At 37.7% G+C, this 60,948-nt stretch overlaps 2 protein-coding genes across 4 annotated transcripts in view; one reads left to right on the forward strand and one right to left on the reverse strand.

Annotated features, from left to right (window-relative positions):
- The window catches only part of LOC117403825 (zinc finger protein 366-like), a 15,254-nt gene extending 13,681 nt beyond the window's left edge, over positions 1-1,573 (reverse strand). Inside the window, exon 1 of the mRNA XM_034928457.2 lies at positions 1,467-1,573. The gene's annotated coding sequence lies outside the window, so the exon portion shown is untranslated. The remainder of the gene's footprint in view (positions 1-1,466) is intronic.
- A 12,244-nt stretch (positions 1,574-13,817) lies between these two features.
- Positions 13,818-55,997, forward strand: LOC117403984 (transportin-1). Of its 3 annotated transcripts, none has more exons than XM_034006547.3 (25): positions 13,821-13,900; positions 19,718-19,831; positions 23,002-23,077; positions 24,882-25,031; positions 25,719-25,825; positions 31,627-31,760; positions 33,569-33,650; positions 34,102-34,224; positions 35,531-35,649; positions 35,902-35,962; positions 36,457-36,625; positions 40,323-40,475; positions 41,913-42,138; positions 43,385-43,556; positions 43,664-43,750; positions 44,417-44,524; positions 45,703-45,861; positions 46,620-46,707; positions 46,816-46,914; positions 47,267-47,362; positions 49,520-49,595; positions 50,694-50,793; positions 50,970-51,044; positions 51,715-51,851; positions 52,355-55,997. In XM_034006547.3, the coding sequence occupies exons 1-24, from the start codon at positions 13,892-13,894 to the stop codon at positions 51,820-51,822; spliced, it is 2,691 nt and encodes an 896-aa protein (XP_033862438.2). In that variant the 5' UTR covers positions 13,821-13,891; the 3' UTR covers positions 51,823-51,851; positions 52,355-55,997. The 3 variants fall into 3 exon arrangements, 2 of the variants coding, with proteins under 2 accessions (XP_033862438.2, XP_033862439.2); XM_034006548.3 differs by lacking the exon at positions 13,821-13,900 and adding an exon at positions 19,424-19,574; XR_009307413.1 differs by lacking the exons at positions 49,520-49,595; positions 52,355-55,997 and having other exon boundaries at positions 13,818-13,900; positions 51,715-51,776.
- The last annotated feature ends 4,951 nt before the right edge of the window (positions 55,998-60,948 follow it).

Here is a 60,948-nt window from a genome sequence, read left to right on the forward strand (position 1 = left end):
TATTCTGCATGGTAGGAATAATACAGGGCATGTGCTGTTTCTAAGCTAAAAATAATACATTGTTTCTTCTATAAAAATGAAATGACTATACAAAATCATAAAATGACATTTTGTTATTATTATTTGATTGACTTGTTTTGTTAACGGGGAACCATTTCAGATCAAATCATGTTTCAGCCACAGTGTTCATTTAAACACCTGCACCAGAGCCAAACCATCAGAAATTACAGAAAATACACACATGGTAAATACACACAGTAATCTACACAGCATTAGTGCAGCTAGGTACCCTTTTCCATCCTTATACTGTACATTTGTTTCAAAGTAAAGAAACTTCTTATTCTAGACTTTGTTTTCCTCTGCTGTCAACAACACTTACAACAACATCTCACCCGAAAGACGGAGCACAAAGAGGCTCACTAACTTGCTCAAGGTCACACAATGAATTAGTGGCTAGCTGGGATTTGAACCGAGGACCACCTGGTTACAAGCCCTTTTCTTTAACCACTGGACCACACAGCCTCCTATATGCATTTGTGTTGAGCAGTGGTTTGTGACATGTTTTACATGCTTGTACTAGGTATACCACAGTAAGCTTTTAATCGGAGCAAGAAGGAACTGAACTGATCACTTCTAAATTGATAGTTGATTGAGCTCATTCCAACTTTTAAGAAGCAGGTCATTCATGTTATTCATTGATAATGGAAGCAGTCTGTACTGAATGTATTTATTTCGTTATTTAACGTCTATTGTGATGTCACCAACCATTTCCAAGAATGTTCTTGGTAGGCAGCAGTGATGCAGAGTGCAGCTCCCAGTTTCACATGATTGAGACATAAAAAAAAAAACCCAAAAAACTAATGAACATAATTGAGGTCTTTTCATGTAATCAAAGAAACTACAAAATGATATTGCAAAAGTCTACCAGAAGCCATAGCAGTACAGTATTTCATGTAGATTTTGAAATGTCACATTTTTCAATTGTTGTCAGTTTTTTGTTAAGTATATGGAAAACTACAAAGCGGTATGTAATTTAATATGTTATTCATCAGGTTTCATTTGACTTTATGAAGCAAAATGTGTTAATTCTATGAGGGTGATGCAAAACTTTTGGCCATAGCTGTCCTGCAGTTTTCCATAGTTTGTCATTTTTAATGTGCATGTCAATGTCTTTACCACATAATGTTCCCAGTAAATCTTTGTGGGAACACATTTATGATCCACCAAACCAACACAGCAGTCACTACTCTGCTCTTATCTCATGTTCTAGGCAAGTCCACATATTGTACTAACAAGGGAGAAACTTTTATACATACATTGCTGTCTGACAGATTTTAAACCAGCGATGTGGTTAAATAACACAAATTAAAAAGGATACCAATAAGTCACAGATATCTGTGACAGATAAGAGTTTGTATTGAAGGCTAGTGTAAGTACACAGTGAAGCCCACGCCAGCATGACTCACCCCTGCTCAGTGTCTGCGCTCCCCTTCTCTGTCAGCCTGCTGCTCGCTCAGATCTCAGTGCAGTAAAGCAACAGGCATGGACACTGTTTGAAGTGACTTAAGAAAGAGAACAGGAACAAGCACTTTGTTCTCGTTTTTCAGATGAGTACCTTCGGAAAGAAGGAAGGAAGGGAGGGGAGAGGAAGTCAACAAGCCTTTGCCTTCCTGTGAAAAAATAAGGAAACTCCAGCTAGACATCTCGATTTCTCTTTGAAACATTTATTTGGCTTTGGAGGAGTGGGAATGGGACTGGGAAGTGTATTTTTGCCTGCAGTTTACACGTAGTCTTGCAGTTCTGGCTAAGACTGTAGTTGTGCAGCTCTTGATAAAAGGGTCACTATACATTGTGTGTACAGGTATAAGTATAATACTGATACTGGGGTGCAAGGAGGCATATATTGAGTCAATGTTGTAATTTATGAAGTGCCACTGTTAAAAAACTACCAAGTATTTTTTTTAAAACATTATACAAAAGCATGTCGATTTTGGTGTTGCATAGTTTAATGGATCTCCTCATAGTAGCTGATGAGTTAACAATACTTACCTCTCGACAAGAGTGCTTCCTTGTTTGCTTTAAACCGTGAGGTTAGTGGCTCACATCCAGCCCTTGACTCTCCATTCAATTCAATGGGCTGAGATGCCAAGTTAATAAAATAGATAAGCCTGTGCTAGATTTCTATTTTAGGGCCCTGCAATATGGTCATATTAATACCTGGGGGAAGTTGATTCATGAAATCACATTTTCTATCCCTGAGCCAGAGGTGACAGGACAGTCACATTCAACAGGCCATGCTGGATCTTACAATGCTGGAGAGGGAATGTAGTACAGGAAGCAATAAACAGTTAAAGATATACCTTCTGCCCTTTCTTAGCTCAAAGAGAAGCTTTAAAATACATTGTCATCATCTTTTTACTGCCCTCTTTATTTTTAAAGACATTTGTAATCAGAGCAGAAGTAGCACTTAACTTACCTTTTGAATAAAAAGCAGGACCTTCAAAAACACAAATACCAAAGCACTTACTGTCTAGCTCGAGGCCACATCTAGTGTACTTGGAGACAACAGTCTCCCTCACTTGTATAAAAACCTTGATTCTTTTATTCACTCAAAAGGATATTATCTCCTCTAGTGTTTTAATCTCCCTGGAGTTTTCACTTCTACAGTACAATATTAATATGCATGTTATGTCATTATTCATTTTATTGATGGATTTTTCATAAAGGAAAAGCCTCTGTCCTGCCTCACTGACTGGGGCTCAGGACCAGGACAGTGAAGGGGGAGAGGAGCGAGGTCTCAAGCCCTGCAAGAGAGCACGGAGCCCTAGAATTAAACAGAGACAGCATAGACAATAAGGAAATAAACATACGAGAAAGGCTCATCTCTAGCACACAATACCACACTAGTGTTGAGGTTTGACTTAATCTCTCACTCTCTCTGGGGAGCCTGAACAATGGTATGGTAACTGAGCATGGTCAACCAGCCAAGGCACGGAGGACAGAACTCCTTACCTCCACAAAGGAGCAATGCGGGACAAGGAAGACAAGAGAATGTGGAGGGGATTTTGTTGCTCCCCCTGTTTAATATTCTATTGATTTGATTGCAGAGATGGAGCAGTAAAAGTAGAATCATAAAGTGTATTGAGTTTGATGAATATAAGATCGGATCAGAAAATCTTGACCATCTGCCCCATGGATATTAAGAGTACAATAGTGGAGCTGATAATGGCTCTAGCTGTAGCTGCTGTCACCAATCCTTATTATTCGTGCTTCATTATGTAAATAACACCGGTAATGATGTGTCAATCACAAACATGCTGGAAGTGAACAGCAGCAGCTATAATCAGGTTGTTATCGTGAATGTACTTAAATGCTGTTGTATGTTTTTAAACATGTTGAGATTTTGTGATTTGTTTCAGCTTCATGACAAATCACTTGCAAGCTCTTAATGAATATGTGTTTTCACAAAAATAGCCTGTGCATTCCATTCCATTCTGTTACATCCCAGTTAAACACCATCATTCGCTGCTGTCACTAATTTCTGCATTAACACTACAACTTTGCTGTTGTCTATTTGTGCAGAAATAGCTGTGGCGATTTAAAAAAAAGAAAAGAGAGACCGATAGAGAACGATGATTGAGTATAAATAATAATTACACATAAATATTTAGTGTCTGATGTAAGGATAGGCGCAGTGCAATCAATCGCGGCTGCAAAATCCACATTGCCTAGCGGCCAGGCTATTATTTTGCACTGTGGTCAATGTAAGCTTACGAGCAATGCAAATTACTCCACACACACAAATAATGAGCTGCAATCATGACAATGGGGGTCGCAATGAGCGCCGCCTGTGCATCGGGCTGTAACGGCCGCACTTACAGTCCAGAGGTTAAGTGAGTTAGGAGTACAGAGAGCAGTAAGCCCTGTATGAAACGTGTGGAGCACGAAAACCAACCCAAACAAAAAAATATGTCAGAGGAAGGGCAGCAAAGTCCACATGGGTTTTTTGCAGCTGAAAATCCCTTTGCATGTACCCTTACATCGGCCCCTTGATGCCTTAATTGTACAGTAGTTTGGAATGAAAGTGCAACATTAAAGGGTTTTAGACAGGCCCAAATAATTGTAATTATTTATTGGACAGATCACTGTTTTTTTTTTTTTTTAATAAGCTTTTTAAAAAAAAAAAAAAAAAAATTCTATAAGATAAAAAAGGCTAATAATAAAATCTTGTTTTTATTTTGTGTCATGTTTTATCGGTGCATTGTATTTCCAGTGTAACGGGCAGTGTTGTGTGATACACTGCCGTTATGAATTCCGTCCCGTCGGTGAGATGTGATGAGGTTAAAAGCTCTAAAACCCCAAATGCAAACGAGCCCGGCTCTTTTCGTTTAGACGCTTGCTAGCGGTGCACGAGGTTCACACATAGCCTAATAATTTTTTTTTTTTTTTTTTACTTTTCGAAAGTGGTCTGTTCTAAGGTGCTTTGAGTTCAGAAGCTGCTCTTTTGTGGTAGTTGTCTATCACATACATATGATCATTATATTTAAAGGAGAAAGAGGCAGTGCTATCGAGTGGACACCTACTCTGCATTGCCAGCAGTTCAAACAAAAACTCATTCCTATTCAATTAAATTATTTTTGCATTTAAACAGTTCATTGTTGAAATGTGTGAGTTTCCATGGCAAAGAGAGCAGAATTGGGAGGGAATGTTCCTAGTGTGATGTTGTTTCTATTTATTAGGTTCAGAGGTGACCTCTAGTGTTCAACTGGAGTAGTTAAGGGAACACTTATAATAATAATTTGTTGTCTTATTTATCACACCATAATTATCATTTATTACTGTTTTGGGACTATGTGATCCTGATCTATCATTTGAGACTCATATTAGGGAAGTACTAAATTATCTTTTTACCATTTGAGAAATATAGCCAAACTTAGACCAATTATTTCATACCTGATGCTGAGAGACTAATGCATGCCTTTGTTTCATCTAGAATTGATTATTGTAATGCACTTTTCTCTGGTGTCTCCAAACATGTGGTATCTCACTTGCAGCTTGTTCAGAATACTGCCGCTGGAATTCTGACTAAAACCAGGAAAAGTGAACATATTACCCCTGTTTTGGCCTCTTCATTGGCTCCCAATGTAGGAGTTTGCAGGAGTCACTGACCCCGTATCTTCCAAACTGCACTATGAGATCACAGGATGTGGGGCTGCTGGTTATTCCTAGGGTCAACAAAAGCAACACGGCAGGTAGGTCCTAAATTATGGAATGCTCTGTCTTTGTTGGTCAGGGAAGCTGGGACTGTTACAGTTTTCAAGTCAAGACTAAAAACACACTTTTATAAAATGGGTTTCTTATTTTAGTGGGTTTTAATGTAACTTTAAAACTGCTGCTTTTGAATTATGTGTATACTGTTATTTAAATCTGTTATTTAAATGGTCTGATTGTGGCAGTTTTATGTGTAACATGCTATACAAATGTATTGTGGTTTGTTATTTTTTATGCTATGTATTGTACAATGCTTTACGATACTTTTGTTTAAAATCCACTATATAAATGCAATAAATAATGGCATGTTTAATAAAGTCACCATGGACACTGTCTCTGAGCAAACTTGAGCACCGTTCTGAACAATCCCTTGTCATTATGAATCACATACATGAACATACCATTACAGTGGTGGGGCAGCACAAGTGACTACTGCTCTGCAGTGTAACTTGGCACAATATAACCAGGGTAACTTTGCAGGCACAGTGACTGAACTGCTCCCCTTAACTTGGTGGTGTCCCTCTAACCTTATAAAAGTTTACCATAGTCAAAGCATGGTAAAATATGTAATGTGTATTAAAAACATGGCAAAACATTGAATAGTGGAACTGTAGGAAAATCATGGGGACACTGCACAATGAGCATGTACAAATCCTATGGTGAACTTTAACAGGGCTGTGCAGGCTTGAGGCACGATTGTAATGTGGGGGAGGGTCCCACGGGCACTGCTTGCTGTGCTGCTCTGGTTCATTATAGTGGACCTCAGACAGTGCCTTGTATGAACATCATTGCACGAAATAGGGTTTAAATAACAGAACACATTAAAAGACAGAGCACTATTATGTCTGTACCACCAGGGGGTGCAAATGGTATTAAAAGAAAATAGCATTTACAACATCTTCAATGGCTTATCCATGACAATAGATGTCTAATTTGCATAGGAATCTGCTTTGATCTGTTTTCTCTATTAAACCCTATACCAGTTTTGCCAAAGGCTGCTCCAACATTCTACTGTAACATTTCATTTTTTCTTTTTCTAATTACAGAATCTTCCACGCTTGATGTTCTGCTGTACAGTAACTACGACACTGTAGCTCCATTCACACCTCTGCAAGGTTAATGTTTAATACGAGCAAAATAGACGCACATTCCTCTTCATGGGATCCTACACACTTTATCACCCGGAGGGAGTCCACACATCACCCAGTGATACAGGAATATGGATCAAAACTCGTTTCAGCATTGAAGAGACTTCTAGTAGAAACATTTGCCATTGAAATAAATCTGTTTCTTTTAGTATTTCTAAATATGTCACGGTTGGTCGTAACTGGTAAAGTGCAGCTCTGGAAGGAGTTAAGAATGTTATAATGAATCAAATGTTACAGTGAAACATAGATTTAAAGCACAGACAATAAGTGTGAGATCTAAAAATAGCTTTTATCAATATAGGGTAAAGAAGGCTGCAACATTATAAGCCCATTCTGAAAATAATAAGATCTAACATATAATAGGTCTTTATTGCAATGGGCTCCCTATAACAAGCTACAAACAGTTACATGATAAAGTAATGTTGTGGCAAGCTGCTCAAACTACAGATCTCTGAATTATAGACTGGTGCTGGAGACAGACACCAAGGGAGGGACACTGCAGCTTTAACACTTTCACCCTGTTCCATTAATCTACTGCATCATAAGCCCTTTGTGACATCACTGCACAGTGCACCGTGCACCATAATGACGATCATCTGTCACACAGTGTGATCCAAAGAAATACTGACTACTCAGCAGCAAACTAACAACTTGAATGACTATACATGCCTTCCCCCCCAGAGCCTACACATGCCTTTCCAACAAGCTGACATCAGCACATCTGCAATACTAGCTCTTTATGATACAATTAAACCTGTTATTGTTCCAGTAGAGTATACTTGTGAGGGGGCGAGTCACATACAGCAACAGCAACAACATCAACAGCAGCAACAATTCCCATTTCTATAGAGCCTTTCATCACGAAGATCCCAAAGTGCTTCACACACACACATGCACGCACACACACACACACACACACACACACAATGTACAATGAAATCATTGCATGTGTCTGTAGAAACAGAACCATTGAAAGAGTTTTAATCAAAACAAATAATACAATTGGAATTTAAAAAATGACAAAAGGAAAGTGCAGTTTTGATTGTAAAAATACATTTTCAATTTTGACTTAAAACAGTAAGAGTCCCACCTTCCTTGACAGAAGGCGGCAGAGCATTCCATAATTTAGGAGCTTTCTCCCGTGTTATTTGTATTCACCCTGGAATAAGCAGCAGCCCCGCATCCTGTGATCTAAGAGCGCGGTGAGGAGTATATTACAGTAATTCCTGTAAGTAACTGGGTGCTAATCCATGTAGGGCCTTATAAATTAAAAGCAAAATCACTTCTAAAGGCCTGTGTTTGAATCTGGCTTAGAGCAGGAGCAAGTGATGTGTGCATCTATATATACTATTTCTCAACTACTAATTAATCATTCACTTGGATCCCAGCACGTGAACTAATTTGCGCAATCCTCGTGCCCACACACAAATACACACTTTACTCTGCATGTGAAGTGATTGTGCAATCCCCGTGCCGAAATACACGCCACATACAACATAAAACACAAAAATACGCACTGGGGCGGAGCATCCCACCACAGGAGGTTAGGTTGTTTTCTACTTTTTACAAAGCAGACCAGGAAAGGGTCCATGTCGGGCTGCTGGCACATGGCTCAGATGTACAGCTGGTTTTGTTAACCTGTCTATCCATTCTGTTTTACAGCCATGCCCATCTGGGAAATGCGTGTCGCAAACATTGTGCTGTATGGTTGTGAATTAACAGTTTAATCTAATGTTTCACTATTGCATCATTAACCTGAAGTTTAGTCGGTGGCAAGGTAATGCCTGTTTTCAAGAGTGTAAAGTTACTCTTTCTGTGTCTTTCTGACAATCACACATGCAGTGTGTAACAGAATACCAAATTACAAAGTCATTGTAACATTACCTGGGGTCTATATGTTTTAGATTTGACATTACGAAACAGTACTGACCCGACAACATAAGCAATGCCCTTTATCTGTAGCAGAGTCTTTAAACAGGTGCAGGTGCACATGTCATGCTGCTTACCAGGGCAGGCATCAATAACAAGCCCCAGAGCAGATTAGCAGGGATTACCTGACCTCTGGTGTGTGATGTGAGTCTATCTAATTAGGGGTGTCCCAGTGAAAGAGAGCTATCACAGCAAGTGCTGACATCAGTGTTCCGGGAGATTTAAATCAGGCGGCCGCTTTGCAATGCTGCTGTGGAAAAAAAAAAAAATCCCTACTTCAGTTTCGTTTTATATGCCAGGAAGAAGGCGCAATGGTGTGGTGTTTTCCAAACACTGATCCCTTCATGTTTTCTGTGTCTGTTCTCTGGGATAGGTTTGCTGAGAGTTTTAAACACAGTTTTAAAATGTGAGCCCATCTCAATGAAAGTTACCAGTCCAATTATCCTCTGATAATCCACAAACAGGAGAGATGAAGAGCTACTTGGTGGTACTAGAGGGACCTGCCTGTTCATAACTTCCCTGCTAGCAAAACAATGACCCCCAACAACAGGGTCTGGAACCAAAAGATAACTTGCTAGGTGTTGTTTAAACACCTGTGCCAACTTGGAGGAGGAGACTGCTCAGTTTACTATCTGAGATGTTTCAAAGTTTAAGGGATATAAGAGTGTTCTTTAGTGCTGTAGTTTCTGTTTAGAACATTATCAGATACATTGTGCTTACTTAAACAAATCCAGCAAAAAACAGCACTTCCAAAAGATGAAGTGGGGAAGCATAAAAGTGTTGCACTGTGCCCTGAAGCCAAATATGCGTGCACCACTTATATACTTCCCCACATCATTTCAGAAAATGAGTTGTTAGGACATTTTTTTATGCAGATAATATAAAGGATCCCTTTAATTGAAACTCCTTCTGAGAATAGGAAGTGAAGGGTATTGGGGTTCGTAGAGCAATGGATTTTTAATCCACGGGGGAAAGAAAATCCTGCTTTCTTTGTTAATGCTTTAGTACCTTCCCAAGAAATCATGAAACCTTTCTATTTGTGTGCACACACTTTATAACATTAATCAAAAGCTGGTGTTAATTTGCTGTAGCCACAGCAAGGCATGTCTGCAATATTTATGTCACGATACATATTTCTCTTCTGTTATGGAGTTCATCCAATGGACGCCTGAAGATAGAACTTTTGGAATGTATCCCAGGGGACAGTTCCTTTAATAGTGCTGGATCAGCAAATTGCACTGACACTCAGCAAGGCACCATCTGTTGCATTCCTGCATAGTTTGATTAACTGCAGTATACTGTATATACAGTGTGCTGCCTTGATTATTATTTCAGAGAGAACAATAACTTAATTTGATGTACTGAGCCCAGAAAGATACATCCCAGAATAATACATCCCAGAAAGTTGAGATTTATTGCAGAAAATGTGTTTAATCAACTGTAGATACTGTATACTGGTCATATTTCCAATATTTGGTTATTAAACCTGAATCTTTAGTTATAAAACTAAAACTTCTTTATGTCAAGTTCATATATGAAAATGTCAGAGGATGTATAATTTCTGTAAGATATTGTATGGTTTAGTATTGTTTGCCAGGTTCATTAATAGTTTTCTTGTATGCTAATTCTGAGTTCAGTAAGCAGCCATGCAGGACATGGAAATACAAACAGTACCAGTACTGGTGAAGCTGCTTATTCAATATTCAACACATAGCAATTCATGTACTCACTACCAGGAAAAGCAGTAATAATAATCATTTAAAAACCTTGCATTTACATTGCAAAGCAGGACTGATAAACGTGATTAAAGGGATTCTAATATAAAATACAATACCATCTAAAGACGAACGCCTATGATCTTTTTTTTTATTAAAATACAATGATATACCGGTACTGGAAACTGCAGCTATTTTCAGACCAACACACACGTTTTCTTATTTTATTATTCTTTTATTACAACAGTTTTGGGGTTATATAAAATCATTAGTCTTTTCCTGCAAATCTTTTTATAAGAAAATTAATTATTACACAGTCAGTTAGTTTAAAGCAAGGGAATTCATCATTTAAAGTTGAGAAATGTAAAGCGTGAGTAGTGTGTGTTTTAATATCTGCTAATAGCTGGAAATGAATGTTTGTGAGAAGCCCCATCAATAACGTTCCTCCAATGAAACTGAATACGGGTTTCCGTTGCCATTGCAAACAACACATTTTGGCCATTGACCAAGTACAATTTAATCATTGTGTAATTTCTCTACACTGGGATCATACATCAAGCGTAATGCTTTTTTTATTATTATTTTTTGTTAATAATTCAATTCGGACTATTTTTTAACCATTTTTTTCAAAGAAATGAAAATATAGGCTTAATTTTGCTTTTTCTTAATAGTTGCTGCCTTTCCTCATTCAAGGTAAACTTTAATACAGGAATGGTCAATTGTTTAGATTAGCTTTTGTCTTATGTTTTGTTTGATATCTTCAAAAATATGATGTATTTAATTATAAAATGACTGGCAAGGTAAAAAGGTGGGGTAAAATCTGGCCTCCTGTCAGGTGTTGACTCTAGAGCTATCTGCACCAAGATGGAGCATACATTAAGTATAGAGTCGGCATGTGGTAGCCATCTTGGGAAGGGGAATCACACAGGTGTTCCGAGTTGAGCCTCTGTCGAAGCCAGTGTTTTTCCATCGCGATAATCGACTAGCGATTGGTCATGGAGGATTGACAAAAACTGTCAAGAAAACAGAAAGGTACCTTCTGCAAAAAATAAACAAGAACTATCATAGTGGCAGTGATGAATGTATTCAATTAAGATGCACACGCATGCATGTATTGATTTGTGCCTCGCTTATTAAGAGAATGTGTGTAAATGAACTGGTTCACATCAAGCACTAATTTCTTCTGCCTTCACCCTACAGCAACATCTGATTGATAACTGCAAAGATGAATTAGGATTATGTGGCAGGTGTCTTCTTTTCCAGTCTGTTGGATGGTAATGTAGTGGACTATGAGAGCCAGCTGGGCACTATGCTGCCTGTGTTATTATACAAAGTGGCCATGCTGCTAAAGGTTATTTCTAGTTACACAACATAATTATGCTGCTGTTGTAAGCACTGGAAGACACCCATTTTCCATTCCTGTGATTTGGTGGCAAACAAACAAACAAAACAAAAAACACATTTTCAGTGCTAATGTTTCAGGTTAACAGGCATAGAATATTTAGACCGTGTATAACACATATATTACTGTATATATTGTTGGGCTATATAAAATGCATATTTTAGACTACACTATATATGTTAGTATAATAATCTATGTTAAGGAAAGCAATGCATGTCACAGTTAGGGTGATCCTGTTTCTTGAATGGTATTTTTAAAACCAGGGTTTAACCTGATCAGAGAATGCCACCGAAAGGAAACAGTTTGTTCACCTGACTGATCCATTCAGCAAAGTCGTGTAGCTGTTCTTAACCAATGATCAATAAGTGTATTAGGTAAAAGAATAGTTACAATTTAATTCTAGAATAACTGGCACAAAAGCCTTCATTTTTCTTGTACGTATCCACAATCAAACTTGACAGAGAAAATCACAGAATACATGTACAGTGTGTACCAAGTATGACCAACATCTTGATAAATAAAGTGTGACGTCTATCAGTCTATAAACTAAAGGACTGAACTGAAGACAGTTTTAGAATAGTTAAACAATACATTGACCGCTGATACAATCTATTGGTCCATGGCTTCTAAAGCTGGTTTGGTAATCAGAGAGGTTTTAAGCATTAAAATTACAACACGTGCAGGCTATAGCAGATTACACAAGTTAAGAGTTGAGGCACGTACTGCAATAACAGCAACATCTAGTTTGGTCTGCATTCCGAAACCTTGCTGTTCCATCACCGGGAACACCAGCTGTTAAGCAGGTTTCTTAAACCTGCCATTTAATCCGTGCTATTGAAGTGTCCAGAGTAGAGCCAATCAAGGAGGCCAACAAGCTGGCAAGTGAACCACAGAGTGGCTGGCTTCTTGATGGATTAAGCAAAAGATATTTTGTACAGATCAGGCCTGTGAGACACAGCGCCAGATTCACAGCACTGTACAGATCCAGGCTGTCAGCAAAACAGTCAAAATGAACAGGTTAGAAAGGGATCTTGAGAAGCTATTTCTAAGGAGCCAGAGAAAGTATTTAAACTACATACTCAAAAAAGATATGTAGTTAAATACAGCTCCAGTGCTGCACTGCGATGGTAGTTGATCTCAGTTTGAGTTGGCTTGCACTATTCAAATCGTGTGGTGCATATCTTGTGGAATGCATATCAGGCACTCCAGAAGAAAGGGCCATTTCAATCTCATTAAAAAATGAATGCTGCCATATTCCACATATAATGGGAACAGAAGGACGTGTAGGGTGGATTTGATTGGATTTCTAAACTAGGTGTAATAACTTTTGCATGCCATAGAAATATGAAGCAACTCCCTTTGCCTGTCACAGATAATTCGGTGCAGCGCATCTACAAGAATACTAAATGAGAGCAGATGTAACAAATGCATCCTAGGCTTATGCAGTGCAAAATAGTTTCATACTTGTGTGGTCAGTATTTTCAACTGCTTGATGAATTGTCTACAAATCCCACAGTGGTACTTGGCAAGACATGACTTATTCTAGTTTAAAATTAAAAATAGATTCTGGATAAAACATAAATACAAAATGTTAAACAAGATCACCCGGAGCTGTACAATAATTGCCTTGACTTCATTGTGGTATTCATTTAATCTAACGACAGGGTCATACAATGTACACTATACAATTTACAACTAATTACAAGCCCTTGAAATAAATGTATTGTTGTATTTTTATTCCCGCGCGTGAATAATGGCTGCCCGCCCTCTTCACTTTTTTTTAGCCTACTTAATCAGCACTCAGTTACATTTGGAATGCCCATTCAGTTTAACATATCAACTGATTGTTTTTCTAAAAAGATAATTTCTTAAATGAATACTTTACTTGAAATGAAACATATTGCTGTGGATTGTTCTTGACATAAACTATGCAGAGAATGTTATTTTTTTTTTTCACTCTGCTATCGTTGATAGAACCGTACGGGCAATCATCTCTGGTGGTTGAAGGAATTGTTAAGACTTTTGTTAAATAAAATGCTTAGACTTTACAGAAAACACATAATTCATCCGAAGACTAAAGTAGTAGTAGTAGTAGTAATAATAATAATAATAATAATAATAATAATAATAATAATAATAATAATAATAATAATAATGTTAAAAATTGGCCAAAGCACGAAGCTGCAGTGACGTTGGGAACCCGCTGTAAGATCTCAGGATGTGGTTGCCCTGGTAACGCTGTCTCCTCACAATTTGTAGAGATTCTGTCCAACCAGATCCAGCGCTAGATAAGAGAGCTCCACAAATTTTCATTTCAGCCATTTCGACCAAGGGGAAAAGACAAAGCATATCAGAAAGAATACCAGGAAGGTAGAAACCAAATTAACTTCTTGTGGACGTTTTCACTTGGGGTCACATTCTTTGTGATGGTTTGGGTAAGTGTAACTATTTACATTTCCAGTTGTTGCGTATATTTACAGTTAAGTAATTCATTCTGCTTTGTAGCTGATCGTTAAGCATCCTGTTTCTGTTTTCTTTTTTTTTTCTTTAGGAAGTAGGGTCTATAGTATGTCACGTTTTCATTCCGCAGATAGCAAAAAAAAATAGTGTATCTTGTTGCTTGGTAAAACAAACGAAGCATTTTCCTACCTTTTCATAATCTGAATTTAAATAAAACCTTTGAAAATTGAATTTAATGGTACCTCATACACATTTTGTTAACTCAAAAAAATTAAAGTGGCAGCGTCTTCCAGGACAGTCACATTGAAGTAATATTATCGCGTTGACACCAGTGGCTCTTGTACGCATACAATAGGCTTGCAAATGAACCACGTGAGAATGAGGGCAGGTTAGTGCAATTTCTATGACTATAAGGCAGCGAGGAATTGCGTAAAACATTGCAGGGTGTTAGACCTGTGTGGAACAGAGGTGTTATTCCTAGTATAGTTATTAGGTGGTTATTGGCTGAATCAGCACAAGTAGAATTGACGTTGAGGTTGAGGGTGTCAAGTTGGCTAAGAAACAATGATTCCTCCAAACCTAATTGAGTTTGTCATAACCCCTTAAGGTACACACAGAATTGAGCAGTGGTTCAAACGGTTTATTCTTAAAATACATTTGAGACTTACTTAAGTATCTCGAGGAATCTGACCATTTGAATGACCAGATCCAGCCTGTCAGTACATTTCAAACCCTGTGTGGTGCGCCTCATTGCAAAAATAAGAAAGTTAGTATGATTTGTATTGGTGGGATGCATACCGTATGTCCCTTGTACCTTAAAGGGTTACAAGAATCAATGACAAAAGTATTGATTCCTTGTGCATGTAAACGAGTAGTGATCAAACAAGATGGCCAGCTCCAAACAAGAACAACACCAGATAGAGGCAGCAATAGAGAAAAGATGATAGCTTTAGAATTGGATAAACTGTATTTTTTAAATTGACTGATAGAGACACTAGATTAAGTACATGGATATTTTATTTTCCTGTACAAATTTCCATTATGGAAAATGTGGACGGACCTGTGTGTTTGTAATTGGGCATTTCTTTTATGACATGATCTGCTAATAGATCTTTCCATTTATTCTGTTCAAAAACATTTTAAAAAGTAATGACTGGTACAAGACTCACTTAGGAGGTATTGCTTAATACTACCATCAGTCGAACAATACAGACCAAATTAGAAGACTAAAAGCCAATTCATGTTAATTGTGTTGTCATAAATAGATGGCTTGAAAGTGCTTTCAGTCTGGCAGAGGCTTGTTGAAAGGAAGAGTATCCTCAGTGGGCAGAGAAAGCTTGACTGCTAAGGCCTAATTTGTGGGATAATTTTGGCTTCTAGCCTAGATTTTGACCTACTGTAATTCAGTTACAGGCAACCCTGCATTGCGTTATCATTTATTTAGATAAGTCAGGGTTTTATTTTGAAGAGGTTTGGCTGATGGGATTGTGCAGACTGTTTTATGTACAGTAAGTGAATATCAGATATCCACCTAATCAGAGAGTAGTCTCTTGGTGCAAAAAAATAAAATAAATGACAATAATTGAGCTTATCATGTGAACCGGGAGGACAGGAATCCATTATCAGAGAGTAAGCCCTGACCTTCAGAAAGAAAATCATTATGTAGTTAGCAGATCAAAATGGCACCTAATGCTGCTAATAGCAAGTTAAAGAAATTAGCATTGGATTACTTTTATTGAAAAGAAGGGGGGAAACATACTATAGAGCATTCAAATGCAAACAACTGGGACGTGCTGTAAACATTTTGTCATAAATGAAATGTAGTTTGATCACCAAATCAGTTTACCAATACTCATGAATGTTATTATATTAGCATAAACATAAGCATTGCTTTTATTCTTGTGGGGGTACCACTGTACTTGTGAGGCTTCCTGCGTATTAAAACATATATTTGAAGATACTGATCTTTGAATAATGATGGGTTAAATGAAAAACAAATCCCCCCAAAAAAACATTCGTACCTGGCCAGATAACTTCTAATTGAACATATGTGTTATTCTCCGGTTAAAACTAAAAGCTGAACAGATGCAGATTGTTATAAAGCACCTCAACAATAGACCCTGCAAGATTTAACCCTGGATAGAAATACTGCTTTAGTTTAACTGGAGTACAGTGAGGTCTCTTGTCTTTGTAAAGAAAACTAGACCTTTGTTTCCCTGTGCATTTGGATTCCACGCTGCATGTTATGTTAATACAGCAGGCTAACCAGTTAGGACTGCTCCCCGCCTCCTTTCCACAGTATAGTCCTGTTCCCAAGTGATAACCATCTCCTTCTAAATTGAGTGCCATGAATGTGAAGAAGCAGCATTTATTCTAAATGCCATTGGTGCAAAAAGTAGTATGCACCTGGGAACCCCGTATCCAAATGGAACACGTGTTTCAAGTCGTAGGGAAATTGTTCAAATAATTTAATTAAAACTCAATAAAATATGATGTAGTAGCATCAAATCAAGTCATTTTTGATGTGCTGCTTTCAGAAGAGGGGCATGCTTAAAATTCCATACTTAATTGGCCTGTTTACCTACCATTATCAGATATCTGTTCTGTATAATGCATTTAAGTATATTTAGGAACATTATAATGTTTGCTCCCTTTCATAATGTGACAATTTAACTGATGCGATTAGGAGCATCAAAATGAAATTAAAACCCGGCAATAAAAATCCTGATACTGAATAAAGAATTAAGAATCCGTTTCCATGCTTCAATTCTCACCCTTGAGATTGGTAATGGAATTTTAATTCAGAATAATTTAAGTTTCTTTTTCATTAAACCCTTTCATCAAAGGCACCACAGTTTCATGTTTTGAGTTCAAGTCTTGTTCAGTCACTGGTGTTCTGTTTTTTGAATAGATGTTAATTATACACAGGGCTTGAATTCCAGCGCGGGATTGCGGGAATCGCGCATTTTCCAAGTTGCTCCCGCATATCTGCAACTTTCAGTGCTGGAAAAGCCCAATTTAGAATGCCTGAAACACTACAACAATCTATAAGGAAGTGGGTGTCAGTGACGAAAGCACTATGAGCCGCATTCTGAGTAGTTCTGGGTAAAATAAATAAATAAATAAATAAATAAATAAAAGTATTGCTGCATATTTTAAGTACCGCAAGACTTTATTCTCTCGTACATGATTCTCGGCCACTACCTTTAAGGATTATAGAAACTCAGTACATTGCAGTAAGTAAACAGTTTTGAAAAAAAAAACACGATATTAAGTCTATCTAGGTGTTGTTTTGCAAGCGGTGACTTTCGCTTTAACTCTTTAAACTCAGCCCCATTCATTTTGGGGCGCCAGCGCACCGAAGGTTACGCACATATTGCTCAGGCACCGTAAAAGCCACCTACCTGGTTCATGGCTTGTTAAAAGTACAGACTCGGGGCTTTCCAAAGACGTATTCAGTGTGTGTATGCGGTAGCTATCCTTACAAAGGTGCCACCAAATGTTCCTGTCAGGATACTGCACTCTGATTGGTTATCATATTATTGTTAATAAAACAATGAATAATCCTCTCCCAACACCGAAACCCTAAACCTAAGGTCAGTATCCTATACTGCAGCCATTACACATCTAAAGTAGTTAATGTTTGGCAGTGAACAAGCGTTTTGTTAGTTTAAAAAAAAGTTGCTGACTTCCTCAGTTGTCCTGACAGGAACATTTCGTGGTACCTTTGTAGGCACTATGTATGCGGTACTGCTAGCCGGAACTACGATCGCCTGAAGTTAAGCCTCTCATCATGTGACAGAGTTCACAGCTTAGGTTTCGTTTTGAGCTTTTGCTCCGTAGCAGCTAGACAGAAAGGGACGGTATCGTTGGAAAGCTTGGAAGCTCAGCTTTCTCTCACCCCCCCCATGTTAATTTCATATTGAGGTTCAATGGTGCAGTGTTTTTTTTTTGGAGCCTATGATTACAGTATATATATAGGCCTTAGCAGTGACCACAAACATGATTTTTTTTTTTTTTAACATATATACTCATCTCTACAACATATAGTATGCCTGATCCTGTTGCATAATGTGCAAGGAAATGTTGTGGCATTTCATTTGATATGTTACATGCATGCAGTACAAACTGTCCAGTAGTTAAACATACATACATGAAAACAGTGAAAAACAGGCAGAAATAGGGCTGAGTGTAAAGAGTTAAAAAAAAAAAAAAAACGGAGCTCTGGTTAAAAGGAAAAGCACCTTTTTCTTCTGCTGCATGCAAAAACTTCACGTCAGGCAATGGAGAGTGCTCTGTCTCACAGTGATAAACAGCTGTAGGTCTCCTGAAAGCAGCTTATTTTAAGCAACACCAGTGTGAATGATGATGCAGTATCATTCTTTTCTTTCGCCATTCCCCACAAAAATTTTGGCATCCCCCCCATTGGCTGCAGCATAGGGGGGAAATCCCCCCAGCACACAAAACTGAAATTCAAGCCCTGTATACAGTACATATACAGCGTGTGAATGGGGTTGGGTCACAGGAATTGATCAGTGCTTGAACAGCAGATAGTTACTTGAACACTTTACATTGTAAATAAACACACAGTGCCTGGACAACCAAGGGCTTTACACCAAAATGCAATGTGCTTAACTGTTTTGTGTGTGAAAAGAGAACCAAGCTGGTAATGTAATTTAGTAACAAGCAACTCTTTTAAGCATTTAAAGGTACGAGTAGCAGCAAAACTCTGATACAAAACAAATTGCAAATTGCATTGTGCTGTAAAGACCTTGTGCACATCACTTTCACCCATGTTCTCATGGTTACAGTGTGTATCCATTTACAAAAACAGCGACTGTCCTGGCAGGTTACTTATTCTCTTTTAGATGTAGACAAACAGATATTTTTTCAAGTTTGGAATCATCTTGGTAAAATGTCCCTTTGCTATTCTGTGAAATTGAATTATGCATAACTAGAGCAGCGTAGAACAGCATTTTAATGAGGAATGAGGTGATGTTCGTATTACACTAGTCAGTGTGTTGTTATTTGACTTTGTGTTTGTTATTATTGATGTAGTACACTGTCTTCAGTTCAGCATGTTGCACATTGTGGACCACGGGGTACTAAGTGGGGTCTGCATGCATATTTCTTCCCAGCTGGGCCATTGCTTTCTGCCAGTGACACAGCAGATCTTGCGAGTGGTAGGTCTGTTCTTTTTGCTTGTTCTGCTGCAGTCGTTTTCATCATTGACCGATTTTGAATTAAGTACATGTCTGCATCCATTCTACAGCTGATCTGTAAAAATGTTTATTAATTTTTTTAACAGTCTGTATTTGTTTTTTAAAAACTACTGTAGTATCCAACTACATGGGGTATTTACAACAATTAAGGAACGTGTTCAACGTTTTGAAATCAAGGTTTTCTCCTCAGTGTTTACAAATTCGCCCGAGGGTCTGTACGTAGCAGTATTATATTTAGCAATAACCTGCCCATGTTTCGAAATTCGATGAGCGCTAGGACCCGGCGGAAATCGCGTGCATGTTCTAGGGCAGGATTGTAAATGCGCCATGACTCCGCCTGATCGGGTCTTATTGCAAAGCTGAATGTTGGTGCGATTTCAGGCCTGTACAACTTAGCTTATAACATTCACTAAAGAACAAAACACAGGTGTGTGTATAGCGATTACGTGTGTGGCTGTCTGTCTGGCAGGGTACATTAGAGCTAGGAGCACCGATTTCCGTGTTAATTGAAGGTCATCTGTTATTTTTTTTTTCATCCCAAATTGTATTGTGTGTCTGATCTCATTGCAGCAAACCAAGATGGAGTACGAGTGGAAACCAGATGAGCAAGGACTTCAGCAAATTCTACAGCTTCTGAAAGAGTCACAGTCTCCGGATACCTCCACACAACGAACCGTCCAGCAAGCATCCTTTTTAATAATGCTGCTATTAATAATATTAAGAGCAGAGCAGGGACGATCGGAAGAGATGTGTGGGGTGTATTCTCGTGTTGTACAGAGTATATCATTTGAGGTTTTGTAATAACCGGGATGCAGAATAACCACACTGCTCGGCTCGGCGGGTTGCTCGACACCAATAGTAATTGAACAGCGGGTTGTTGTTTTCTTTTAACTATAGTTAAAGTTATTTTTTATTGTATTTTTAAATATTGTCTGCTTATGATTTGAATGGTTTGAGGGGTTAGCCTCCTCTTAACAAATCTGTGATGCAAGTGCGATGGATTGTGCTTTTTTTTTTGTAAATGTAGTTTACCGGTACCGATTCGAGCATGCATGGACCAGGTAAATATATTGTTTATTCGAGTGGAACAAAATAATTTTAACACATCAATATTGCAGATTATATATATATATATATATATATATATATATATATATATATATAATATGTTTTATTTTTATGAATTATTTTTTTTCTGTGGATTTGCTTATCGTACCCGTACGACTATGTGTTAGGCGTCTACTATCCCCGGCGTTGCGTAGAATTTCCCGAATAAACGAAGCTGAGTGATGGCAGAATAGCTGCCTTTCTACAGTTGGTATGCTGTGAGTCACTCCAGTACGGTTTTATACTCGATGTCAGTACAACAGTAATATGTTAGACGCTGTAGATATGAATACTGTCTATACACACTATCAAGGCTATTTGGATTGACTGTATTTATTTTTCTTGAAGCCTGTTGTTGGCATACACTATGTTAATGATAACCAGTTACATTCGCCTCTAGTATAATGTCGCGATGTATGGAGGGACTTGTTCACCTGGGCCTACAGCTATGGCCAAAAGTGTTCTATCACCCTATAGAATTAACACATTTTGATGCATAAAATCGCATGAAACCTGCTGAATAATGTTACGTTAACATATTACACACCGCTTTGTAGTTTTCCATATACTTAACGAAAACTGACAGAAATGGAGAAATGTGACATTTTGAAATCGAACATGAAATACTGTACTATTATGGATTCTGGTCAGTGGCACTGGGACCATTTTTAAAGTGGGGTGCTGAAAGCCATTGCACAAAACTGTAACCCCATGATGGAAGCCATGCAAAGTCTGCTGCACCCCTAGTTCCAGCGCCCCTGCTCTGGTAGACTTTTGCGATATCATTTTGTAGTTCTTTTGATTACATGATGTTAAATAAAATATCTAAATTTATATTTCTTTTTATAAAATCATGTTTCAATCCAAAAATTCTAGGCGATTAAAAACTTTTGGCCATAGCTGTACTATTAGACAGTAACTTGTATTCAGTTTGTCATTGCTACTTTTAGTCATTTCTACATTTGATACAGATTGCATAGCACTGCATGATCCAGACCCATGGTTAGGGCTTTGTCATTAGTGATCATCATTAATAACTGCGTACATTGTGAGCGCATTGTCTTATCCCTAACACAAGAATTTTACTCTGTATGATTGGCTTGTTTGTTATTATTGGAACTTGCTAACTTTCAAAAGCGAGTGTATGATTGCATTTGGTATTCTTGTAGCGAAGACCTGTTGATAAGTAGTTCACTGCACAACATAAAACATCTAACTTGCCATCTTATGTGTAAGGTCCTGTGAAAATCACGGAAATTTTCTTTAAAATTCACGACAGTGTCACGGGTAAAGTATCGTATTTCACAGAATGTGCACAGAACTATTTTATTAATTATGTGTACAGATTATTATTATTTTTTTAAACATCAAATATAGACATAAATGCACAGACATCATCAAAATCAACGTCACAGTTATTCAAGCAATTTACAGTTTGCTTGTGAAAGGGTGTTGTAATTAACAGCCTGTATGTAAAGTGTATCTGCAAGGACAGCTTTCAGTTCTAGTACGTTAGATGCATGTTCACCATTTAGGTCTTGCAAAACAAATACAATGTGTAAAACATACTGATCTTGGACATCGGTCGACTCGTCATTGACCACTGACAAGCAACCAGACTGTTTTACCAATTCCATAATCTCCTGCTTGTGATACTCAGCATCTTTAGGTAAGTATTCATGTCTCAGCTAGGCTGATGAACGAATCACTCTTTGCTACACTCAGTCTGAAGAATTTACATAACTTTTGGTTGTCCAGTTTTTCAAGAAGTGTATTTGCGCATACAGACGCCTCTGTCTGGTCCAAATGTAATGTGTTTCGTGCTTCATGGTTTTCAGTGGACTTTTGGAATGTGGAAGTCACTGGTTTTTGTTTCTTTGCGAATACTTGAATCTAAATGCCTGTCAACAGCTGATTCTTGGTAGTGATACAGTAGCGTTGCAGGATTTACAGAAGATCTTCCCTCCATCACTGTGTAAATGATCTGCTGCAGACACATGTTTAGCCTTTTTAGAGACCTCAATCTTCTTGTTTACATTGTATAGTATTTTAAATTTCCTGCCTAGATTGCATAGTCACATGACAGAATCACTGCACAGCACTGTGCATGGCGAATAGTACATGCAGGCACACAGCATAGCAGTACAATTTCGTTAATGATTTTTTTTTTGCATGAAATACAAATTATGAAATAATGTATTTATTTCTTAAGAATATTGTAAAAATCGCATAATTTCACAATTTCGGCGCAACCTGTGAAATCGCGTTTTACACAGGGCCTTACTTATTTGTTATTGACTAGAGGCAGATGCATACCAGCGTAAAATACAACAATTCATGTATATAGTTACCATTAGTTTTACCATTAGCGTGGTCTTTTTCAACTTTGAGTAGAAATATTAATATTAATTAAACACTGTACAGATACAATCCTATTTGGCAGATTATTTGTAGTCTCCCCAGTGGTCAGTTTTATATAGATAGATAGATATATCTAGATATAGAGATAGATAGATAGATAGATATATCTAGATATAGAGATAGATAGATAGATAGATAGATAGATATAGATATATATATATATATATATATATATATATATTTTTTTTTTACCCAGCTCACTTTACTGGAGATTAATAAGCACACTCGAGTCTATATGAATGTCTGCGTCATTCAGTCTATGAAACATCACTTGTGTTTTTTTCTGTTCAGTTCTTCCAATGTTCCTTAACACCACTGACTTCTAGAAACTTGAGCAGCTAAATCAGTATCCAGACTTCAACAACTACTTGATCTTTGTGTTAACAAAGTTGAAATCGGAAGGTAAGAGAGGCTGTTTCTTTCTTTCTATCTTTCCATTTTGTGAATATAGTCACAGGGCAGTGCATTCATCATGTATTACTGTAGTAGTTTCAAGCTGAGATATGCTTACCACACCTCTTTTGTTGTTTTGTTATGCCTTTCATAAATGTTGGAAGATTTTACTAATATAATTTTACTATGGGCAAATGACAGGGCCTACTGTACACATATAGCTGCACTTCTAATGGAACTCTGTCCTGGATCAGTGGTGGATTTATGCATGTGGTGACTGAAGACAACAATACCAATCAAAAACTGGCCAAGTAAATTATACTTGGATGCAAACTAACATTTATTTCAACATCTGAAACTTTGTAACGTAAATGAATAATGCGTTTGTTAGGGTGAGTCATTATTGGTGTCAACTCGTAACATTAATGTGTATTTGGTATGAAGTGATAAGGGGCATTATCCTTCAGGATATTTAAGAAGAATGTTGTTTTCACACTGAAATGTAGCCCATGATAGAAATAGGATGACGGGTAATGTTTGCGTACGTAATTAAATTGCCAATCCGCATGACACGATTATAACAAAAATGGTGCAAACTGCGTTTTGGCATAAAGGCCTTGATAAATTTGGACCATGGTCCCTACCTCAGTCTTAGTACCTATCCCGCTTGGCTTTCGTGATATTCTCACTACAGTTGCTGATTCCTGCGTACAGTACTATACCTCATTGTACTGCCAGCCACTTTGGCAAACATCTACATTTTCATCTTCTAAGTAAATACCAGTACCTCTGTTTTCTGTTTCAACAATATTAATGACAGAGAAGCACATGCAGTACATAGCACATACTGAAACCTGTCCAACACTGAGTAGCAGTATATCTGGGTTAGGATGATGAATAGGAGTTTTGTTTTGACATGGGTGATTCTTGGTAGAGTACCACCAAATTCTAAAAATGATGGACATACAGGTTGTGGATTGGAACAATCCAATGAAACAGGCACTTCAAAATCTTGCCATTAACCAGATATTGAGGATGTTTGTGTTGGTGGGTCTATCCTTTTGCACAGACGTTTGATCGTCAGCAGCCTTGGGATTGCAAATATACAGATATTGATTGTTACATGTTCACAGACCATTATGATGTGTCATTTTAAGGGAAAAAAGTGTGTGTTTTAAAAGCTTTGTAAATTGGGTCCTGGATTTGTAACGTTGGCGCTTCAAGCTACTGTAGTTACAACATTGTCTACACCCCATGATTCAGGGTTCAGTTGTAAATTAGCCATGTAATTATATTCAACTTTAACTCATTATTACTAACGCTGTGTGTACGTATTCCCTTGATACTGGAGGCTGTATGGTCCAGTCGTTAAAGAAATGGGCTTGTAACCAGGAGGTCCCCGGTTCAAATCCCACCTCAGCCACTGACTCATTGTGTGACCCTGAGCAAGTCACTTAACCTCCTTGTGCTCCGTCTTATGGGTGAGATGTAGTTGTAAGTGACTCTGCTGCTGATGCATAGTTCACACACCCTAGTCTCTGTAAGTCGCCTTGGCTAAAGGCGTCTTCTAAATAAACAAATAATAATAATAATAATGTCATATCCCAAAGCTTGGAGACCGTACTTAGTTGGATTGAAAGTTAAATGGAGAACACATGTTTTTGCCAGATAGAATTATTAAAAGAATATAGGGCTTGTCCAAATGTTCATTATTTGGGTTATTTGTAGTGCTGTTGTCTTTGATACCTTATGCTTTTTCTGATCTAGATTTTCTTAGATCTTAAGCTGACCTTTATTCATGTTTCCTTTGCAGATGAACCCACCAGATCTCTTAGCGGTCTGATTCTGAAAAACAATGTGAAGACACATTTTCACAACTTTCCAAATGGGGTGTCGGACTTCATAAAAAACGAGTGTTTAAAAAACATTGGAGACACATCGCCGTTGATAAGAGCCACTGTGGGTGGGTTTTTTATGTCATCTCAACCTTTTTGGAATCTGGGCATCTCAAGGACACGTTTCATTGCAAGGAGTGTCTCCTCGGCCATTGTAATGAATGGAACCATGCACGCTCTTTAGGTTCAATTGCCATGTGGAATCCTGCAGTAACAAGAAAATATACGTTAAATACACATTTTATATATTAAATAGAATAAAAAAATATCTGTATGAAATAGGTTACAGGCATGCTGTTTTACTTTTCGAATTCCTTGTATTGACAAAGGGGACACCATTTCTTTAAACGTTGTTATAGTTTCACTTTGTCTCATAGTTGCATCAGATTGTGGTTGTTGGGTGTGATGTAGACTACAAACAACTGGGTCACACATTTTCGCCCACCCTTATAGCGTTTTTCTTCTCTACTTAGTGTAAACTCTTCAATAAGGGTCTTGCATTGTGACTGTTGAAATGAAAGCCTATCCAATTTCTGGGACATTGTATGCCTATATCTACACATCTCTTCCTTAGTACATATTTGAAATGCTGGGTGTGCAAAACTCTGAAGAGATATGTCTGCCTGCCTCCACTATACCCCTGTCTCTGTGGGTATGTGTGATAAGCGCTATATCATCAAGACTAGTATGCAGTTAAATAGTCATTCAAACGGCATATATTCTGCAGTATGTAAACATATTGTTTTGTCTTTTAGGTATTTTGATCACAACTATTGCCTCAAAGGGAGAGCTACAGAATTGGCCGGAACTCCTTCCCAAGTTATGTGTGCTTTTAGACTCTGAGGATTACAGTACCTGTGAGGTAAGTTCTCTCAATTGCTGAGAGTAAAAAAAAAAAACTTTTATCTCACTATTTAGCTATACCTGTATGCTATTTACCTAAAAAAATAAATTAAAAAAAAAAGCTAAACTAGTGCTCATGTTGCCCCTCTATAACCCTGCTACCGTATTAAGTTATTTCCATGTACAATTGAATCAAAGGTCTTCTGAAAATACACATTTCGATTAAGACCTCCAGTTAAGTAGGAACTTTAATACCATGGAATTATGTTTAAAGAATGGGTTGTTGGTAGGTGTTTTTAAATTGAATTTGTTTAGAACAATTGCTTTTTCTATGTATTCATAGTGTCAGTTCAACAATATTCAGGTTTTGAGTTTTTTTTATTTGATGTGGTTTTGTTGTATTTTCATATATAAATTTAATTTTAAGTACAGATAATGTCCAGTTTATAAACATGCATTCGTAGGGTCTTTGCTTGTGCACTGTTTATGGAGGCTTTACCAATTTAGCTTCCTCATACAGCCATGTTATGTTCTCCATGAAGAAATAGCTTTGGTCTGTCAGCAGTTGTGTGTGAACTCGCTACCAATGCCCGGTGTTTACGTTTTAATTTATTTTTCCAATGACATTTGACACGTTGCCTAGGATGAGATTTTTTGTACTCTCTTTGAAAATGTAATTGTTTCCCTTGAATTCTCCTCGATTTGTTTTGGTACTGGTAACTGTTCAAGGGATTCTCCTGTGTGCTGCACTCAGTTCAGTTGAGGTTCTTCTCTCCTGTCTGTTCAACACTAGCATTCCACTCCCTTGTTTCTTTGTGGGCGAGGATTTTGAAAGTAAACAATATTTTCCGATCAGTGAAGAATGGTTTTGAGGGAATAGGATGGATTCAAAATAACAGAATGCCCCCACCTAGCACAGTAAATAAAACCACATGCATTTAAACTGTACTAGTTTATTTTGTAAGAAAGTGAATTCCTGTTTAGTCATTTGTTTCGCATTACAGTTTTCAGTGGCTGATAGCTGCCAGTGCTGTGTCTACCAAATTTATCTGACGCATGACTTCACCAATCAGAGTCGTAAACAATGAGAAATGTGTATGAAAAGTAAGAATAATCAAGAATTTAGCTGCACTCTTAAAGGAAAAAGCTTTAGTAGAATACATGTGCTTTTATTCAGTACGCTTAGTGGTGGCATTCTGAAGTGATTTTTGTCCCTCGCCGCTCGCACTAGTACATACTGCCTTGCTTTGTTTACATTGGAGACTCCTGCGCCATACGGAAGCAAGCGGCTTAAACTGACGTAAGAAAGTTTACAAACTAGAGGAGGCCATTCGGCCCATCTTGCTCGTTTGGTTGGTAGTAACTTGTTGATCCCAGAATCTCATCAAGCAGCTTCTTGAAGGATCCTAGGGTGTCAGCCTCAACATTGCTGGGGAGTTGGTTCCAGACTCCCACAATTCTGTGTTTGAAAAGTGCCTCCTATTTTCTGTTCTGAATGCCCCTTTTATCAAATCTCCATTTGTGACCCCTGGTCCTTGTTTCTTTTTTCATTTGACAGGGGATAATGACGGTGATTACGTTCATGAAACGGTGTACACGGGTGAATCACTTTGACAGTTAGTCACTTTAGATGGTAATCAAAAATAAATGTGGGTGTAAAAAAATCAATTCACTTTTAGACCTTACATGGAGAAATAATATAATGGGTGGTAGTCAAAGGTTTAAGTATAAATATTCAGCTAAAGGAATTCAAGAATATTGGAATAAAGGACATTCATTTTTGTTCTGCACTTTAGTTCATTGATCTGTAGTAACAGAGTAAAGCAGAAGTACGTGTTTTCCATGCGCCAGGTATGACACCCGTATAAACCACACAGGAGATGTATATATAAATGAATTAGTGCTGGGACAAACACAGGATTTTCATGTTCGGATATTCGCTCATAATTTAAATATTAGTTTGGATATTCGTTAGTTTTCAAAAAGTAATAAAATCCATTATATTGCTCGGAATGCAGGCAGGGGGGGCGTGGCCCCTGTGTGCGTGCCTTTATTTTACAGCAAGACGATGTTACAATTCTTCGATCTATTGCTGTTGAGGTTTAAAAGTTTTAAATTGAGATGAGGCAAAACATACATGATGATAATTGGCCAGTTAAAAGCCAACAATTTCCTTTGAATTGAAAGCAACCCAATGACGTTGTTTAAGAGCATCACCATGTTCAAATTAAATGTGGGTTTGTTTTATTTTATTTTTTTTAAACTCTACCCGAAGACGTTACACGCTACAGTTATGCTTATGTGTTTATAATGTGGATCTGCATCGGCCACGCGAAAAACTCGCCTGTCTACAGATTAAAAGTTGACAATTTGTTTAATTGAAAGCACTTTGGAGATTATACACACAGCACAACCTAATTGTGTGATTTAAACGTTTTTATATAAAATCCACTGTAATAGCCAAGCACAGTGACTCATTGTGGCATTGAACAATGGCTTCATGCTCTTTAGGCAGGTGCTACAGGTACTTTAAAGGTTCCTTTTAAGAGCTTTCAGTAACTCCGTCTTGAAGTCGTTTTTTATTTGGATTTGTTGCATCATGTAGAGCCTCTTAGTGTGTGTGTTGCACATGAAATGTGATTTGATCCTCTAGTATAAACACGAAAATACTAAATATACTGTATTCGGAAGCATTTGTCTGCAATGTTCTTTTTGCAATCCCTATGTGGAGTCCTTCCAGCTCACCTGGACCACACTCTGGGTCGGTGTTTCCTTCATTTGTGGCTGGATGCATCAACCCCCTGTGATGGAGAAAAGGGTCCCAGGGTAGGTGGAGTGTGCGTGCAAGGGAAGAGCTGTGCAACTCGTGCCCCACATGGGGAGAACTCGTATGGAGGTGGTAGAAATGCCCATTTCATTAACTTTGAAGGTATTATACTAGTGATTTAAGGAAAAATGATAAATGCATAAGAAATAATGAAATCAAATATTACTGTAATGTGTTGTAACAAAAGACTACAGTTGATGGTAATTGGAGGGGTTTTAAACAGGTTCTAACAATGGGTATATTACGGATTTAGTCTATTTCAAACAGTAATGGTGTGCATTGGGGCAGAGTTTCTGCAGTAAGTTCCCTTTGTGTTAGACAACTCTTGACCCTTTGTGTGTGTGAGTGATTGCTGAATGAAGGCTCAGTGCATCGAGTGGGGGCAGAGGGGGACAGAGGCATGGCTGGGGAGCAGATTGTTTCAGATGTGAATACAGCAGTAGGCTGAAGTAAGGCTTTCTGTTTTTTTGTTTTTTTTGTATTGGTAAATGGATTGAATTGCAGCATTGTGTTTCATTGTTGGCTGTGGTTTGAGTTGTTGTCTGGGGGTTAGCCCACTTCCAGTTGTAATTGAATTCTGTGAACAGCAAAGTGCTGAGACAGCAGCTGAACTGATACGACAGGAATTGGCTGTGATTATTGTACTTTTAAACTTGGAAATTGTTCATGGTTCAATTGGCCATGTTGAGGGGAAAAGCTAGTTGCACAGACACCCACCCTATTTACTCTTGCAATGTCTCTGAGATCCTTTCTGTTGCTGAATAGTTGCATACATCTTGTATAGGTCTAGTGGATCACATGACCAGCTATGGACATATGTATAGTTATGCTAAGAAATGAATGAATGAATATGTCGATGACCTTGCACTTGACTTATTGAAACAGAAAAAAAACCACCATTAAGCATGTTTGTGTGGTGGCCCCAAACTGAATGAATGAGTTTTAAAAAGTGTTTTTTTTTTGTATTGCTGCAGTTAACAAGGAGTTGTCTTTATCACGCTGAAAAAGAAAACGCTGAACCTAGTGTCTCCTTAAAAATAGAATGAGCAATGAGAAACCTTCTTGTAAAGGCAAGCTTGATCGCTCGCAAACGAAAGCTGCCTGTGCTTCCTTGTGATGCCGAGCTTACAGCAGCACCAGCTAAAGCTTCTGATCCAGCAGTGCTCGAAATAGAAGAGAAAAATAGTGTCATTCAGAGGTTTTATTTGAGTGTTTTGCTTCTTGAAACAGGAATTGCACTTGGCTGGAGACACAAGATTTTCTTTTTTGTACTGCAGTTTAACCCTTTGTGGTCCATTTATTCAGCGCCTGTCAGGCGTGTCAGGTCCAATTTATTTTCACCCTTGCTGTTTAAAAGTCATTTTTATTCACAGTAAAACAGGTTTTAAAGGCACAGCATATCAACAGGACACTCAGTACTGCATCTCCAGCCCAGCCACACCCCTTGTTCTCTGTATTGATCACATATCTCTTCATAGTCATGCATACTGATAAATCATCTCCTGATCACTCGTTTTATCACCAATCCCCTCAATAATGCTATCCGAGTCATTATTTTATTATTATAACATCTCAAAAAGCTCTGCAAATGTCTGTGATATTCTTTGAGCGCTGGATGCGGAAGCAGCTATCTTGTTTGTTTATGTCCGTGTTGTGTCTGTGGTGAAGGGACTATGTGTATTGCTCAGATCTGCCTCCTTTTTTTTCGGCTTCTATTGGCCTCACTCGGCCAAAAATGACTAGAGACCTGTGCTTGACGTCTTTTTGATGATGTCGGACAGGGTCCGACATAGGACCGCAAAGGGTTAATGAAAAATAGATTGACTTTGGAGGTGTTGTAGGATAGATGTGCAGTAAATATGGTCAGCTTTTCTGTGTCTCAACACTTTCATTAATCGATGAATAGACTTAATTCTTGCATCTCTATCAAAGTGACCTCTAAATCAGTGATACTCACTTGTGGCTCTTTCAGTCCAGGCCTTTGTTCTGTCCAGGCCTTTGTTCCAATCGGGCTCTCAGTTGCCTAATTTAAATTAAAAAAAAATTAAAACCTGTTTGTAAGGTCTTGGACTGCACTGGATTCAAAAAGCCACAAGTGAGTACCACTGCTCTAGACCTTTTGTTTTCTGGGGATACGCAGCACAATATGTTTTCACTTTGCATTGTTTGACAGTGAATTGTATGGCTTTATCTCAAAAGATGGCACCTCTCTCTCTATAAAGAGGCATTTGAGGTGTTGGGTAAACCCATGTGTTCTGTTTTGAGGATTATGAAGATGAATGGTACCTGATGCATCATTTAATCTCGCAGACTTCATACCCAGGCATGTACAAGCTGTTCTGTCTGCAGGAGCTGGCGCAAATTACTAGTCATGACCACAGGGGCGTTAATGTTTGGCACGACAGTGTACTCTAAAAGAGAGTGAAATTCAAAGCAGTCAATCACGTAGCTGATTCTTTATTATCCCTTGCAGGGGATGAATGTCCCTGGTGACAGATAAAGTGGAGGGGTTATTACAGATCCAAACTGTTCTGTGGATGACGTTCGTTCTGTAAATGAAAAAATAAATAAAAATAAAAAATGTAAGCACAGGTTATTGAGAGTACGAGAATCGGTATGTGGAGGTGTAAATTTACATCGAGGGTTTGGAAACTCTGAACTGGAGGACTGCTTAGCCATTTGTGATGAGGCTTGGTTAGGACATTCTTTGAATTATTGAGAGCATTACTATCTGGAGGTAGTGTATTCAGAGCTCTCTGTCTCTCGATTACATGACATCCTGAGAGCTTTGCTTCAATTTGTACATGGAGTAAATATAAGACTGCATACACTGGACTGTAACGAGTATTTTAGATAAATATTTCAGCACATGACGTGTTTGAGTCAGTGGTCTGTGCTGTGAATAGTGAATGAATCGATGCTAACAAGACTGAAGATGCATTGTTACAAGAATAATGATCAGTGATTTTAAGGTTTGAATTTGCCTCTTACAGGGAGCATTTGGAGCGCTTCAGAAGATCTGTGAAGATTCGGCTGAAATTCTGGACAGTGATATTCTTGACCGACCACTGAATATCATGATACCAAAATTCTTACAGTTCTTTAAACACAGCAGTCCAAAAATTAGGTAACTCCTTCATCAATTATTTAAAAAATGTGTTAGTTTAATATTATATTGCTTCCCCTTGGGAGCCAATGTGGGTTAAAAATATATTGTGAGCAGTATTGTGAGTGGATATAGAGATAGATATAGAGATAGATAGATAGATAGATATGATGACTTGTTTTATAGCCTGCAACACGCAAGCCGTGCTCTACTTGCATGCTGTACACTCCATACAAAAGCCTGCTCTTTACAAGATAATTCTTATAATTCACACATGCATACATTGGGGAAACTCTGACAAATGACCCATGCATTTGTAGTTGAGTTTTCATTTATGTGAGTTATACCCACAGTCTTTAACAGCTTGGCTGAATATTGCAGTCTTTTTGCATAATCCTTAAAATGTCCAAGCTACTTGCACATATCTGTTTTTGTTTGTTTGTTTTGTGATAGACCTAATACTGTTTTAATGCCACAGATTTAAAAACAAAATGTTGTGTGTGTTTTCCTCTGTCAGTTTGTGACCTTTTTGACACTGCTTTTGACCAGATAGAAAATAACAGTAATATTACCGCGTTGCTATGGGAAACGAAGTTCGTGTATTATAATATGGGGGTTGGAAATACTCTCATTGCACAGCAGTTCGAGCTATTCTGTGTTTATTACTATGAGCTTCATTTCTTTTCACAGCCAAAAGAGCCTATTCACATCAAATGCTACTCTGGGGGACTTGACTGTCCTGCTTTTATTAAGGGGGTTATATCCATTCACATCAGGGGGGTGTGATCTGCAACAAAACCAGTGATACAAAATGTTGAAGTGTTGAGACACTATACAGAGTAGCTGTAAAATTATATATGAAAACTGTTCCTGTGCAAATTGTAAATCTAAATATAATTCTGTTTGTGCTTGCAAGGCTACAGTGTCAGTCGCAAGAGGGAGAGGAAATATTATATCTGGAGTTAAACAGCCAAGGAAATCTGCAAACTGCATGATTAACTAATTCATTCATTCATTCATCCATAACTTTAAACACACTCAAAAACTGTAGTACTGGTAAGGAAATAAAATACAGCAGCCCTGGTGCTTGTCGACCAAAATGGCTATTCAAATTTAAAGAATGCATCCCCAGTAAAAAATAACTAATAAAGTAATGTTTGTCTGTTCTACCCTAGATCAAGTCCAACATAATGTTTGTTTTATGCTGAAGTATTTGAAAGCTTCAATTTCCATCTAATTATTAACTGGTAGTGATTTCTCAATATACAAAAGAGCTTATCTGCAGTGATGTGGGTGCAGCAAGGAAACAAGGTCTGCTGTTTTTTTTTTTTTTAACTTCGTTCCCTCCAGTTTTCTAATCCAATAATTTGGAAACTTAATCTATACCCTGAATGATTTTAAATGTGAGGACTTGCATCAAGTAGAGTGTGGTGTGAATAGGCCCTATATACAAACAAGAGAGAAAGCTCATATTAACACATGGAATAGCTCAAAAATCTTTAATTTATTTTACATACTGATTTACATTTGTGAAACCGTGAATTCCGGGACCAAAGTTTTTTTTGTTTTGTTTGTTCGACCTTTTATTTTGTTCATTTCTTCTGTAATTTGGGGGTGGGGAGGGGGGTGATAAGTGACAGTGGCCTGGTTAGGGGGAAAACAAAAGACAACAAAATCTGTAGTGTTTTGCAAACTGATGTCTTCATTCCAGGTGCAGCATCTTGATTCATGATAATCAATGAAACGTGATTGCCGACACCTAACTATGCAAGATATTCAGAAAATTCTTTTTTATTACTTTTTTTGTTTGTTTTTTTTAACCTTTATAGGTCCCATGCTGTTGCCTGTGTCAACCAGTTTATCATTAGTAGAACTCAGGCCCTTATGTTACATATTGATTCTTTTATTGAGGTGAGTTTTTCCAGAGGGGTCTTCAGTGGGTTTGTGTCTTACAGCTCTTTGTGGCTTCTTAGGCTTTTTCTGTCTTTTTTGTTTTATAAAGATATAGCTTTCTCCCACTTCTGCACACGCACACACACAATGTTCTTGTTGCATTAATTGTAAAATATGTAAAAGTGGAGGAGTAAACTCCAATAACCTAGAAATTTAGAAAATGTTTTGTTACTTTTATTGAAGAGGATGATACATTTTTTTATTATGATAAAATGTATTAAATTTAGTTTTGTAAGCCTAGAGAGTTTGAATTGGCTACATATTCCTTATTGTTTTTTTTAGGAAACCGTAAGGGTTATGGAGCATGTTGTTGTTTTAAAAAAAATATTTATTTATTTATTTTGCTGCTAACCTGCAGTTTGTATTGAATTGGGAGTTCCTTTATGTCTGCATGTCTTCCTGTCCTCAGAATCTGTTTGCACTGGCCACTGATGAAGAGCCCGAGGTCTGTAAGAATGTGTGCCGCGCCCTGGTGATGCTACTGGAAGTTCGGATGGATCGGCTGCTTCCTCACATGCACAACATTGTGGAGGTAAAGCTGGCCCCCCTCGTGTAAAACTGCCACCACAAAGTCCATGTAGGCAATGGTCTGTTTGAAGCAAAGTAAGGCTTTTAATTTAGTTCAGCAGCACCACCTTGTGGAGACAGTGCAGAATGCATTCTTCGCTTCTTAAACTTGGAGGTTATCTGGAGAAAATAAGAACCTGATCTTAAATGAAAACATCTTGGTGGATTGTTTGTCTTGCAGTAGATAGTTTCTCCTCCTATTGAAATGCATATTTATTCCCAGAGGTAGGCTGAAATGCAGGTGTAATTGAACAGATTTTGATTTGCAATAGCTGGCAATCTATTGTAAACTTTGGCACTTGCAAAACCAGAATGTGTGTAATTAGAATGCGGTGTGAACAGCTCAACAGGAGATTGCTTGATGCTACATTACTCTGAGGGAGCCTCTTATTTTAATGCCTCTGTAACCTTGTAACTGGAAAATCATGAAGACTAATGTACCCATACACAGGATGCCACCGCAGACTCCATCTACCGGAGAAGGCTAATGCACTTTAATATCCAGATGTATTTTTAAATGGTGACGTGGCAGAGTGTAAAACTGAATAACAGTTCTGCAGAATAGTTCAAAAGCAGCCAATTGAATGAAATGCAAAGTACAAGAAAGACAGCTTTTATTTGAACTTTTACTTTAACTGTGGAAGAAGATCAAGTGACCTGGCCATGCTCAAACAGTGATGAGCTGGAATCGGGTCCTAGCTTGCCCTGGTGCTGTGATTGGACCAGATCGCCAGGCTGTTCTGTATGGTCCTCACTTGTGCTCACTGAAATCGGTATCTTTTTAGCTGGAGTGGAATTCTTATGCGATTTCTTTTGATAAAATTAATTTGGACAAATGTTTTAGATTCCGACAACCCGTTATCAATGTTTTAATGTATTCAAAAGGCTCACATTTGCTTAGTTAAATGTGTGATTAGCATTTCCTTACTTTTTACATCTTAATTTAGGGAATTAGTGTGTTTGATCTTTAAAAAAAGAGTAACATTGTGCGTTGGGTCCCCAGGGACTGTAGCTTCATGTAAGTAAATATGAGGCACAATAACATTTGATAGAATAGGACCCATGTTTTATGATACCCCTGTATTAGATTGGATTTTGTAGCCACACCCAACTGATGCACCACTGCTGCCACTGCCTGTTTGGTACTAATTCATTCTCTAGCACTGGGGGAAATGCAGTTTAAAGAACTGCCACATAACATACCATTTATAATACTACCATGCTTGCTTGTTATACTAATTATACAACTTCTTTCTTTATTTTGTTTCTAGTACATGTTGCTAAGAACCCAGGACCAGGATGAGAATGTAGCTTTGGAGGCTTGTGAGTTTTGGTTGACGCTAGCTGAGCAGCCGGTCTGTAAAGAAGTGCTGTGTGTACACCTTTCGAAGTAAGTTCAAATCTGCTCTGCTGTAATTTGAAGGGCATCAGCATTAGAACAGTGAATGCATGAAAGCCAGTGTTCCATTTGTGTTTAGTGTTCCCTGCTGGGGATGTGCTAGATAACAGGGATAGAGTATGTGTGTACAGGATGTATACTGCGGGAATTTAAATTCATAAACGGTTTAATGATATAAAATTGTAATTATACAAATTATATATTTATATCTTTTAAAGATTCTTTTGTTTGCATCTGTTTCAGGTTAATCCCTGTTCTTGTAAATGGTATGAAGTACTCTGAAATTGACATTATTCTGCTCAAGGTGGGTTAAACAATTATTCTGCATCACAATTAAGATCATAATTAAAAATGCCAAATCTGTACATATTTACGGTATTGAGATACCGATTTACTTCAATTTCTGCTGGGATATGCATGTTACTAATTGTTTATAGAGGATAAGTTATGTGCAGCCAGTTTTACTGTGAGTGGGAGCCACAAAGAATGGCTTGCGTAAGATCACACAGTTAAGATGGGGGTGGTGGACCAAGTATTTGAGATATTCAAAGGTGATGCTTTGCTGTGTTGTATGATTTTTTTTTTGTATGTTGGGTTAGATTAGGTGTACGCCAAACCGTCCACCCATCATATGGCATATATCACTAAAAGCGTTTGAGATGCATGCTTGGTAATTGCAGGGTAAGAGAAACCTGCTCGTCTGTCGTTTTTTTGTTGTCGTGAAGTTTTGGTTCCCAATGCAACGTTCACACTCCTCTGGCCTGGCTGGTTGCTAATCTAGTTTTGTTTGTCCTTAAGGGAGACGTGGAGGAGGATGAAGCGATTCCGGACAGCGAGCAAGACATCCGGCCACGTTTCCATCGCTCTCGCACCGTGGCACAGCAGCACGAGGCAGACGGCATCGAGGAGGATGACGATGATGACGATGAACTTGATGATGACGACACTATTTCCGACTGGAATTTGAGTAGGAGCAATTACCTGTTTTGGAATTTTTTTTTTCAAGACAAAACATTGTTGAGTGATTTTAAATGCTGTTTCAGTTGTAATGTTGACATTTTTACCTACAGAAACACTGTTTAGATAATTGTTACTATTAAGGCATAGTAATATTAATAGGTCAGGTAAGGAAGTTGGTCTATAATGTCATAGCTGTGCGGTAAGACAATTACCGCACAGTCATGTGATTTTGTTCAGCCAATCACAGCACTTAATTTATCCAAGCCATTTTATAACCGAATATAAACAGTTTTTTTTTTGCAATCTGAATTATGCTTTTGAAATATTAGTGAAGGGCCTTTATACAGTAAATTATATTACATGTACAGTTTATTGTCAGCTTGGGCCAATTCACCTCATTCATGAAGTAATGAAAGAACGAAAGAGCATTGTGTTATTTGTTTGTTTGTTTTTGGTTACTACAGCTATGGCCAAAAGTTTAACATTGTCTAGAATTTTAGGTTTGAGACATTTAATTCGGGCTTGTGATTTTCTGTGCTTTTACCCTGACCTTTTCTACTCTCCTCTTAAATTCAATTGATACCCGTTAAGCCATTCATGTATCTGGATCACAACTGAGAAAAGTGTTAATAGTACAGGGTGTGCAATTCGTTTCGCCTGATGGCGGGGACAACAAGATTTGCCGTTATACTTTCGGACAAGTAGTTTTTATTTATTTATTTTCCTATGTTCGTTCTGTTGCTAGAAAGACACTCCGGTATATTTATAGAGAGCCACTCAAGTTTCTGAATACTGAATTGCGGAAGTGTTTGACCCCTGTCACTTCTAATTGGCTAGCTGTGGAAGAAGCTGATCTTCTATTGGTTACAAAGAAACCCAGAAATGGCTGCCTGAGAGCTTCTGGCAATGCACAGATTAATCTTTTAAACTTACGGTATTACTGGTATTTATGTTTTTTGTAAATTAGCAAATAAGTTATACTGCTTTCTTAATACATGAACCTGACATTTTTAAATGCAGCAATCTAGTAAAGTTAAAAGGAAACGCATGCCAACAGAGCTGAGGGATGCTCGGGGAGTGACAATTGAATTTTCTCTGAATGGATGGATGACTCCTGACACAACGAAATCGTGGCTTCGAAGACTTGTATGGGATGCGTATCAAAGTCATCTAACTGATGAGGTACATGCAACTCTCCAGGAGGCAAAAAAAATGGCTTGCATTCTTGGCGGCTGTACAAAGTTGGTCGAGCCGGCTGATGTTTCTTGGAATGCTCCATTTAAATCAAAGTATCGTGAATTCTATGAGGAGTGGCCTCAACTACCTGAACGTGCTCACGATTTAACAGCACACGGAAATCCCCGAGCTCCTACACGGCTTCAGATAAAAAAAAAAAAAAAAACATGGGAAACGTTGCGCAGCGACATCATTGTGAAATCATTTGAAACTTGTGGAATAACGACTGCTGACCCAGATCTAATACACTGTACAAAGAGTGGAGGAATAGCAGAAGCTGCATGGGAGCTCATCCTTCCCAGTACCAGCACACCTGATGGCTATAGAAATGAAGAAGAGGAGGACAATGAGGAGCAGGAGGAGGATGATACACATGAAGTTGTGTTTGAATAGATGAGGACACAGACCAGTATTGGTAGCTTATAGTGGACCGGTCCGTGTTTTGTTTGTGTTCCAGTTTGCAGTATTTAAGTTTTATTTTTATTTATTTAATTTATTTTCTGAAAAGATTACCCGTATTTCAGAAAAGGAAAAAAAAAAACCTGAAACGTTTGACTGAAATAGCTGGGGTAGCAGTATTACGGTATGTTTAATTTCCATGAATTGAATTGTATTTAAATAAAGTACCGTATTTAAGTTTGTTTTGTTTCTGTTTGTAATGTTATGCTGTACGGTAAGTGTATATTTCTTTTTTTGGGTAGGGATAGAAAAAAAACACCTTTCCGTTTCTTTATTGATCGCAGCGTTTATTCAAGGGAGGCCTCTATTATAAAGCTGATATATGACTGCAGCCTCAATACACGAGGGCTTCTTTAATTCGAGGGCGGCTCTAATTCGAAGTAATGCGGTATATAATTTTATTTTTTATTTTTTTGTTCTACTATATTTGAACAGATGCAATATTTATTTATTTATTGGGCATGCACAATCCACTATTAAACTATTGAACTATTAACATGAAGATTGATAAATCTGTTTGTAATGATAGAAATGTAATGGTTATATATGAGAGTATCTGTACAGTATTTTTTTTTTAAAAAGCCATCAGTGTATGAAACCAGGATCACCTGCTGCAGCGGTGTTCCAATTGCCATCATGGGACAAGATGTTGGATGATGAAAAATAGCTGTACAATGTTGTGCACTGTTTAAAAAAAAAAAAAAAGTATACAATAGAAGTAAACAAAATATATTTTGTCTGCAGAAATCAGAATTCCACAAAGCAGCAGTAATAGTTGGCAATGATTTCGTATCTGTGATGCAACAAACTAAAACACCTGTACATCTCAAGTTGGATTCAGCTTATGGAGAAAGTGGGGGAAAAAACAGGCAGAAGCTATTTTTATTTAAATAACTCCAGGTGTTGCTTATTATAGTTGTACTCTCAGTATGTTACTTTAAATTTACTAGCAAATGTGTTCCAAAGTGCACTGAAAGGAACATTTCCTTAAAATATGTTATACCTTTGTTGAGGTGAGGTGGGGTCACAGGCAATCTTTTGTGTATCTTGAAGAAGTTAGTGAACTGGTCAAGCTACAAGGCTAGATCCGCCCCTGTTTATCACTAATTGATTGATTGTGTTCACTGTTAAATAAAACCAAAACCCTACAAGTTATATTCTACCTTTTTTGTGTGTGTTTTGTGCGATGGGGAGTAGATTACAGTAGATCTAGCATTTTGTCCCGTGGACAAAACTTTTTTTTTTTATTTTGAAAAATTGCACACCCCTGTATAAAATTAATTTAATTTAGTTTTGTTTTGTTTTTTCTGTGAAACAACTAAATGGTCTTTTAAATCGTAAGTCTTACTTTTTCATTTAAAAGCAGAAGCGACTCTTGGTCGCTAGTGTGTCCAGGTTAAAATACTTTTTTCTTTTTCATTATAGCGTTAATAAAGATTAGTCGCTTAACATGTGGTGATCTCGATTGTATGTTCTGCTTGTAAATTAAAAATGAAGGCTTTGCCAATTTAAAAGCCCATTTAGTTTCACAGAAAAAATAAAAGTAAATTTAAATCTATTTTGCTATTAACCGAAACACCGAAAATCAGAAGCCCAAGACATAATTAAAAAAACTATATAAACATCATTTTACATCTTTTATTTAACCATGTAATTAAAGATGATATCGATATCAAAATGATATCGCAGAAGTCTCCCAGATGCCATAATAGTTGTACAGTATTTCATGTTTGATTTTCGAAACGTCACATTTTTCATTGTCAGTTTTCAATTAAGTATGTGGAAAAACTACAAAGCGGTGTGTAATTCAATATGTTAACGTAACATTTTTAGCAGGTTTCATTCAACTTTATGAAGCAAAATTAGTTAATTATATATTGCGATGCAAAACTTTTAGCCATAGCTGTAGATGTAATTGAGGTGATTTGTTGAGGTTCAGCTGGTACTAGGCTAGCTGTTCAAGTTGCATGCTGTCTGACCTCTGACCTCTTCCCTCTTTGTCATCCTAGGGAAATGTTCTGCTGCTGCGCTCGATGTCCTTGCTAATGTGTTCCGGGACGAGCTCCTGCCTCACCTCCTCCCTCTGCTGAAGGAGCTGCTCTTCCATCCCGAATGGGTGATCAAGGAGTCCGGCATCTTGGTTCTGGGAGCCATCGCTGAAGGCAAGTAAAAGCCTTCTCTGGCACTCTTCTTTACTCCTACTGTTTCCATTTGTTGCAGGGTCTTTACCTGAAACCGGATACATTCGTGTTTCTAAGTGATCTGTTTTTGGTAGACGGAGTGATTGATGCAGTGCAATGCAGTGATAAGATAACTCTGGCAGTCACATGTTGTATAAGATGCAACTCATGCAAAAGGAAGCTGTTTTTCACAAAACTACACGAACACAAATAATAATATGCAGCGTTAACTGAAGGCAAGGCATGCTTTAACGTCTTGGTGGAGCCACAGTTTTTGTTAATCAATGATTCCAACGTGCAACATAATAATAACCACCTTTATTTTATATAGCACAATTCATGCAGCACATCTCAAAGCGCTTTACAATCTAAAAACACACTAACACAATCATAATCGCACAGACTATGCATATTAAAACATAAGCGCACAGAACACACATACTAAACAAATTCATAAAAGCAGATCTCCTACATAGGCTGATGTGCCAATTTAAAAAGATGCATTATTACGTGAATTATTCCTCTCAGGTCCTTTGTCGGACTGGGTCCGACATCATTATAGCAACGCAAAAAACGGGTTTCTAGTCGTTTTTTCTCCGGAAAAAGCCGAGAAAACCATTCAATTGCCGAGTGGTAGCGACAGGAGCCGAGACAAGTTGGGGGGGGGGGAGAAAAAATGCGTATCTCATGATTAGTCATACATATGGCCCTGGTATCAGATAACGGGGCGGTCATAGTAAACAAGCTGGCTGAGTGCGTCAGTGCACAGAGCATCATGGACATTTGCAGAGCTTTTTTCATATGTTATAGTAATAAAATAATGACTTTGATCGCAATATTGAGGAGTTTGGTGATAAAACGAGTGATCCGGAGATGATTGATCGGTATGTACGACCTATTATTTTTATTATTATTTATTTCTTACATAGATGAAAGCGATAGCGAACGAAAGGGTGGGGCGGGGCTGGAGAAGCCTAGTGAGTGCTTTGTTGATGTGCAGGGCCATTTAAACCCGTTTGACTGTGAAAAAAAATACATTTTAAACAGCGCATCTAAAATTAACTGCGCGTGTGAAAATAAATTGGACCTGACGCGCCTGACACACGCTGAATAAATGGACTGCAAAGGGTTAATTTTGCCTGCAAAATGCCCTATCCCCCACAGACCAGAGTATTGGTTTGTTTGTTATCGCTGCACTCCCCAGTCAGACGCATCATTATTTATTCATTATTCCCTTTGCTTTCTGAGCATACAGCAGCATTATGTGAAGCTTCTGTAGTTGTCACGCAACTGAGTAGTCCAATCTTAACTCTGTCAATCACGCAGCTTAGTTGCACGCAAATAATTAGGGGATGAGTTTGTACATCAAATTATTGAAATGAACATGACCGACTACATTTCTGTTGTGTTCTCCTCCAGGCTGCATGCAGGGTATGATCCTGTATCTCCCGGAGCTTATCCCCCACCTCGTTCAGTGCTTGTCTGACAAGAAGGCTCTTGTCCGCTCCATTACATGCTGGACCCTTAGCCGCTATGCACACTGGGTTGTCAGTCAGCCCCCAGACACCTACTTGAAGCCACTGATGACCGAACTGCTGAAACGCATCCTGGACGGCAACAAGCGAGTACAGGAAGCGGCCTGCAGGTGAGGCACGCGGTTTCAGAATGATGGGCACACAGAGCTAAACTTTTATTTGAGAGGATTCATTGACTAGCCTTTTAAAGAGTGTCTCTTCCCCAGCGATGATTCATTCATTCAAATCAGAATTATAATTCCTTAAGTCTTGACAGTGGGATCCTGCTTTCTATTACATATAGTTGTCTGTGTGAACTGTGGAGGGTAATGCCTTCAGTGAAAGTTTAATAAAGCACGTTTTCTAACTACTTAACGCAATTAACAGTGTGTTTTGAGCTACAGACTTTATTAGTGTTGTGGTTGGTTTCTGGTGGAGGCAGGTTTTTGATGTAATATAAGTATCAAAAACATAGTCTAGACGAGGCATTTTGGTACAATCATTGGTGCTGTCTGATGGTATTGAGATGAAATGTGGAGCCTGTGCTTTTTGAAAGCTTTCACTGAAGGAACTGTTAATGTTGAGATCCAGTTTCCACCACTGTAAAAGTTTCAAGTGAATTATGTGATGATACTATACCCTGGTCATACATTACAGTGCCACCAGTAAGAATGTTTTTCATCCCAAGTGGTGGTGTGTTGATGTCAGAAAACAGCCCTAGTAAAGAAATAATGGAAATTACTGACCAAGCCTACATGTTGTGATTTAATACAATGTATCTGCTTTTCCACCAAGTGCCAGGGGGAGGCTGCTGTTGTTGTTTGGTGTGTATGCATTGAGGGATTGTGTTTTCATACAACCCACTGCATGCCAAGGTGTAATAATGCACTGAATTTTGAAGAGGGATGATATTTGGTAAACAGATTCCATTAAAAATAATGTGATATTTGTATAATGTGAAATAATGTATAATGTGATTCTTGTAACAATTGTAAGTCGCCCTGGATAAGGGCGTCTGCTAAGAAATAAATAATAATAATAATAATAATTGCTCTTTACATCCAATTATGTTATAAAAGCTTTTTATTCACATTCAAATTTGTATGTGCAAAAGCACTTGGGGAAAGAAGTTCGATCAGCCATGAAGGTTTCAGGTGTTAATGTTGTCTGGGCAGTCAGAGCTTGTGTCAAGAAAATGTGTATTTGTCATCACACATTGCCTTCCCTATGACTCCTGTGATGCCTTTGCATACATGATGTGGAGCGCTATTCAAAACATGACATTCATATTTTTCGGGGGATAGCTTTAGTTTAGGATGGAAGATGGATACTAACCCTTTGCCATTTTAAAGCGTTTTCTTCCTAACTCTCCCTTAGTGCCTTTGCTACACTAGAAGAGGAGGCTTGTACGGAGTTGGTGCCCTACCTCGGTTATATACTCGACACCCTTGTATTCGCTTTTAGCAAATACCAGCACAAGAACCTGCTCATCCTGTATGATGCTATAGGCACTCTTGCCGACTCAGTAGGCCACCATTTGAACAAGCCGGTAAGACATTTTGCACTTTTGTGGTGGTTTTGTTTCTGTTTTATAGATATTTATTTATTAAGAACAATTACAAGTGTGTACCCTCCCCCCCCCCCCCCAATCTGCAGGAGTACATAGAGATGCTGATGCCGCCCCTCATCCAGAAATGGAACCAGCTGAAGGATGAAGACAAGGATCTGTTTCCTCTGCTGGAGGTACCTCCTGCATGTGACTGTAAACTGCTTATCCCAGCAATGGGTCAAACTCAAATGTGTGAAAGTGAAATTCACATCCGTGAATCCTGGGAAATTTTAATGAATCCTGGGAGTATAAATAATTTGGTGTTTGTGTTTTGAAAGCAACCTACAATTGTTCCATCAGTTGGAGGATAGATCATTGATCATTTTAAGACACTATGAAAGGTAACAGTAGTGTATCTGGTTATCTTTAAGTGCGTTTGTTTTTTACATTTAAATTAATTCTCAACTGTATTGTAATAACAGTAGGTTTCAATTCTAGTGACTCCCATGCCTAGATCAGCTGTGATTCAGCCTAACGAGCATTTTAGTGAATACTTCTCTGAACTTGCTCCACCTGCATTTCCTTCATGGTTTATCTGTATTTCATCAATCTGGTGGGACTTTCTGTGGGTTCTGCACTACAGATGTGACCGCTTTAGATTCAATATTTATACACATGCTATTTTTTATTTCAAACATTGCATAAATAAGTCAACAAATGTATTGCTGTTCATCTGATTTTTAAAAAAACTGGAAACTGCCGAAGATCTTTGCGGTAGCGTCTTCTATTATAAACAAGCCTGCTGTCACGCGTGCTTGATTTGTGTTTAAGCTGCAAATTATTCTCTTTTTGTTCAACAGTGCCTGTCTTCAGTTGCCACTGCCCTGCAGTCTGGCTTCCTCCCATACTGTGAGCCTGTGTACCAGCGCTGTGTGAACCTGGTACAGAAAACTCTAGCACAAGCCATGGCAAGTATTTAAGAGATACCTGAATTCATAAGCATGTTGAATTTGTTAGCTAGGTTATAGCTCCAGTGTTTGTTCTTGTACTGGATCTAAGACAGTTTTACCTTTTCCTGGGTCAAATTTGACTCCCATTTTCCAGCAATTTAACAGCTTTCAGTGTGACACAACACTCCCGTTATTCGGTTAAATTGCCATATACTTACAGGAAAACCAGTGGGACGTGTGGAAAATATCCTCTATTTAGGTTTCTGCTGTAAATTTGAACGTGGCATTGTAATTTGTACTTTGTTTTGGGACCGCAAAGAATTGCATTAGACTCTGTTTTGGACTTGTTGCTATATCAGTGCTGCCTAAAAGGTAGTCTAAAAAACTGTGTAAAGTGAGGCTCCATCCTGTGGTTTGGACCTAAAGCCAGGACCTGCAGCTCCACTGAAGAAGGGGCCTGGCAGAGGGGCTGGCAGTGAGACCGATGTGGGACCTGTATTGCCTAAAGGAGGCCTGTGAGAGGGGCCAATGCATGATGAAGATATAAATACTACTTTAGTGTCTGCCCTGCCCCCCTTGGTTCTAAAAGTAAGATTTGCTGAGGTGTTTAGTCAGATGCATTCTCTAAATCAGAGCCTGGAAGCCAGTTACTGGTTTGAAGCCAAAAGTGCTCAGCTGGTTGTGTAGCCCAGCACAGCTTAACTGTGACGACTGTCTGACAACTGGCATTCAACCAAGAGTGGAAGAAAGTGATTGCCACCCCAATACATAACATGCTGTGTTAGTGGTGATAGCTTGTGAAGGATATTTTAAGCAAATTTGCAAACATTGGTCTCTTCAGAATTGCAAATCATCTGGCCATATGACCAAACTTTCAAATGAGGGAAGTCAGGTAATTGTTTTTGTCCAGAAATGTAATACGTTTATATTATCAATGTCTTTCAGCTATGAAAACAAAAATATATTCCTTCATTGTGAAGTATAAAATTTAAGATTATTATTTTTTATTTTTTGCAAACAATTTGTTCAATAGTTTACTGTAACCCATTTTAAAATAATTTTGCTTATAAGTTAGCATGCAAAGAAAAACTGCAAATCCAACACCTGTCACGGTGGGAAGTTGCAGGGCATGTAAATGTAACACAGTTAAGTGTGTGGTGTAATCACATTTTTATGAATGAATCTCTCATTGGCAGCTGCACAACGCCCAGCCGGATCAGTATGAAGTGCCAGACAAAGATTTTATGATTGTAGCTCTTGATTTGCTCAGTGGCCTCGCTGAAGGACTTGGCGGCAGCATCGAGCAGCTGGTGGCGCGCAGCAATATCCTGACATTGATGTATCAGTGTATGCAGGTAATGGACAAGTTCATTTATTTACATATTTATTAATGTACATATTTATTTATTTTATGGGGTGCTAGATTGGCAATGCGGGAGACTATAGTTTCAAGCATGCCACAAGCATCTGCTGGTTTTTGGCTACTCAGATTTTGGATTTTGAACTGCGCTGGTGACATTATGAAGGGAACACCTATACATAAGACCCTGGGCTGAGACGATTGGAACTTGTTTCACAAAGGCCATGGAATGATAACTAACAGATGGAATGACTGGTCTCAGTCTCCCTGTTCCTACAAGCGTGCTTCAAGTATACATGCACTAGCATTCAGAATTGAAATGGGTGCCTTTTCCTTTTTGAGGTGTCAGGGCTGGAATAAATCTAGCTAGCTATAGCTTTACTTCCACTGCTCAATGTTATCATGGCTACACACAATCTTAATAAGTTGACCCCACAATTGAAAGTAATGGTTTTCACCTGGAGTAAGGCACAGAAATATAGTTGGAAACCTGTGCACAAAAGGGACAGTTATTCTATGTGAGGCTGATTGTAAAGAAGTTTTAAGATGTTCTAGCCTCAATGACTGACTAATTACTACCGAATATGCTGTTTTCTGAGTTAGAGTACAATCACTGGCACAGCATGCTCCATTGAGAATATTTTCTAGCAGGGGTTTTGGCAGTCATCTTACAAACCTGTAAAACGAGCTGGTCTTAATATTAAATAAGGCTAATATAATAGTGTCACACTACACCGTTCTATTGCATTTCAGGATAAAATGCCAGAGGTCCGGCAGAGTTCCTTTGCCTTGTTGGGTGATCTAACCAAGGCATGTTTCCAGCATGTCAAGCCATGCATTGGTAATGTATCAAGTGCATATACAACTCAACTACTGTGAACTTAAAATAAAACATCCATTGTCATAAATTATACTGTTTCCTTGTTTCCATTTTTTTTTTTGTACACAGCTGATTTCATGCCAATTTTGGGCACTAACCTCAATCCTGAATTAATTTCTGTGTGCAACAATGCTACATGGGCGATTGGAGAGATTTCAATTCAGATGGGTATGTATCCTGTCAAATAATATATAAAGAAAAACCAATAAGCCTGAATTCTAACAAAACAGAAGTGTTTGAATGGTAGCACACAGGGTGCCGTTTATCTCCTGCTCAAATGTAAAAACCCATTAAAGCTCTTGTCTTGCCTTTCTTAAGACTCCTAACTCTAGTACAGGTGTTTGTTTTTTTTAATCTCTTTATTCACGATTAACCCTTTATTGCTTAAGAGGAAGGTATGCGTTGCATACTGGAAAGCATTGGATTGTTTTATACACAATGTTTTTGTATGAAATGTACCAGTCACTTAGGATGGTTTGTTGAGCTGAATCGTATATTCAAAGGGTTTTCTTTTCTTCAGGTGCTGAAATGCAGCCATACATTGCTATGGTGTTACACCAGCTGGTGGAGATCATCAACAGACCCAATACACCAAAGACATTATTGGAAAATACAGGTACCATGCAGCAGGACACAAGCAGAAGGACTGGGAGTTGTGGTTAAGGGTTTAAACCTCAGAGTGATGATGACACATTTTAATTTGACAACAATTCTGCGTGTTTATTTTAACCTTTTAGAAGATGCATTTACAAGCTTCAGGATTTTATTTATTTTATTTTACAATGGAGCACCAAGAAAATATTTTAACAGTCCCATGATGAAAATCTAAAAAAGTTTAAAGTTCATTTAGCTCCACCTCCCTTTTTTTTTTTTTATAAATTAATTTTTTCTGTGACTGAGGCTTGTAACTGTATACGCTTGGTATTCTTCCCAAAAAGGCCAGCTAAGACCGTTTTTAATTTACTGATTTTTTTAAATATCAATTTGATAAACTGACAAGGTTACCAGCAAAAGGTAGCAACTTAGTGCAGATATTGCTGTGAGCTAGAGCACTAAACCACCTGAGGCTGCTCAGGATTTTATAGTAACCACGTGTTTTAAAGGTTCAGTATTCTGGTAATATTCACACACAACATTAAAACTAACATACTTATGTTACAGTGTATGAGCTAGGTAGTGCTAGAAGTCACAGGCAGCTCATCTAACATCTATATGTGGCATTAATCCCTCTTATGGTTTCTAATCTATTCATCTGATAAAAGGATGTTTGCTTATATAATAATAATAATAATAATAATAATAATAATAATAATAATAATAATAATAATAATAATAAGAACCTGCAAATACCATGCTTTTATTAGTTGAACAGTATGCTGCTTCCAGGGTAGAAGAGTGCATTCTCTGCAATGTAAAAGGGTAAAGGGAGTTAGGCCTATTATAGGGCATCTAGATGTGTTCTTTGTTTGTTTATTTTTTCTTGTTTATTATTGTAACTGTGAATGCTTATCTGCAAATTGATGTTGAATGTTATTTAGTTAAGGGTGGCAAAAGTTTAATGCAGGATATCTGATCTCTTCACATAATTGGCAAGTAAGCATCAAAAACCTGAAATATAATAAGTACATAGATTTGTGAACATTGTATATTCTACTGTAAACAGTCTTTTTTTACCTACACTGCTAGTTTTCTTAAATGATTAATAACCAAGTCTTTTGATCAGATGTAGTCATTTTGATTGAAAGGAGAGTAAAAAAAAAAACCAAAAAAAACCACATACATTTTGTACACCATGCACCAAGATAATGGATTCCTGATGAGAGTGTGATATTGATTTCCACGCTTGGAAATATCGCGCAGCTGGATGTAGACATTTTGGGGAAATAAGTGTCTGATTTTTTGGAATATAATTAAGAAAAGAAAATGGCCATCAATAGCATTGCTAATGATGTAATTTAATATTATTTCTTGATTCTTGTCTAAAATTACATAAGTATTCTATTTTTGCAACTTGATCGGTATATCCTGCACTGAACCTAATTCTAATGGGCATTCATCTGCTTTTTGCATGTTTCATTGGATTGTTCATAAATGCCTGTTTTTAATGAGAATGTTGCATAGTGTCTCTTAAACCTAGGTTTCCCTTCTGCTTTATATGAATCTGCTAGATCTTAGGGTTCTCCATGTAGTTGGCTTGGAGTAATCCTTAAACCATTTCCTTTTACTTATGAAAGATTAACCTTTTTGAGAGTTTAAGGGAGAGAACTGAGAGAGCACAATTTCTAAATAATTGAATTCTTAATCTGGTCATTTTTTTTTGTACACATTTATACATTGTGGTAATCGATATCGGTAATACAGCTTCATTTTGAATGCTGACAGAACTGATTCAAACAGACAAATTTGTAACTGGGGAAATGCAGCCAGGTTCTGGGAACAATATGGTTGACTCGTATAGGCTTTTATGCGTTTCCAGAGAAATGACTTTGTTTGCATTAAATGTTAGTTGTGTTTTCAAGTGTTCTCCCTTAAATGTTTTGTTTATTTTTAGAGTGTATCATATTTGACATCCCCCACCCCCACCCACCCTCACTTAGTCTGGGTGATAGTAGTCAACACTAGTGAAATCTTATGTTTATTATCATACACAGATTCTGTTGATTTCTGTTTCTGAGTTATTTGTTGTTTTTTTCTTTATTTTTTTCTCCTCCCCTCATTTGCTCATGTCTTGGTTGGCGTTTGGTGGTGTATAACCGTGATTGCGTTACCTTAGCAATAACAATTGGTCGTCTTGGTTACGTTTGTCCTCAAGAGGTGGCTCCCATGCTACAGCAGTTTATAAGACCCTGGTGTGTATTATTCAATCTTTTATTTAAATCATTTTCCTCTTTACTCTCTCTATCTTTCTCTCTTCACTTTAAGAAATATTTTCTGTTGAGTCACAGTCCTTAATCCATTGCCAACCATGTGACTAATCTTGTCTTTTTTTATTTTAGGTCTGTGATTTTTTTCTTCAGTAGCATTCATGTATAAATATATCTATCTATATATTTAATGTATGTATCTTTTATTTGTGTCGTTGTTGTTGCTAACAATGAGTTAATGCATGGGATAAGACTGTCACATGCTTGCTGGTTCGAAAGGCTTGATATGCCAAAGAGCATTACCGACCCTCCAGAATAATTTCCTGATGCATGTCGATCTCAGAATGCCCCAAACCTGCATTGTAATAATAGAAAGAGCTGAGAATATGTTGCTATGAGTAAATTTGTGGTGTTTCTGAGTAATCCCTTTCAGAGGTTCTCTTGATGTCTGTAAAACCTAGGGCATTGTCAGTCACAGGTGAAGCCAGCATAGCAATAAGGTTAACCTCAAAGTGCTCATTCCTGCCAAGAAAACCACAACCACGTTGTTGGTGCTGTTATTTTTTTTTTGCTTCTTTTTGTGTACAGCTGCCTTATACTTGGAGGGCTGTGGTCCTCAAAGACAAACCATTTATTTAATGTAAAAACTTTTTAGAACCACTTTTTTTTTTTTTTTTTTAAATATGAAGCCATTTAAATTCAGAATCATTTTTTCATATACTATTTCAATTTTTTTTTTTTTTTTTTTTTTTTTTTAAACACAATGAAGATCAGATTTTATATAATTTAAGGGAATAAAGTACTATTAATTTATTCCATCGCAAGATCCGTCTTGAAAAACCAAAAGCTGAAGCGATGGTGGTATTCTGTTTGGTGGCGGGCAGGGGGATATGGAATTGAGAATGTATTCAGTACCTTCAATTGTAAATGTGAATGCTTCCAATAATAGTACTTCATGCAATAGCAATTAGATGTGATATTTTATTGGATTTTGCCTTTTTAAAATATACATATGTATTTATTTATTGTGCCGAGTGTTGCTGGGTCTGCTTGTTTAAATACATTCATTTTCAAATTTAACAGGTGCACTTCACTACGTAATATACGGGACAATGAAGAAAAAGATTCAGCATTTCGGGGAATCTGCACAATGATCAGTGCCAACCCAGGAGGTGTTGTGCAGGTGACTTGCCATTTGTCCTTTCCATCCCACCAATATAGCAAAACTTCAGCTTGACTGCTGTTGTCATGCCTTAAATATGTTTTTAAACTAATATGAATATCAATTTGAATTCAGAATTGTTGTAAATGTATGTGAAGCATACTGCATATTGTAATCCTCCTTTTTGTCGTTTTCAGGATTTCATATTTTTCTGTGACGCTGTAGCCTCCTGGGTTAGTCCGAAGGATGATCTGCGAGATATGTTCTGTAAGGTAATTGATTTATTTATGGTAATTGGGATCAGATGGTATTTCTTAACTGAAAACGGATGTGTGTTGACTGAATGTTCTTGACGAATTTGCTTTTCCTGTGCATTAGAATATCTGTAACAGGCTGACCCAGGACACATGGGTAGTTGCATATACTTTGGGAATTTTAGCACTAACTTGGTTATACCTATAAGAAGGTGTATGGGGTAACTCACTTTACACCTATAAGAAGGTGTATGGGGTATCTCACTTTACACCTATAAGAATGTGTATGGGGTATCTCACTTTACACCTATAGAAGGTGTATGGGGTATCTCACTTTACACCTATAAGAAGGTGTATGGGGTATCTCACTTTACACCTGTAAGAAGGTGTATGGGGTATCTCACTTTACACCTATAAGGAGGTGTATGGGGTATCTCACTTTACACCTATAAGAAGGTGTATGGGGTATCTCACTTTACACCTATAAGAAGGTGTATGGGGTATCTCACTTTTTTGTTCCCAGTCACTGCTTCCAGTTATATTCAGTTGAATAGCAAGATTGCAGCTGGGTGGAACAAATCAAATAGGAAGAGATTCTTTGATATTCTTTTGCATTTTTCTCAAGTTGTTTCATTCCCTTTACATGTGTTTGTCATGATACATTACGGAAATCTGTGTGTGTTCTCAGATCTTACATGGATTTAAAAACCAGGTTGGAGATGAAAACTGGAAGCGATTTTCAGACCAGTTTCCACTTCCACTGAAGGAACGCCTTGCAGCATACTATGGAGTGTAACAGCATGGTCTGTAGGAGCAGTAATTGGGGTAAGTGTCCTGTGTCTGTGGATGTTTGACCTATTCAATTATATGAAGCTAGAGAAGGCCATAATTACTCGGTGTAAGTTTAGAAATAGCATACCTTTGGTAGCTACTGTTCGTTTTTTGTTATAGTATGTGATTTTTATAAGCTTTTCTCACTTCTGACTTCATGTTCTTGGTGCCCATGACCTCTTCAGATTTGTTATATGGCTGTATTCTATGATTCATTTATTTATTTTTTCTCAAAGTTCAATTACAGATGACCTGCTTCATTGCCACATTGTTTAAATCTGTGGCCATGTCAAGATCATCTGCATTTGCACGCTATCAATTTACTTTGTTTACCAATATTTCAATATGATATTCCATTCCCTCTTACATTATGCTTTTGAGTAGTTTAAATGCATTAATCCCTTGATTTTAAATTAAGAATTCAAAGATTTGTTAATGTCCTTACCAGTTTCTTAATGTAATTAATCCGCGCCTTCTCAATACTTGTATTTTTGTAGGTCTTTCACTCTGGGAGACAACGGGGAGCCTCTGCACCCAGGGAAAATGTTACCCTTTACTGGGGGGGAAGGGTAGACCAGGGGGGACATACAGTACGATCCCAACCCATCTGGGCGGGGTGGGAGGGAGGTGTTAGTCGTCGCACTGTTCAGCTGACGGGGGAACACCTGGAGCAATTGAGGGAGGAAATTTAGTCTTTTTACAACTCAATATCTGAATAAGAAGCAAATGAAGATATGTTGTCCAATAATAATATAGCACATTGTTAAAAAAAACAAACAAAAAAAACCTCGGGGATACCTTTAAACATTTTATAGACAATATTGGCTTAAAGTATAGGGTTAAGTGCAGATCATTTAAAAATAAATACATAAATAAATGGCACACTGTAAAAACCTAAGATGGGATTCTAAATAGCATTGACTGCATTTAAAGTAAACCTAGACATAGGCATGGTGAATTCCAGAACATTGCATGGAATGAAGAATACTCAATGAAGTAAAAGTAGTTTCACAAGTTCAACTTGTAACATACTGTACGTCATCAGTGGGCACCTGTTATTAAATTTGGTAGACGGAACAAATTAAATGCTAGAGCTAATGTTAAGACCAACAGCCTAGCCAGAAGCCTAATTAGTGTCTAACTAGTTTTTGCATATCATGGCAAATACAATTGGCATATCTTGCATACTCCTCAAATACTAGAGAGATTATTTTGGAGGGGTGGGGGGCTATGTTTTTTTTTTTTTTTTTTACACCAATACTTTCTGTCAACGTACAGTTTGAGGTAAAGACATGCATTTTTATTTCTTGAGTTGTTTTATGGGAAGAGTAGCATGCTTGCAGCAAGAGTGTGAATGGTATACATTTTACATATATACTGCAACAGTTTTGTGTTTCGGTTGAATAGTACATAGCCCTACATTAAAAAGAAAAGAAAAAAGAGTTTAATTTCTGTTAAGGATATAGGTTTAAGTCATGTAGTTAAGATAAGGCCTTAATCTCTTTAGGACTCATTAGGATTAACTTTGATATAGTACTGTGTGTAACCTGCACATTGTGGAAAGCCGATTATACCTGTGCAATCTTTGCTTCTGTGCTGTTAATGTGATGTGCTTACTGCATGGACATAATACTAGTGAATTGACCAGATATTCTGAAACTATAGAGCCATGTCATTAATAGAACTGTTAAGGGCTTGTGTTAAACATCAGCTGGAATCTAATAAGGACGAATGTACAAGTTCATGACCTGTTTGCTGTACTTCAGTGTCTATTCCCACTCAGTTTGTTAATTTTCTTTTTAATTGCATTTTTGTTCAAAGCATGATCTTAAAGGTGTTTGATTCATTTAATGGATGTCATAACAAGGTCCTGGAAGCCTTGGTCTGCGCATGTTGATGGCCCGTCGTACCCCAGCTCGATGCGAAAGGGCACAAGCTACAGGGTGGAACTTTGAATCCTTTTTATTTCCAGTTTCATCACTTCATCTGTGTTGTTGTTGTTTACTTTAAGTCTTTCAGTCTGTTTAAGAATAAACCTGTGTTTATTTAACCTTTCCCCTCCCCTTAATGTGTATTTTGTTGTATTGTTTTATACTGTGAATCTGGAAACGGATCTGGTACACGTTGTATTGTTTGGATTGCCTGAAAGTATCCCATGCTGAATATAGGGGGCCTGTACAAAGATATACGATTGCTCTGCTGGTCAGAACTAGGCCTGCAGTACTCCTTGGTTTTGTTTTTTTTTCTTTCTTTCTATATAAAGTGCGAGACAATTCAACCTTAACAAAAAAGAAACTTGTAAAGCCATAGCAGCTTTTTGCAACCGAAGAATGTCCCACATAAAAATAAATAATAATAATAATAATAATAATAATAATAATAATAATAATATTTGGGCAGATCTTTGCATGTTTTCATCCAGTGTGTGAGTGGTTGAATGGTATTGAATATTGCACTGACAAGTTTAGCCTACGCATGTGAGACGTGTTAGATTTGCATTTCTTTTTTTTTTAAATTTATTTTGGTAACATTTTTTTTATATTTCGGTGTGCATGAGAGCATGTGGTTTTTACACATTCCTCTTAGCTGACAAATTATGCATATATCTGTCAGGTAAAGAGTAATTCTTAATGCATTCTCCCAGTTTTATTCAGTTTTTATTATTCCTTTTGAAAACAAGTTGGTATTGCTTCAACTCCAATAACAAGAGGGTCACTTCACTTCTAAACTGGCAATATTATTTTCCACTTGTGAAAGGTACTCTGTTTTAGCCTTTGGGACCACAAGGTTATTTTTTGGTTCCTCCCTGTAATGAGTTAGGTGGGAGGTATTTGGTTTCAAATAGTTCAGTGTAGCGCAACAATTACTTTGGGTCTAAACTGACATTTTTAAGAAAAAAATAAAATAGTATGCTGCTGTAGACCTTGCAGATTATATAAAGATAATGTTCTGTACACAGAACATATTAAAGTGCAAGATTTTTTCAAGTTTCTGTCCAGTGTGTGCAGTTATCAAGAGGAAAATAACCTGGGGGTAGAGTACAGCTTTTAAAAGTGTTGTCTGTGAAGTTAAATATATGCTGAAAAAAAGTTATAGAAACAAACGCTTGATCGTAAACCAGTAAAAACAGAATGCTTTTGTTCTCAACATGCCATGCACTAAGCAGTTTTATGTTCAGTATAAACATTGCCCTTTTAAAAATGGATACAATGCATCATGGGGTATATATGAAGCGTCTGTCTTATCTGTGGTGTGCGTGTTTTAAGGTTCTGAATGTGGATTGTCTGAAGTCGTAATACTTTGTCTTGTCACATTCCAGCTTTTTTTTCCCCTTCTTTCCTTTGGCATGCTAAAAGCACGGCTCATTTTGTCTGCTCCTTACACACTGAATTAAGTTGCTGTTAGTGTGCTGTCGTACATATATGGCCGCTGCTAAGTAGTTTTCTACTTGAATATTTTTATGTTGTAGAAACCTCAGGAGGTTGGTGTTTACTGTTATATGCCTTTTTCCATTTGAGCTTCCCTTTTTTGAAGGATTCTAACAATAGATGAAACGAACTCCTTCTCAACTTGAGTTGGTAACAGAAAGTGTTTTAAGGTGTGGTGTAAATGTTAAAATGTTTGTCTCAGGGCAGACATTTGTCTTCAGTCCATTCTTGAAGTCTTATCTTTCTGAATGTGCTGGTGGGATTATTAACATGTGCACCTTGACTGGCTATTTCTGTTGACAGCTTGGGTTGCAAAAGAGTTTTCCTCCAAAAAAAACCCTTTAAGGAACTGGGCCAAGTTTCTGAACACCAGAAAGCGCCAACTACTGTAATGTTAGAATGTTACCTTCAAAAACCTGCTCCAGCAACCTCTCCCAGCTCTATATACTTCACTAATACTTCTTGAAGTCTGCCTTCACATCTACGCTAACATGAGAGAACTTCATTTTAAATAGAAAATATGGTTTTAATTTTTGATAAGCTGCTGAATTTTAAACCGTTTTTTGGGGCCACCAAATATTTTGGATCATGCAAATAATCTATATTGTACTGTAGTAATTTTGTAATATTTGTATGATGTAGTGATATTAGATGTGAATGTTAATCACTGCTTGGATATGTACATTGTTGATTAATAAATTGTTTACATAAAGCTTTTGAACTGTGAATCTTGATTACTTGTGAGATGCTTTTATTTGTAATAATGCAAAAAATACTTTTAATATATCTTAAGTTGTAAAGATCAAGATTTACACATTTCATTTTAGTACTTTTTTTTTGTAGGGGAGGCAGGCGATCCTGTGTGGCATTTGTGTTAGGGCACCAGATTTTACAAGGATTAAAATAATTGCCACAACAAAATAAACTGTTTAGGCAGTTATTTTATTCCGGACACTACATTTTCTCCAGAGTCTAATGAAAGAGCCTGGTTGTGTGAGAATCCATCGCCAACATGATTGATGGCTCGGGGGAATTCAAAGAAGATGCCTTTAACAGAGAGGAACTATCTGTATTTGGGCACAACCATAATACAGTCGGGGCTATATGTATAATGGCCTGCTCTGCTTTGAGTCGACGGTCGTGTTCAACGATAACAACCCTCTCCAGTGCTGTCATGAAGCTGAAGTGTTGGTGGGTGGGGTGGCTGGTTTTCCTTGAAGTGTGTGGAGACACCAGACTTGACCCATTGACCCAGATATTGTGGCAACTGGTACTGAGAATTAAATGGAAAACTAGGGGGGCAAAAAAAAAAGTGGTCTTAAAAATAACCAGAGTTTTTAGAACTAAAACTTCATGGAGAAGCAACATTTATTGCAAGTAGATGATTCCTATAAATCGCTCTATTTAAAAGCAGCTGTGGCATCCAGGTTCCTAATTACTTTGTGTAGTAGTCCAGCTGCAATCAAACCTGTGACCTACAGCACAGGAAGTGATGAGATACAGTATATCTGTATTTGCAGTTGAATTGTAAAGAATAAGATTTTTATAACAGTGAAAGAAAGGGGGGGGGGGGGGGGCAGCGATATTAATAAAAGGTTAGCTCCTGTTTTAAGTGGTTGAAAATATTCAATCAATTTTGAATACCAAAAATTACAACAGAGCACAGACATTCATGTGCAACCTGTTTGTTTATATTCCGATCCAACGTTTCAATCACATTAAGAGATAGAAGGGCCACTAAATAAATGGTTCCCTTTTCTCATCAAGTACCCAAACAGGTTTCAATAAAGGGGACAGTGAACTTTGGTTGCCTTGGAGCGAAATGTCCTATTGTTTAGTAACATAACACTCAAATTTAGTTTATTTTATAGAACTGCATTTCAAACAATATGCATTATCAACCAGTGAGTGTTAATAAGAGCTGATGCTGTAGCTAGCAATCAAGGGAAACTTTACAAAATCACTGCCATAGAATTGCAAGGACTGCAGTTTACACTGGTCCTAATAAAATACATGCACAGAACAGGCATGGTTAACACTTCAATGTTTGTTTCTCATTAATCACATGCTGTCTTGAAAAAATCTATGGTACCTTTCACTTTACCTGTGACCTAATCTGGTTACAACAATGGTCATTCCTTTTCATTTATGTAGATTCACATTAAGGTAATTTAAAAAATGAGCCGAACAAAGCCTCTCTTTATTTCTGTTTTGTTGAGGAAAACCCTGTTGTAGGTTCCTAGCATGTACTCTGAGCAGTAGGAGGGGCAGGTATTCTTAACTGACTTATTGTTCCTTTTGTAATTGCACATGATGTGGCAAAAAGGAGCCCATTACTAGAAGTGCTGTTTTCTGATAAAAAGGATAACCACAAGGTTCCTTAAACTTAGTTTACTTTCCTAACCAGATAGAATTGTCAATGCCGTCTCAGTGTTGTTCTCCATTCCAGAAGCAGTTACATCAGCAAGTTAAACATATTTAGCTGGCTCATGTCAATAGAAACCAATCCACATTTTCTACTACGCATGGCGTGTAATGTGGGCAGAACGAATCTCGTTACTTCTGCATGTGAATGCATTTACAGGTGCAGTAAGAGACAGGACATGGCTGAAATAGCTGTAACTATAGTGTAATGTTCGGTTAAGCAATGTGCTAAAGCATGCAAGCATTCCTGCAAGTTCCTGCTTCCTGCAGGGCTTGCTATTTCCCCTGACACAAACAGTCAGCAGTGCAGCAAAGGGGTTAGGGTTACTATAGGGCTTAGGCAAAAAAAAAACGGAACAGCCCCTGTATTTAGAATATACCTCTCTCTTTACATTGTGAGTTAACAATCTGGACAAAAAATTAGGAAATGCATTATACACCCTTGCTGATTGCATGAAAATGATTACTTGCTCGTTCTGCAAATGTGTTTGCAGACCAAGTTGATTTTTTAATCTAACCCCACCGTCAACAAAGACGTGGCTGTTTTGTTGCCTGTGCATCTGGCTGAGCCTCAGAATCTAATGTCAATGTGTGAGCTTCATTGATGTGGTGCATCGTCACAAAAAAAAAAAAAACTAGAATGCTATGTGGAACAGTCAGGGCTTTTTGAGTCTGGTCCAGGGGGATTCTGACAGCAGCAGCGAGAGACTCGGAGGAAGTTCACAACAGTAGATTCTTAAGAAAATTGTATTTTGAACCCAACGTTTAAAGTTTAACCTTGTTAATAATAATAAAAAAAACACATTAAAAGTTTTTGCTTTGGAAGATTTTACATTCCTTATAATAAAAAATAACCTCTGTTACTTTGTAAATTCACTTTAGCCTGCGGCCCATTCACTCATCACTGCCATGTGTATTGCTAAGTCTTTCTGGCTGGTTGAAACCTAAAGACAGGAGAACGACAGAGTGACAGTTTGTATGTGCATCCGACTGTGCACCCATGTACTTCGCTAGCTTGCTTGTTTAAGAAGTCTCACATGGATTCACTAAAATCATCTAGTTCTTTGTATCTGATGAGGGTATAGCTAATGAAATCATTCCTTAAGTCTTTACTGTTGTGCACGGCATGCCTGGAAAAGTCACCTTAAAATGTCTACAGGTCCTTTCTAACAGCTGCTTGAGTCTTTCTTAATCCATCTATTTCTACAGAATTGGAATAAAGCTGTTTGCTGATTCAGTCTGTGTTCATAGCGGACAGCTGGAACTGAAGAGCAGCTGCACAGCTCAAGTTGAATGCACACGAACACAGACTTATTAGAACATTTTTTTAAATGAGAAACTGAAATAAGAAGCACTCGGAATGACTGCAAACATTAAAAAAAGGTAACGTCTTTAAAGAGTAAGCAGCGGGGTTCAGACATTATAGTGTTATACATCCCCATGTGTTGCTACGACTGGTTAAATAACGCACCTGGCATTTCTCTCTTCATTGTTCACATCCTGACAACTTTTTACACTTAACTTTAAAGTCTGTTTCAAAGCTCTTTTCAAAATCCACAATGAAAATTTAAATGACAGGTAAAACCAGCTACTTACACTTTAATATATATTTTAACAACACTATTTTCCAACCGCATACATCATGTAAGAAAAAGTATTGGCAAAATTACAATTTAAATTAAAAGAATCTGCAGATAGGGTTTAATCCTTTTCATTAGATTAGCACCAACACAAAAGTTTCCTTTGTCTAGAGGACATACAGTATTAACAGTATTGTCATCGTCCAAAGAATCTGGCAGTACCTTGGGTTAAAAACATCCTTGACTGAATGTGACAGGAATTCTAAGAAACCACAGCAGTAATGATGCTTGCCACAGCACTGGAACTAAACAAAGAGAATACTGTTCCTCTGTCTGTAGGATCAAAATGTAAGCCTGTCAGTATTTCATTGAGTCCCACCCATTGTGAATCCCTCAAAGTATCAAATGATAAATCAACATGGCTTGGTTCAGCGATTGGTTAGTTTATCATCCTGAAATGCTATTACAGCGGAAGAGCAAAAGAAAAGGCAGTTCAGCCCATAAAGACTCATTCCTTGCTATGAACACTGCTAGCATCAGGGCAGTAGCGTTTGGATAAACGCATGTCATTAACAGTCCACAGCGACAACAGCCTTTTACCAAGCCGAATGAGTAATTTGGTTGAAGTCAAATTCAGATTACAAGCAAAACAGAACTGACTTTTCCTGTTAGAATCCAGGACTTTAAAAAATAAATACAAAAGCTCTTGCCATACAATAGCTGTATCTACAGGGAGCACATACTGGAAATTGTTACAACAGTCTGCCTTGCTAATATAACCCTGTTGCCTGCGTCTCAGATTTGATCCACTCTGATGACTGTTTTCTCCTTGTAAACTCGATGCAGCCCTTAGTTATTTACTTTATTGTATGACGAGTGAAACCTTTTCAGATAACTTCCATTGAGCTCCAAAATTTGTTATCCTCGTACACCTGCTGCACTCTGCAGTTATCACTAAGATCAGTGCTTTTCAACCCAGGTCCTCAACTACACCCAATGGTCCAGGTTTTTACTTCGAGGAACTAAATATTTGTTTCCAGGGGACATAACATCACTTAGAGACTTAGAATAGTGCAATAGTGTGTAGCTACAGAGAGAGTTCAAAAATCGCTAGTGTGATAGCGTGCAGCTACAGAGATCATTCTAGAATATATAGTGTGATAGTGCGTAGCTACATAGATTGTTCTAGAATCTACAGGGTGTGCCATATGCCAACCAATATTTACAAATATACCTGGGATGCCTGACTTACGGTATACCCTGTATATTCATCACTAGACAGTTATGCAAATTATTATTATTATTAATAATAATAATAATAATAATAATAATACAAATAAAAAACAGTCAACCCCGGCAGTCATAAACTAATATATGCAAATATTATGTTCAGTGTAACAGCTGCTGTATTCCTGTAGCATTATGGCAGCTATTAGGAGTCAAGTACTTGTATATATTATGACATGGGTAGTTTTGCTCTATTAAAGACATAGCTATTGACAAACTACTTTTATAATAATACATGTGCAGGATGTAAAGGAAGTGCTGTGAAAACAGCCTTTCCACTGAGATCTGATATCATCAACATGATGAAACCTTGCTGGCTGGTGTTTCTCAGATGACATTAGCAGCAAGAGTTTGTCACCACTTCACAAACAG

The sequence above is a fragment of the Acipenser ruthenus genome, chromosome 2 (assembly GCF_902713425.1).
Source record: "Acipenser ruthenus chromosome 2, fAciRut3.2 maternal haplotype, whole genome shotgun sequence".
Lineage (NCBI taxonomy): Eukaryota > Metazoa > Chordata > Actinopteri > Acipenseriformes > Acipenseridae > Acipenser > Acipenser ruthenus.

Coding starts and splice junctions, on each gene's coding strand:
- LOC117403984 (XM_034006547.3), top strand. Junction 46,915..47,266: donor AGAGATTTCAATTCAGATGG/GTATGTATCCTG, acceptor TCTTTTCTTCAG/GTGCTGAAATGCAGCCATAC. Junction 51,045..51,714: donor TGCGAGATATGTTCTGTAAG/GTAATTGATTTA, acceptor GTGTGTTCTCAG/ATCTTACATGGATTTAAAAA.